The following is a 72,089-nucleotide window of genomic DNA, read 5'->3' as shown; positions in this document are numbered from 1 at the left end:
ATTCAGTTAAACAGATAAAAGAAAGAAAAAGAAAAAAATTATAAAAATAAAAGCTGTGTTAGCTTCCTGATGAACACGATGAGACTAAAATCCAATTTCGAATTATAGAACGTTTTAGATAATATTTAGAACATGAATTGTGTTCTAAATGATTCATAGAAACTTTCTTCATCCTTGATTTTAACAAACACGATCCATAAAACTTCAATTTAACTGAAGAACTCAGTTTTGACCTTTTAGTTTAAAAGCTTTAACTCGAAAATTCTCAATCAATAACATGAATTGAGACTTAAAAATTTACAGTGAGTTCGAATACAAGATTCCTAAAGTCTCTGCATTATTACATTTTTAAAAATGTTTTGAATTCAAGTTTTCACCAAAAAGTTGTATATACAGAGTCTATCGAGTCTTTAAAAGAAAAATTCCATCTGTTTAACTTCAAAAATTGGGAGTAAAGGAGGCAGTATGTGATTGGTAAATGCACGATCAATCTTTCCATAAATTTAATGTAACTGATCGATTTATACTCCCTCCGTCCCATATTTATTGTCACCAGACAAAAAACACACAGTTTTAGGAAATCCCACTAACTTTATTTCTCCACCAATGAAATATCTTCTCTCTCCAGATCCACCAATGAAATATCTTCTTTCCTTTCTATTTATGGAAGTGGACAATTAATTTGGGACATCCCAAAATGGAATACTGGACAATAATATAGGGACGGAGGGAGTATATAACAAAGATAGATTGACAGGTTTTTAAAAAAAAATAAATAAAATAAATAAATAGAAAACGACTTGCACCAGAATTTGGCTGTTTCTTAAAATCGAATCTTAATCATACAGATTTTAGAGACACAAAAACAAAATCAATCACAGTTTGATTGGAACGTATAGCTTGATCTGATCTGATTAAATATATATATACGAAATTTTTAATAAATATAAATTATATTAATACTAAAAATAATTATAATTATGATAATAATATTATTATTTAATAATAATTCTAAAAACACTAATAAATAAAATAGTTATTAATAGTATTCTTAAATATGATATTATAATTGATAAAAATAATAATTTGTATTGTCTTTATAATGGTATTTATAATATTAACAATGATTTAAATGATAATGATAATTAAAATAATAATGCTAATAATAATCTTAATATTACTACTCATTATAATAATATAATACTGATATCAATAATATTAGTACTAACAAATTATATATAACAATTTTCTTATATATTCTTTATAGTAATAGATTTAAATATTTAACGTTTATGTTCTGTATATATATTACAATATAATATCTATTAATAGCAAACATATATATGCATATTCATTTTTTTTTTAAATTACACTTAATTCTTATTTTACATATTTAATTTCATTATTTAAATTAGTTTTTTTTTTTACTACTTTCAATTATTATCTATACATTTACATTTATTTATACATATATATATAATTGTTTTTATTTACAACATTGGTTCGTGAATCGTCGGGACTGGTCAAAAAGGGTAATTGATTACTTGTATATCGATTTCAAAATTTCTAGACTCAACATTATAGATTTTGCTTATCGTGTCGGAAACATATAAAGATTAAGGTTTAAATTTGGTCGGAATTTTCCGGGTCGTTACAGTACCCACCCGTTAAAAAAATTTCGTCCTCGAAATTTGGTAGAGGTTGTCGTAGATAACAACAGGAATGTTTCCATGACGAATATGAAGTAATAATGGAGTTTTATCATTGTTGAAAGATGTAGATAAAATGATTCGATCATGTGAAGCGTACGAGTGAAGCTAACACAAAAGAGTGAAATGAGTAAATATGGAATTGTTTTAACCGATGACGTGATTAGGATTGATTTCCGGAATTTATGGGATTTAAAGAAAATCTTATGTAATAAGATTTGGTTATTCGGCGATTTAGGAAACAGGATCTCCTTTGATTTAATGCGGCAAATCTGTTTCGATTTCTTTGTCGAATATTTCACTATAAATTTACCCCCTTCGTTTCCTTGTTTCCATATCCTACATCTTCTACTCTTTCTCCTTAATTCCTACTTTAAAACATTCGCCAATATGCTCCATCCTTTCTGATTCTGGTTATACTTCAAATTTTCATATCTTTCATTCTTCTTTTTCATCTACCATCAGAAGAATCTATATACTCTTGTGTGTATAATGTTTCTAGTTCTCCCGTGTCTCTATTATGCTATCTACATTGATATACACGATTTGAAATTTTGGGATTATTATTGAGCTTTATATTCTTCATTATTTTTCGGAGTTTCATGCTTTCATTTCCTCCTCCCGACTTTGAGTCAAGCGAGTAATGATCCGAAATTCGTAGGTATGAAGTTTGGAATGAACATAGCTAATGCTTTTAGAAAGAAATGGTAATGGCAAAATTTTGATTTGTCAAATTACCATAATTTAGAAGAAGAGATGGAACTATCAGGAAGATATGTTCTTGATATATTTGAAAATTGGATAGAATGTAAGAGTCGTGTAACATGGCATATGATGATGGTACTGTGAATCATCACATTCCATTAGAAACTCAACATGACTTACTGTAATATAATGAAGTTGATCAAGTTTCATTATATTATACTAATTCATGCATCAGTTCCCAACACTGCTTCAGAACATTCCTATTTTAAACTCGAAGGTTTTAGAACTTAGAAACTAACACAGTTTCTTTTATATTGCAACGCAGATATTACGGAGGAATAAATAATTTCAGATAAGGATAGTTGTGAAAATATTTTCAGAAATATTGAGGATATTTATAATGAAAGATATGATAATATCTTGGAATTTCTAATGTCGAAGGATGATGATGAAGATTGACCCGTAAGGGTTTAGATTCAGAAGCAAGGTGTTTGCTACAGAATTGTCATAATTCTTTATGTACAAGTTTAGTCCTTGTAACTTGTTCAGAGTCTCCTTCACGGTTTGCTCAATCCGGTTTTCAGTACCAAATTTTCTAGCGAGCGTTCCTGACACTTCCTTCTTTTATCATCAATTTTTGGTCATTAAGACCATCTACAACATGCTGCTTCGTCAGCATTTTCAAAGTTATCGGATCTGGATCCTCGATTATCAAACCAAGATGGTTTCAAGAGAATTGTATTTTTAGATGATTAAACGCCGATGGTAATATGGTGGAATATAAAAGGTATTTCGATAACGACGACGCAAGGACAAGGTGTATATATTGAGGTTATAATAAGACTGGTCTTACTGAGAAGTCAAAGTTAACTTGCTGGAGCTGTAACAAAATTGGCTAATTTGGAAAGGAATTGCAAAGTTATTTTGGGTAATAATAACACTAATGGAATTAACACTGCTACGTGTTAAACGTTGACTCGGTCTCCGAGAGTTTGCGAGTGCATAACTATATGCAAGAATCTTTTCTTCCAGAGATGAGGTGCAGCTGGTTCATTCTCTCGATCGAAATGTTTTCGAGAATTATGAAAGGTTTGAACGCGAATTGTATTTGTCGAGGTACAAATGAGGTTTAGGATAAAATCAAGTGGCAAACTTGAAGAATTGTTTAGTTTCATATGTTATAATCAACATTTTAATTCATTTTAATTGTCCCAAAGTTTGCAGTCCAATAGTCCGATTGTCCAATGATCCAATAATTAAATATATAATATTCGAATTAATACGTATCGTTACTCGTGTACCGGTCTCAGTGTCGATCACAACTCAAAGTATATATATATTTTGGAATCAACTCCGACCCTGTATAGCCTACTCCCACCTTCACATATAGAGTGTCTATGGTTGTTCCAAAATATATATATATAGATGGGTCAATATGATAAGTCGAAACCTTGTATACGTGTCCCGTTATTTAAAATGCGTAAAATAAATAAATATATATCATGACCCAGTATACAACGTGTTGTCTCAGAATTAATCCGACGTATTGTTGTACATGTGTCCCGACAGTATGTACAGTGCAGAAATTAAAAATTGCGAGAATGTAAATTGCGATAAATTAAATGTTAATCAGTTAGCTGGGAACAGTTAGCTAGGAACAGTTAGCGTGGATTCCTAACAATATTTCAATTTAGTTAATTCGTATGTTTCTAACAAATTTTATTTTGTCCAATGTTTTCTTCTTTATGCCACTTGTTGGATTCTGATAGGTCAAAATCCGAATATGAATTTTGAATGAAAATGGTTATTCTGAGGTGAGCGGATATGAATATCGGTGGTTGTAAGTAGGATAATAGATAACCGTTGAATCAGATTCGAAGAATGTACAGTGTAACTTATTAATGTGAATTCTAAATATTCCTCGGGTACTACCCACCCGTTAAAATATTTTCATCATTAATAGTTTGTACAAAAGGATTTTTAGTTACACTCTTTATGAAAATATACATGCATATATATTTTCTTTGGATGTAATTATGAATTTAATGAGTCAATAGGATATTAAACTCATTTGATTTATCGTTATTACTAGATTACATGATCTCTAAAACATTAGAGATTACATAATCGTCATGTCGAACGAGGATAAATGAGGTAGAACGATATGCAAAGCGAAGATAATCGATGTAGAACGATATGTAGAACGAAGATCATACTCGAGGTACAGGTGGTGATATTGAAGCGTGTGATGTTGATATCCGAGGTACAGATTGTGATGTTGAGATTTATGGCGCGGTTGTGGTTTGGGGGTGATAAGGGTACTGTCGGCGTTGACGATGGTGGTATGGATTATGCTGCTGGTGCTGCTGCTTGTGCTTGTAACCTCCGCACCAGATTCTCCAAAACCATTACTCGAGCACGTAATTTGTTAACATCTTATATTATGTCGGGATGATTGACGATTGAAACGAGCGGGTGAGCAAGATTCGAAATGTATAATCGTGACAGGATACTCTAGAAAGAAGAGAGGAAATGCTGTTTCGAACAGGTTCGCCGGTAAGCGCTTCAAGTTTATTGCCAAAAGATCAATTTGGTGAATGGAAAGAATCTTCGAGGTGAAATGATTTTCGAATATAGAATGATATTCTAATTTCATAGAATATCCATATTTATGGTACTAAAGATTTTGTAGACTATAGAGGAACCTACGGCATATATTAGGCAAGTCTACAGATGCGCTAAGATATGAATTATCAGATACGCTAAGATATGAATTTTTGTCTATAAACTATCGATGCAGTAAATGCAATAAGACGTGTCTAGACTTAAGCAGGCAATTCCTAAAGATGATAAGCAGATAGTTTCCGACTAGGAATGATAAGCAAAACTTTTTGTCATGCAGACACGGTCAAAGTCCAGACTTACTAATGTATCCTAACAAATACCAGTTAGACACACTAATGCAAGGCCTGGTTCACTAAGACCACCGCTCTGATACCAACTGAAAGGTCCGCGACTAATCCTCCCGGGCGGAATCTTCAACAGTTGGTCCCATCGCGATGATCGACTCCAAATAATGTCCATAAAATGAGCATATGCACAGCGGAAGACTTAATTCGTACCTGAGAATAAACATGCTTTAAAATGTCAACATAAAGTTGGTGAGATATATAGTTTTGATGCTAGCAGCTTTATAACTATGGACCACAAGATTTCATATTTATACATAATACACTCCTCGTGTATGAAAAGTCGTTGAGCACTTGGTAACCATACTTAACATTTAAATCACAGCAGCATATTCTTAAATAAACCCTACACCGTACCAAGTGTAGTAACGAAACGAAGTACTGTGCAACCGTTAAAAACTGGTCGTCCAGCCCGGTTGGGGTTGTCAGGCCCGATAGATCTATCAACAGGATTCGCGTTTACGCTCCTCACGTAAATATTAGCTACCAAGTATAAAGAATATGCCATGGTACAACTCAACGTAGATTTTTGATCACTTGTGTCCATAACGTAAATCATTTATAAAAACATCGCATGTATTCTCATCCCAAAAATATTTAGAGTTTAAAAGGGGACTATATACTCACCTAATGTATTTTGTAGTAAAAAATACATATAACATCATTGATCAAGTATAGGGTTGGCCTCGGATTCACGAACCTATATCATTCGTATATATATATATTAAAACATATAATGGTAATCACATAATTTTATTTATATATTATTTATATATATTTGTAGTTTTATAGAATTTATTTTAAATTCTATTTAAAAACATACACCTATATTATATCATAAATTATATGTTAGATATATATATATATATATATATATATATATATATATATATATATATATATATATATATATATATATATATATTTTAATATCTATTCGTTTAGTTATATTAGTATATGTGTCCATATATTCATGTATGTATATATTCATTATTATTAACATGTTTGAAAATCAATAGTTTGTTACATTAAATTCTTTATTTAGATAATTTTTAATATATATAGTTTTATAAAATATTGATATGGTTATAGTATATGTAATAAATACATTATATATACAAAATTATTTATTTGTTAAAAATGATAGTTGTGACATTAGTGTGTTACTAATAATAATAGCTATACTAACAATAAAAAAAATTATAATAACAACAATAACAATTAACATAATACTAATAATAATAATAATAACAAATAGGAAGTTCTACCTCACATTATTAGGCTTTAAAAAGAAAACCACCACCTGCAGGGCTCGAACCCCTGACCCCTTGAAAACCCGTCATCCCTCTAAACCATTGGGCTGTCGCCTATTATCTGATTAATAATTCCATTTTAATTATTATAACCCGTATCTGTTGTGTTTCATCTTCTTCTTCTTTCTTCTAAATTCCAATTCCACAGACGTTCAATTAATACTCATTAAATATGTTTTAAGACTTTTAATTGATATATAATCGACACATATTAGGTTCTGTAATTCAGTTAAACAGATAAAAGAAAGAAAAAGAAAAAAATTATAAAAATAAAAGCTGTGTTAGCTTCCTGATGAACACGATGAGACTAAAATCCAATTTCGAATTATAGAACGTTTTAGATAATATTTAGAACATGAATTGTGTTCTAAATGATTCATAGAAACTTTCTTCATCCTTGATTTTAACAAACACGATCCATAAAACTTCAATTTAACTGAAGAACTCAGTTTTGACCTTTTAGTTTAAAAGCTTTAACTCGAAAATTCTCAATCAATAACATGAATTGAGACTTGAAAATTTACAGTGAGTTCGAATACAAGATTCCTAAAGTCTCTGCATTATTACATTTTTAAAAATGTTTCGAATTCAAGTTTTCACCAAAAAGTTGTATATACAGAGTCTATCGAGTCTTTAAAAGAAAAATTCCATCTGTTTAACTTCGAAAATTGGGAGTAAAGGAGGCAGTATGTGATTGGTAAATGCACGATTAATCTTTCCATAAATTTAATGTAACTGATTGATTTATATATAACAAAGATAGATTGACAGGTTTTAAAAAAAAAATAATAAATAAATAGAAAACGACTTGCACCAGAATTTGGCTGTTTCTTAAAATCGAATCTTAATTATACAGATTTTAGAGACACAAAAACAAAATCAATCACAGTTTGATTGGAACGTATAGCTTGATCTGATCTGATTAAATATATATATACGAAATTTTTAATAAATATAAATTATATTAATACTAAAAATAATTATAATTATGATAATAATATTATTATTTAATAATAATTCTAAAAACACTAATAAATAAAATAGTTATTAATAGTATTCTTAAATATGATATTATAATTGATAAAAATAATAATTTGTATTGTCTTTATAATGGTATTTATAATATTAACAATGATTTAAATGATAATGATAATTAAAATAATAATGCTAATAATAATCTTAATATTACTACTCATTATAATAATATAATACTGATATCAATAATATTAGTACTAACAAATTATATATAACAATTTTCTTATATATTCTTTATAGTAATAGATTTAAATATTTAACGTTTATGTTCTGTATATATATTACAATATAATATCTATTAATAGCAAACATATATATGCATATTCATTTTTTTTTAAATTACACTTAATTCTTATTTTACATATTTAATTTCATTATTTAAATTAGTTTTTTTTTTTACTACTTTCAATTATTATCTATACATTTACATTTATTTATACATATATATATAATTGTTTTTATTTACAACATTGGTTCGTGAATCGTCGGGACTGGTCAAAAAGGGTAATTGATTACTTGTATATCGATTTCAAAATTTCTAGACTCAACATTATAGATTTTGCTTATCGTGTCGGAAACATATAAAGATTAAGGTTTAAATTTGGTCGGAATTTTCCGGGTCGTTACAAGGTATGGCCCACACACTCGGTTCATGAGGTCCATGAACACAGCTGGTGCGTTAGTTAAACCAAATGGCATAACCATAAACTCATAATGACCGTAACGCGTCCTAAAAGCACTCTTCGAAATATCATCCTCCTTCACCCGCATTTGATGATACCCGGAACGTAAATCGATCTTCGAATAAACTGACGAGCCTTGTAGTTGATCAAATAAGTCGTCGATTCTCGGTAGTGGGTAGCGGTTCTTAATGGTAAGTTTGTTCAACTCTTGGTAGTCGATACACAATCTAAATGTACCATCCTTCTTCTTGACAAACAAAACAGGAGCTCCCCACGGTGATGTGCTTGGTCGAATGAAACCACGCTCTAAAAGTTCTTGTAATTAGCTTTGGAGTTCCTTCATCTCACTGGGTGCAAGTCTGTATGGAGCACGAGCTATTGGTGCAGCTCCTGGTACAAGATCTATCTGAAATTCAACAGATCGGTGCGGAAGTAGTCCCGGTAATTCTTTCGGAAATACATCGGGAAATTCTTTTGCGACGGCAACATCATTGATGTTCTTTTCTTCAGGTTTAACTTCCTCGATGTGTGCTAGAATGACGTAACAACCTTTTCTTATTAGTTTTTGTGCCTTCAAACTACTAATAAGATTTAACTTCGCGTTGCTCTTTTCTCCGTACACCATTAAAGGTTTTCCTTTTTCACGCATAATGCGAATCGCATTTTTGTAACAAATGATCTCTGCTCTCACCTTTTTCAACCAGTTCATGCCAATTATTACATCAAAACTCCCTAACTTGACTGGTATTAAATCAATTTTAAACGTTTCATCCCCCAGTTTAATTTCTCTCTCCCGACATATATTATCTGCTGAAATTAATTTTCCGTTTGCTAATTCGAGTAAAAATTTACTATCCAAAGGCGTCAATGGGCAACTTAATTTAGCAAAAAATTCTCTACTCATATAGCTTTTATCCGCACCCGAATCAAATAAAACATAAGCAGATTTATCATCAATAAGAAACGTACCCGTAACAAGCTCCGGGTCTTCCTGTGCTTCTGCCGCATTAATATTGAAAACTCTTCCACGGCCCTACCCATTAGTATTCCCCTGATTCGGGCAATTTCTAATAATGTGGTCCGGTTTTCCACATTTATAACAAACAGCATTGGTATTACTTGCTCCGACACTATTCATTTCGGCATTACTTGTTCCGACATTATTTGTTCCTTTAGTTCTGTTAAACTTTGGTCCGTAGACCTCACACTTTGTCGCGCTATGAGCATTTCTTTTAGACCTGTTGCAAAATGTCGTGCAAAACCCCTGATGATTTTCTTCACACCTATGACATGGCTGTTTTTGGTTTTTGTTGCCGTTGTTGTTATTGAGGTTGTTATTTGGATTGTTATTGTTGTTGAAACGATTGTTGTAGTTGTTGTTGTTGTTGGGATGTTTGTTGTAGTTATTGTTAGGATTGCGGTTATTGTTGCGATTGTTGTTGTGGTTGTTGGGATAGTTGTTGCGATTGTTGTTGTAATTGTTGTTGCTGTTGTACTGGTGACTCTTGTCATCGTTTTCCTCCTACTTCCTCTTGAGTTGTTTCGTGTTGGCTTCTTCGGCTGCCTGCTCCTTAATTCTTCCCTCAATCTGATTTATGAGTTTATGAGCCATTCGACTTGCCTTCTGTATAGAAGCGGGCTCGTGTGAACGTACATCTTCTTGAATCCTTACTGGTAACCCTTTTACAAACGCGTCGATCTTCTCTTCTTCATCTTCGAATGCTCCCGGACACAATAGGCACAACTCTGTGAATCATCGTTCATATGTGGTAACGCCGAACCCTTGTGTTCGTAACTCTCTAAGTTCTGCCTTGAGTTTATTGACTTCGTTTCTAGGACGGTACTGCTCGTTCATCAATTGCTTGAATACTGACCACGGCAGTGCGTAAGCGGCATTTTGTCCTACTTGTTCAAGATAGGTGTTCCACCACGTTAACGCAGTACCTGTGAAGGTATGCGTAGCATACTTAACTTTGTCCTCTTCAGTACACTTACTTATGGCAAACACCGATTCGACTTTCTCGGTCCACCGTTTCAATCCAATTAGTCCTTTGGTTCCATTAAATTCCAAAGGTTTGCAGGCAGTGAATTCTTTGTAGGTGCATCCTACACGATTTCTTGCGCCGTTAGCTACATTGCTAGATTCAGAGTTATTGTTGGTATGTAGCGCAGCTTGTACTGCAGCTATGTTTGCAGCAAGAAAAGTACGAAATTCCTCTTCGCTCATATTCTTGGTTTGTCGAGTAGTTTGTGCCATTTCCTTCAAAATAGCCAACTGAATCGAGTTAATCATACAGAATATTAAGAGTAGCCAATAGTATTTCTGTAACAACCCGCCTCCGATAACCGACCATAAACAGTCCCAAAAAAAAAAAAATTTAAACTGCTGCTCTGGTGTGGTGCGCGGCGCGCTCCACTGAAAGTGCGCGGTGCGCACAAGGCGTTCCAGGTTCTGTTCAAACTGTTTTTAACTCGTAAAAAGATGGACCACTTCCCGACATATTTAGACCGAACGCTTTTCACGGCAAACTTATATATGTAAAACTAACACGAATCAAACATAAAACGATGTTTTACAAGCGGGGCCCACACGACCTAAAATACAAGTTTAATACAAGTTTAGAGTTTCGACCACCAAAAAGTTTAAGTTCCAAACTACACAATGAGCATGGCGTTTGGGATTAAACTACCCAACTATCGGTCAAACTCCAAGAGCTACTAAAGCCAAAAGCGTCCCCTAGCATCAAGCGGGATCTCTAGTCCGAACGAATGCCCTTACCCTTATCCACGCCGGAACCTATAAAATGGTAAACAACGAGAGGGTAAGCTAATGCTTAGTGAATGCAATATTTATACATATACATATGTAATTTGCCTACACGCATCCACCTACAAAACCATTACATACAACGAACAAACGAGTTAGCATCAACAAACACACGACTAGCAACAACGTTAGTATATAATTCAACACGATAATATACTAAACATAAAAGGGCATAAACACGCTAACCGTTCACCGCTTACTACTACCGACTTGTAGCCGACCAAGATCATCGAGTCTCACTCGTACCATGTCACCGACTTGTGACTCGTCATATGGTGTCACCGACTTGTGAATCACCATGTAGCATCACCGACTTGTGAAGCCCCACCTAGTGTCACCGACTTGTGATCACTAAGAAATGTCACCGACTTGTGACTCATCATAAGGTGTCACCGACTTGTGAATCACCACTATTACTTATGGGTCAGCGCCTCGTGAACGCCATGTGGCATCACCGACTTATGAAGTACCACCAAGTGTCACCGACTTGTGAACACTATGGGGTGTCACCGACTAGTGCACCACCCGTCAATACATATGAGGTCACCGGCTTGTAAACCTCCAAGAGGTGTCACCGACTCGTGAGACACCTAGCGAGATACTACCGACCCGTAGTTCTCTTCACCCGAATACCAAATAAGCCACCAACTTGTGACATAACGCCCAACACTCACGATGTGGCGCTAAAGGCCCACATCACGTATGAGTAAATAAACCTCATACATACATGTATAAATATTCCACTCACCTTGATTTCAAGTAAGGAAACTTTCGCTTGAGCTCCTAATCGTCCGATGCAAATCACCTAAGTAATTTACAACCGAATAAGCTAAATACACTAGCTTATACACAAAACACCATAAGTGCAATATCGACCCATTTGCACATGCATCACTTTGACTAAGTCAAAACTCGCCCAAAACACCCATAATCAAAATTAACTAATGATTATGTTCAAACACCCCCTTATGCTCAAGGTTCAACATCAAAACACTTACTTGCATCATTAGGACACAAAAATCCATTTTGACCCAAACTCAAGTCAACACCCATTTGCAAGTTTACACTTCTAATCACTTATAATCTTAATTAACTAGTGATTCCAACAACCAAACATGATTAACAACTAATCATCTTCATTAACAAACCCAAACCAACCAACAATGGTTATTAACACCATTTACTAGCTCAAACATCCAATTAACAACTAATGGGTTTATTTCAAGAACACCCATTTCAAAACCCCAATTATGAACACTAAATCAAACTATGAAAACTCGGAGTTAGAGCTTACCAATACCACCACAACGTAGCCGTGAACAAAGTGAACAACTTTAACACTTGCAACTTCGTTTGATTCAAGCTCCTTCTTCCCCAAATGAAGCTTTCTCTCTCTAAGCTCTATTTCTCACTCTAGGGTTTGAGAGTGTGTGGAAGAGATGAAGATAAGATTGTGGACTTGAAAGAGTCCACCAATCTGCCTTTGTGGCCTAAAACCGACCCTCAAGTGAAAAGACCATAATGCCCTTCATTAAACTCAAAACATAAAAACTGGGGTTCTGTCGCAGGGACAGTGCGCGGCGCGCACCATCACCCCTGCGCGGCGCGCACGAAGGGCTGAACAGGTTCTGTCTTCGGTTTACTCACACAATTTTCCCCACACTTCATGCACTCTAATACACTTCTGTAAAATAAATAATCGGGTCTTACAACTCTCCCCCACTTAAATTAGATCGTGTCCTCGCGATATAAACCTCATCGCGAACGAAAACAACTCATTTTCCACAAGTCTTCGAGTTCTCACACAATCTCGGAACCTTTGAGGCCACCGTGCAACCTATCGATCATACTTTACCACCATGCAACGTTCCAATTGCACAATTAACCTTCATGATTTCCTTGGCATACTCCAACTCACGACTTAGAGTTCTAACGCCCATCGCCAATACTCTAGAGAGTTCGTTCCCCAACGCACTCTATCCTAACACGCCCCTACATGAGACAGTCCAAACTAACACTCTACGTCTCTAGTTGGCTCTCAAAACGAGATAACTTACGGCAAATGGCTCAAACACGCCTACCAAACCAAAGAAGCATCGTACCCTTCGGGTACATACTCCCCCACTTAGGGTTTTAACCCTACCTTATCATCGTCAAGATGATAATACCTTGCGAAATTTCAACATTCCACAACATACATGACCGGTACCAACGTCGGTCATACTCAAAATTTTTCGCGGACTTACCACAAGATACTCGAACCTAGTCTTTCCGAATCGGCTAAACGTCAACGCCCGCTAGTCGTCGCAATAAACCATGATCGTACCTTCGGGTTTCCTCACCGGTACCCAAGTACAAAGTAATCACACCACCGGAGTGAAGCATTCCACTTGCAGGTATATGGAGGGCACCTGACGTAGTGTTATGCAACTCCCATTACTACCACCGAGTCTCATTCACATGCCGCTTTCGGGGTCCATCCTCGGCGTTATATGACACTTGACTATTCGAAGTCACCCAAACCCAATGAACATTACGGCTCAACGCCATAACTCCCTAGCAATCAACTGCTAGTCGATATCTACCTAGGACACAAAGCAGGCCTAGCAAACTTTCACTTACAATGGCGATGCTTGGTGCCACCAAGAATTATACCCTACCCACACCGTCTCGACCGTTAACGCGGTCACTTACACACAAACAAAGATAGTCAACCACCATGACTATACTCGCACACATACAAAGTCAACGTGAACGCCTCTCGAACGGCATACCATTTCTACGCTAAACCTTATGGTGAGCAATACAAGTAACCCTCTAATCAAATCACGGTTTCACCCGACTCGGTTAGGCCTCCAACTCGCCCGGTCAACCTACCTCGGCCAACCCTTAACAAGAATTAATTAACCCGACCCAGTTAGTCAAATATGCTCGGTCAACCCGCCTCGATCAACACTTATCACCAAATTGATTAACCCGACTCGGTTAAGTCGAACTCACTTGGTCAACCCGACTTGGTCAACACTCCCAACAACTTATTGATTAACCCGACTTGGTTAGTCAAACTATCTCGGTCAACCCGACTTGGTTAATCCCCTAAAAACAATTTGATTAACCCGGCTCGGTTAGTCAAATACCCTTAGTCAACCCGCCTCGGTCAACGCCTAACAACAATTGATTAACCAGACTTGGTTAAGTCAAACACACTAGGTCAACCCGACTCGGTCAACACTTATCATTTAATTGATTAACCCGACCCGGTTAGTCAAACTCACTTGGTTAACCCTCCTCGGTCAACATCCAACATCCAATTGATTAACCCGACATGGCTAATCAAACCGCAATGGACTAACTCGACCTAGCTAGTCACTACAACACATGGATAAACTCAATCATTATCCAAAATCACCCGCATAAAGATAGTACTAAAATCGAATAGTACCTGAATCAAGCGTCGCTAGATTTTCGCGCTCCGTCACTATTCCACTCGGGACATTCCGACTTCTGGTGTCCCTCCTTCCGGCACTTAAAACATGTGACCTTACCCGACGGACAATCACGAGACTTATGCCCCGTTTGCCCACAATTATAACACGCAAATTTAGAACCACCCGTGTCATTCATCTTTACGCTTCTGACACCTTCGGTAGCGCTTTTACTCTTCTTGTTCGAAAACGTCACCGCTTCGAACTTCCGTTTACTAACATCGGACACACTTGGCTTTGACACCTCCGGTTCGAAACCCCGTGCCAACTCAAACAACTCTTCAAAAGACTTAGCCATTCCCCGACTAATCTTACCCTTCAACTAGTCATTCATGGTACGGTAGAAATCTTTCATCAACTTGTGATCGTCACCAACATACTCCGGACAAAAACGAGTCTTTGCCAAGAAGGTAGACTTGAGAGTAACCAAGTCCATCGAACCTTGTCGCAAATTGTGTAACTCGTCCCGGAAATCCATCAAGGTCGGAAGAAGTTCGGTATTCATCAAAGAACTACTTTTTGAACTCATCCCATGACAAGCTCATACATTGTTCCTCGCCATACGATTGAATCTTGTCATCCCACCACAACTTGGCTTCTTCACGTAACATACTAGAACCGTACCTCGTTTTCTCCTCGGGAGGACATTCAATAGTACGGAAAGCCCCCTCGATGTCTGAAACCCAACATGTACTATTCAACGGATCCCTTACCCCATTAAACATAGGAGGTTGTGCATCCTTGAAGTTTTTGTAATGGAAGTCCCGCCTCCCATTTCCTTCACTCCCTTCGCCTCGGAGATAAATATTTCTAGCATCAAGCGCTTCCTCGATTGCGACCTTCACCCTTTCATCAATTAGATCGGTTAATTGCCCATCAACCGATTCCCGAAAAAATTTTCTAACATCCTCGAGAAACTCCGCTTTTTGACGTTTAAAGATGGCCTCAACCTTAGCCGTGAACTCAACGTCTTCGTCTTGATCTTCGTTGGCTTGTTTGCTCCTTGTAGTCATTCTAAGAAATGAACTCGGTTAGGAACACAACATGAATAACTTACACACACCACCACGATCAATCGTTCACAAACATATAATATGCCACAGTTCGTACATCCCATCTAGTTCAATACTTGTTGTACATCACTTGCATGACTTGGCTTGCAACCGTAATAATGGTCGCGAAGCATTATTACGCTCACACGCCATGCCGAGCTCATGAATACAATAACTATCTCGCTAGATATTCAACGCAAACAACACGATTAATAACAACATAATCAATACATAGCTAGTTCACCCATTCTCTAAGGCACTAACTAAATCCCGAACCGACCCGCAATCCTACAATTCCCGCATAATAGCACACACAAAAGTTTAAGTCTAGGCGCCTATCTCAAGTCACCTAAATCCCTTAGACCATGCTCTGATACCACTTGTAACAACCCGCCTCCGATAACCGACCATAAACAGTCCCAAAAAAAAAAAATTTAACTGCTGCTCAGGTATGGTGCGTGGCGCGCTCCACTGAAAGTGCGCAGCGCGCACAAGGCGTTCCAGGCTCTGTTCAAACTGTTTTTAACTCGTAAAAAGATGGACCACTTCCCGACATATTTAGACCGAACGCTTTTCACGGCAAACTTATATATGTAAAACTAACACGAATCAAACATAAAACGATGTTTTACAAGCGGGGCCCACACGACCTAAAATACAAGTTTAATACAAGTTTAGAGTTTCGACCACCAAAAAGTTTAAGTTCCAAACTACACAATGAGCATGGCGTTTGGGATTAAACTACCCAACTATCGGTCAAACTCCAAGAGCTACTAAAGCCAAAAGCGTCCCCTAGCATCAAGCGGGATCTCTAGTCCGAACGAATGCCCTTACCCTTATCCACGCCGGAACCTATAAAATGGTAAACAACGAGAGGGTAAGCTAATGCTTAGTGAATGCAATATTTATACATATACATATGTAATTTGCCTACACGCATCCACCTACAAAACCATTACATACAACGAACAAACGAGTTAGCATCAACAAACACACGACTAGCAACAACGTTAGTATATAATTCAACACGATAATATACTAAACATAAAAGGGCATAAACACGCTAACCGTTCACCGCTTACTACTACCGACTTGTAGCCGACCAAGATCATCGAGTCTCACTCGTACCATGTCACCGACTTGTGACTCGTCATATGGTGTCACCGACTTGTGAATCACCATGTAGCATCACCGACTTGTGAAGCCCCACCTAGTGTCACCGACTTGTGATCACTAAGAAATGTCACCGACTTGTGACTCATCATAAGGTGTCACCGACTTGTGAATCACCACTATTACTTATGGGTCACCGCCTCGTGAACGCCATGTGGCATCACCGACTTATGAAGTACCACCAAGTGTCACCGACTTGTGAACACTATGGGGTGTCACCGACTAGTGCACCACCCGTCAATACATATGAGGTCACCGGCTTGTAAACCTCCAAGAGGTGTCACCGACTCGTGAGACACCTAGCGAGATACTACCGACCCGTAGTTCTCTTCACCCGAATACCAAATAAGCCACCAACTTGTGACATAACGCCCAACACTCACGATGTGGCGCTAAAGGCCCACATCACGTATGAGTAAATAAACCTCATACATACATGTATAAATATTCCACTCACCTTGATTTCAAGTAAGGAAACTTTCGCTTGAGCTCCTAATCGTCCGATGCAAATCACCTAAGTAATTTACAACCGAATAAGCTAAATACACTAGCTTATACACAAAACACCATAAGTGCAATATCGACCCATTTGCACATGCATCACTTTGACTAAGTCAAAACTCGCCCAAAACACCCATAATCAAAATTAACTAATGATTATGTTCAAACACCCCCTTATGCTCAAGGTTCAACATCAAAACACTTACTTGCATCATTAGGACACAAAAATCCATTTTGACCCAAACTCAAGTCAACACCCATTTGCAAGTTTACACTTCTAATCACTTATAATCTTAATTAACTAGTGATTCCAACAACCAAACATGATTAACAACTAATCATCTTCATTAACAAACCCAAACCAACCAACAATGGTTATTAACACCATTTACTAGCTCAAACATCCAATTAACAACTAATGGGTTTATTTCAAGAACACCCATTTCAAAACCCCAATTATGAACACTAAATCAAACTATGAAAACTCGGAGTTAGAGCTTACCAATACCACCACAATGTAGCCGTGAACAAAGTGAACAATTTTAACACTTGCAACTTCGTTTGATTCAAGCTCCTTCTTCCCCAAATGAAGCTTTCTCTCTCTAAGCTCTATTTCTCACTCTAGGGTTTGAGAGTGTGTGGAAGAGATGAAGATAAGATTATGGACTTGAAAGAGTCCACCAATCTGCCTTTGTGGCCTAAAACTGACCCTCAAGTGAAAAGACCATAATGCCCTTCATTAAACTCAAAACAGAAAAACTGGGGTTCTGTCGCAGGGACAGTGCGCGGCGCGCACCATCACCCCTGCGCGGCACGCACGAAAGGCTGAACAGGTTCTGTCTTCGGTTTACTCACACAATTTTCCCCACACTTCATGCACTCTAATACACTTCTGTAAAATAAATAATCGGGTCTTACAATTTCGTAACATAATATGAACTTATCTATAAAAGCTTTTTCTTCATATTAGCGTTTTATAAGTTTAAATTCGGGTACTACCTACCCGTTAAGTTCATACTTAGTAGCTAATATACAATTCAACTACTACATTTCCATATGAAAAACTGATTATTATAATATATCACATACAAATATTCTTCAAACTTACAACTTCGCTATATTACTTATAACATGAAATATATTACACTTTGATACATGACAATTTTGAAGATAAATCTAGTTAATACGCAAGTTGTTCAGCAAAGGAAATAAAGACACGTAATTTATAAGTCCAGAAACAAGTCATGCATCCTGGTTTTACTAAGACGAATTCCCATCCTTGGTCTTGTGGAAAATAACTGTTATGACCATTGGCTAGGCAGCATGTTGTAATGTCGTCAAAAGGACGAGGGTTTCGTAATGTCCAACAGCCCCGTAATAATCTAAAAACCTTGTTTCTCACCCCAACTACTGAATTCGTCACTTGTGGAAAGGTTTTATTTAAAAGTTGTAACCCGATATTCTTTTTCTCACTTTGGTAAGAAGCGAACATCACTAACCCGTAAGTATAACATGCTTCTTTATGTTGCATGTTAGAAGCTCTTTCTAACTCGCGAAATCCTATGTTGGGATATGTTGAGTCAAAATAGGTTCTTAACCCATAGCGTAAAATTGCATTTGGGTTCCCCGCATTTAATGCTTTAAAGAAAACATGGCGTAACTTACAGTCTCTCCAATGTGATATACCCCACCTATCAAAGGAAAGCCTTTTATAAACTAAGGCATTTCTGGAAAGTCTTTCAAATGTTTGACAAGTTAATTTCGCCATAACTAAATGTGCTAATGAACTCTGACCGATTCTAGACAAGATTTCCTCAATCATATCCTCTGGTAGGTCTTCTAAAATATTCGGTTGTCTACCCTTAACGTCCATTTTGTTTTTATACTGTAAAATAGACAAGGATTAGATTCATAAAAGATAATTAACAAACAATACAAGCAATTTTTACATAGAACATAAAAGTACAAGCACACTATAATACATATAATACACAACATGCTTACAACTCCCTAATCTGAATCACTGGTTTCTTCTTCTTCGGACTTGGTTCGCTTTCCTAATTTTCCAGGGATATATCGTGTTCCTCTAATACGAGGCGTCGTTTTCCACAATGGTTTAGAAAAACCTGGTGGTTTAGAGGTTCTCGGGTTATTGTTACACTTTAGGAAATACGGATGTTGCCGATACATATAAAGCTCATCGGGGTTGGAATCGGGTTTCTCTATTTTTATACCTTTTCCCTTATTATTTTCTTTTGCTATATTAAATTGGGTCGAGGAGATTTATATAACATCATCGGAATCCTCATCGGGATCCGATTCATCGGAAAATTGGTAATCTTCCCAATATTTTGCTTCCTCTGCAGAAACACCATTGACCATTTTTAACTTTGGTCCGTTGGTTGAGGATTTTCTTTTATTTAAACGATTTACTGTAGGTATCACTATTTCTTCCTCCGGAGCCTCTTCTTCTTCTGGTTCCTCTCTTCCGATTCATCCTCTTCTGGTTCCTCTTCTTCCGGTTCCTCCTCTTCAAGTTCCTCTTCGGGAATTTGTGAATCTTCTCAAAATATATTCGACCCTTCATTATTATTAGGTGAATCAATGGGATTTATACTAGAGGTAGACATCTATCACACAATATAAAACACATTAAGAGGTTAATATATCACATAATATTTACATGTTAATAATATATAGTTTCCAACAAAAGTGTTAAGCAATCGTTTTTTTTAAAGAAAACACGGTCGAAGTCCAGACTCACTAATGTATCCTAACCAACTCGATAAGACACACTAATGCAAATTTCTGGTTCTCTAAGACCAACGCTCTGATACCAACTGAAATGTCCCGTTCATATTGATTATAAACGTTCCATATTAATTGATTTCGTCGCGAGGTTTTGACCTCTATATGAGACGTTTTTCAAAGACTGCATTCATTTTTTAAAACAAGCATAACCTTTATTTTATCGATAAAGGTTTAAAAAGTATTACGTAGATTATCAAATAATGATAATCTAAAATATATTGTTTACACACGACCATTACATAATGGTTTACAATAAGAATATATTACATCAAAAATAAGTTTCTTGAATGCAGTTTTTACACAATATCATACAAGCATGGACTCCAAATCTTGTCCTTATTTTAGTATGCAACAGCGGAAGCTCTTAATAATCACCTGAGAATAAACATGCTTAAAACTTCAATAAAAATGTTGCTGAGTTATAGGTTTAATCTATATATATCAAATAGTAACAATAGACCACAAGATTTCATATTTCACTACACATCCCATACATAGAGATAAAAATCATTCATATGGTGAACACCTGGTAACCGACATTAACAAGATGCATATAAGAATATCCCCTATCATTCCGGGAAATCCTTCGGACATGATATAAACGAATTTGAAGTACTAAAGCATCCGGTACTTTGGATGGGGTTCGTTAGGCCCAATAGATCTATCTTTAGGATTTACGTCAATTAGTAGATCGGTTTACTAATTCTTAGGTTACCAAGCAAAAGGGGCATATTCGGCTTCGATCATTCAACCATATAATGTAGTTTTATTTACTTGTGTCTATTTCGTAAAACATTTATAAAACTGCATGTATTCTCATCCCAAAATATTAGATTTTAAAAGTGGGACTATAACTCACATTCACATATTTTTACTTCGTCGGGAAGTAAGACCTGGCCACTGGTCGATTCATGAACCTATACAAATATGTACATATATATCAAAGTATACTCAAAATATATTTACAACATTTTTTAATACGTTATAATGTTTTAAGCTTATTAAGTTAGCTGTCCTCATTAATAACCTACAACTAGTTGTCCATAGTTAGATGTACAGAAATAAATATAAATTATCTTGGATCAATCCACGACCCAGTGTATACAAGCCTCAGGCTAGATCACAACTCAAACTATATATATTATTTTGGAATCAACCTCAACCCTGTATAGCTAACTCCAACATTACTGCATATAGAGTGTCTATGGTTGTTCCAAAATATATTATATAGATGGGTCGATATGATATGTCAAAACATTGTATACGTGTCTATGGTATCCCAAGATTACATAATATATATTAGAATACATGAATAATACAATATAAGTTTGTTAAGTTATGATTTGTATAGAATTATTACAATATTTTCCGTAGCTACAACAATCAAAAGATATCCAATCTTGTTTTACCCATAACTTCTTCGTTTTAAATCCATTTTGAGTGAATCAAATTGCTATGGTTTCATATTGAACTCTATTTTATGAATCTATACAGAAAAATATAGGTTTATAGTCAGAAATATAAGTTACAAGTCATTTTTGTAAGAGGTAGTCATTTCAGTCGAAAGAACGACGTCTTGATGACCATTTTGAAAAACATACTTCCACTTTGAGTTTAACCATGATTTTTTGATATAGTTTCATGTTCATAAGAAAAATCATTTTCCCAGAAGAACAAATTTTAAATCAAAGTTTATCATAGTTTTTAATTATCAAACCCAAAACAGCCCGCGGTGTTACTACGATGGCGTATGTCCAGTTTTACGGTGTTTTTCGTGTTTCCCGGTTTTAAATCATTAAGTTAGCATATCATATAGATATAGAACATGTGTTTAGTTTATTTTAAAAGTCAATTTAGAAGGATTAACTTTATTTGCGAACAAGTTTAGAATTAACTAAACTATGTTCGAGTGATTACAAGTTTAAATCTTCGAATAAGATAGTTTTATATGTATGAATCGAATGATGTTATGAACATCATTACTAACTTAAGTTTAGTAGGTAAACCTACTGAAAGTGACAAGAAATGATCTAGCTTCAAAGGATCATGGATGGCTTGAAAGTTCTTGAAGTAGGATCATGACACAAAAACAAGTTCAAGTAAGATTTTTACTCGAATTAAGATAGTTTATAGTTATAGAAATTGAATCAAAGTTTGAATATGATTATTACCTTGAATAAGAAAGATAACCTACTATAAATAACAAAGGTTTCTTGATCATAGATGATTACTTGAAATGGATTAGAAAGCTTGGATGTAAACTAGTAAACTTGAAAGGATTTTTGAAGTGTTCTTGAAGTGTTCTTCCTAAGATGATTATAGCTTGATGCTTGAAGTAATTTTTGATGAAGATGATGATTAGCTACTGGAAAAATTCGTTCATAAGTGTGTGTGTGTGTGTGTGTGCGCGTGTGTGTGTTGAGAGAGAATTAGAAAGAGAATTGGAAGTGAAATGGAGTGAATGATGAGTGGTAAGTGGTGAGTGGTGAGTGGGGTTAAAAGAAGTTCTAGTTAGTTGACTAGTTCATGGTAGAAGTTAAAATTGATTAGTCATACATGACATAATCAAGAGTGGAATCCCATGCTAGTTCCTATTGGTATATACCCACAGTAAGTACGTCTAGAAGCTGTGTATAATGCGGGTATGAATACGACTAGAATTCTTGATGAAAAAAAGAATGGGAATGTAACTGTACCCATTTTCGTTAAGTATTAGTGTTTTGATATATGTCTTGAAGTCTTCCAAAAGTATATTAATACATCTAAATACACTACATGTATATACATTTTAACTGAGTCGTTAAGTCATCGTTAGTCGTTACATGTAAGTGTTGTTTTGAAACTTTTAAGTTAACAATCTCATTTAATGTTGTTAACCCATTGTTTATTATATCTAATGAGATGTTAAATTATTATCTTATCATGATATTTTGATATATTAATATATCTTAATATGATATATATACATTTAAATGTCGTTACAACGATAATCGTTACATATATGTCTCGTTTCAAAATCCTTAAGTTAGTAGTCTTGTTTTTATGTATATAACTCATTGTTAATATACTTATGGAGATACTCACTTATCATAATCTCATGTTAACTATATGTATATCCATATATATATGGTCATGTCATTTTTACAAGTTTTAACGTTCGTGAATCGCCGGTCAACTTGGGTGGTCAATTGTCTACATGAAACTCATTTCAAATAATCAAGTCTTAACAAGTTTGATTGCTTAACATGTTGGAAATATTTAATCATGTAAAAATCAATTTCATTTAATATATATAAACATGGAAAAGTTCGGGTCACTACATGCATGTCGTTGGAAAGCTAGCGAAAAATTAAGAACTTTTCATTTAGATATCGAATGGTTTCGATGAACGGATTAGAAGTTATAGTCAATTGAATTTTTGTATTATTATTAAAAATGATTATTATTATCGTCGTTCTAGTTTTTATCTAATTATTATTATTATTATTGTTATTATTATTATTATTATTATTATTATTATTATCATTATCATTATCATTATCCATAAAATGTATTATCATTAAAAATTGTTATTTTATTATTATTACTATCGTTATTATCGTTAAAGTTATAATTAGTATTATCATTAATATTATCATAATATTTATTACCATTAGTATTATTATAACTAGAAACTAATATTAGTAACACCTAATTATTATAATTACTATTATTACCATTAAAACGAACGCGATATAAAAGACGATTAAAAGCTATTAAACGAATCGATTAGGAAATAATGAGTATGAGTATCATGATGAAATTAAAATATTGTAAGATATTGACTTAGATAAAATTATCGTTCTTATTATTTTTATCATTACTATTATTAAAAGTATCGTTAGTATTAAAACTATCATTATCATTTTAAATGAAATGTTATTATTACAAAATACCATTTTTATTATCATTTTAAATAAAATTATTATTTTAAAGTTAATATTAAAAAGTATCGTAAATATTAAAGTTATCATAATTAGAATTATCATTTTATCATAATATCATTTTTAGTAAATACAAGTATTGATATTTTTATTAATAGAAAAATAATAATTATTATTACAAAATAATACAACTTGTAATTATTATTATCAATGTTATTTTATCAAATAAATATGTAATATAAATAATATAATTACTTTAATAAAACCGATCATAATATTTTATGATATTAAATGAACTTTATAAATTTTATTACTTAAGATATATAAAAGTATATTTTTATATAAAATTTATTTATTAATAAATGAATTATATTATTTACTCTAATAAATCTTTTAAAAATATTTAAAAAATATTAAACGACGATATTTAAACTATATAATAATCATGTATAAATTTTGAAAATCATTTTGAGTCAAATTGACTTTTGTTGACTTTTGCATATTAGTCTCGAGCATTAGGATTATGGTACACTATGACTTAACCTAAATTGTTAGACAAATATTGACCAACATATAAATATACATAATTAATTTAGGTTCGTGAATTCAAGGCCAACCTTGCACTTGTTCAATGACGTCATATGTATTTTTACTACGAAATACAATAAGTGAGTTCATTTGATTCCCTTTTACTCTTTACATTTTTGGGACTGAGAATACATGCGCTGTTTTTATAACTGTTTCCTAAATGCTTTTGAGATATATTTTTGAACTGAGAATACATGAACTGCTTTTAGAAATGATTGACGAAATAGACACAAATATTCAAAACTACATTCTATGATTAAATTATTTGGATTCAGAGGTTCGATTTAGTAGTTAACAAAGAGATGATTTTGCATTGCGTACGCATTAGCTCCCGTTTTAACTACCATCGGCGGGATAATTTTGCTTTGCACGCACGCACTAGCCCCCGATGTATTGTATTGTATTATATTCGACTTTGTAGTTGGTAACGGAGGGATGATTTTGCATTGCGTACGCATTAGCCCCCGTTTCAGCTACCCTCGGGAGATGATTTTGCATTGCGTACGTATTAGCTCCCGTTGTATAAATTATATTGTATTAACTACCACGGTGAGATGATTTTGTCATTGCACTACGCATTAGCTACCGTTGGTGAGTTGTTTGAAAGGTTCCGGTGTTCTTTATATGAATGATTTTACAGCAGGAATAGACCTGCACAGATTGTTTTCTAATTATGAGTATCTTGTGGTCTATTATATTATTGAAAATGATTGATTATGAAAAACTAATGAACTCACCAACCTTTTGGTTGACACTTTAAAGCATGTTTATTCTCAGGTATTAAAGAAATCTTTCGCTGCGCATTTGCTCATTTTAAAGATATTACTTGGAGTCATTCATGGCATATATTTCGAAAGACGTTGCATTCGAGTCATTGAGTTCATCAAGATTATTATTAAGTCAATTATAGTTGGATAGTGGATATTATGAAATGGTATGCATGCCTGTCAATTTTCGATGTAAAGAAAGTTTATCTTTTAAAAACGAATGCAATGTTTGTAAAATGTATCATATAGAGGTCAAATACCTCGCGATGTAATCAACTATCGTGAATCGTTTATAATGTATATGAACGGGTCCTTTCAGTTGGTATCAGAGCGGTGGTCTTAGCGAACCAGGTCAGCATTAGTGTGTCTAACTGATAGTCATTAGGATGCATTAGTGAGTCTGGACTTCGACCGAGTCTGTATGTCAAAAGTTTTGCTTATCATTTTGTGTCAAAAATTACCTACTTATCATCCTTAGAAAAATTATCTGCTTAGCATTCTTAGTCTAGACACGTCTTACTGCATTGATTGCATGAATAGTGTAAAGACAAAATTCATATCTTAGCGTATCTGCTAAATCATATCTTATCGTATCTATTACTGTAAACTTTGCCTGACATATCCCGTAAATTTCTCTGTAATCTACGAAATCTTTTGCTCTATATATATAGATATTCTATGTAATTAGAATACCACCCGATATCCGGAAAATCATTTCATAACGAAAAATCCTTTATTCAATCGTACGAAATAGAATTCGTCATTAGTTCAAGTCACTCGGATTCCGAATTGGAATCTCACTCAAGCTCCGAAAGCAGTGTGACTGGAATGGATCAACCAATCAGCCATCATCTATTCTGGATGAATTGGGGATGGGTTCGTAGCCTTCTTAATCATTGGACACAAGAAGAAGGCGATCCCTTCCATCCACCACATTGTCCTCTTGGCGAAGAACCTGAAGCACTTACCGGCGAACCTGTCCGAAACACCATTTTCTCTCTCATTTCCAGAGTATCTCGTCACGATTATATACTACATCAAATTCTAGATTTTATTTATCTGCTCGTCCGAACCGACAATCACCCTGGTGTAATAGAAGATGTCAACGAGCTTCGCGCTCGGGTGGTGGCTTTGGAGAATATGGTGCAAAGGTTACAAACACCAGCAGCAGCACCAGTAGCATAAACAGTACCACCATCAGCAACACCAACAATACCATCACCACCAACAACAACAACATCTGCATCCCACACCGCAACATCACAATCTGTACCTCAAGCATCAACGTCATACGCCCTGAAAATAGCAAGGAATATCAACAACAACAAACGATGAAGTATTAATTCATAACTTCATTGAAGAGATATCTTTACAGCGATTATGTAATCTCCAAAGTCTTAGAAATTATTTAATTCTGACCATAAATCAGATGAGTGAACGGAGATGGTAGAATAGAAACTCTGATCGAAAATGGTGGACGATTTACAAGTCAGACTTGTTTTACCAACATCATCAACAATACCGTAGCATCACCAGCACAGTCAGTGCCGTCGGCATTGTCAAAATCAGTAGCACCTATAACATCACAAACTCCGTCAGTTCAAGAATCACCGTGGACATCATTACGAATCAACAACGAGTATATTGTATCAACGAGTTATGAAGTATTAACTCATTTCCACCGAAAGATTTATATGTATATCCTATATATAAATTTTTAAACCATAATAAATATTTCCGTACTAAGCTATTATGTGTGAATTTTAACTACTCGGTTACTTCATATTACTAATATGCAATAATGTACGTCCTTCATCCGCAACTTAACCATCGTTAATTACAATCTCTGTCTCAATTCAATAAATCCTAATTCATAATAAATCAAGTGTATTATTCGAATATATGTTTGATTTTACACTTTTATCATCGATGTACTCGAAACTTTTCAGGCAACATCATTCGTACCTTGCGAAGTTCACAAGAATTTCACGAAAACCAACAAATAACAAAGTAATGATTCATAATTTCAATATTATTGAAGAAATACTTATGAAATTTCTAAAGTTTTAGGGATTACTCAATTCTAGTTTCAACCGTAAATCAAATGAGTTTAATTTAATATTAACTCATTAAATCTATGTTACATCTGAAGAAAATATACACATATATATTTTCATAAAGACTATAACAAAATTCTTTTGTACAAAATATTAATTGTGGAAATTTTTTTAACGGGTAGGTAATACTCAAGAGATATATAAATTCACAATTAATATGTTACATTCTTCTAATCTGATTAAACAAATTATCAACTATACTTCTTACTTTCACAACAATATACATTCTTTCATAAAAATCAAAACAACCATACTCATTCAAATTCAATTACATATTCTGATTTTGAAATCGCAAAATTTAATTCGAGATATAACCTGTATCATCACTCTGAGATTCCTACATCTTTTAAAGCTATACTTTGACTTCAAAACTGTGTTAGAACATCATATGTATATTAACGATTGCAATCTGTGTTCAAACCCTTCGAAATTCCGAAGACACTTCAAATAATGACCAATCGAGATGATGATCCAACCATATATTACCCACAGTTGTGTACCTGAAAAACTCTCGAAACCAAAGTCGTAAATCGATACGTATCGGTGTCAGATCCGTTGGCATTTACTAGCTAAAATAACTTTTCAATTCCGTTTCAAAATGGACAGTTTTGTCACAGCTCCAGCAAGTCAACTTCGACTTCTCAGTTATAATAGCCTTATTATAACCTCGATAGATACGTTGCTCTCTCGCCATCGTTACTGGGGAACCTTTCATATCTCGTCACATTAGCAGTAAACTTATTTACAACTTCACTGATCTTTGACTTTCCGAAAAATCTTTATATTTATCAAAACCCCATCATTTACTCATCTACATCTTGTAACGAGAATTGCCATGCGAATCATCTGGAATTAGCAATCAGTATTTTGAAATCTCGCAACATGTCTACGCCAACAATTATATGTGTACATATAACATCAATCTCCTGGGTTTACATACTTGAATGTGAAGTTTCTGAAAAACACCTTGAACTGCGAACTAGTTCTTGAAATGCTGACGAAGCAGCAAAAAAAAAACCGTAAACGATCTTAACAGTAAAAAGTTTGATGATAAAGAATAGTGTGTTGGCAAAGCTCAGAAAAAGAGAAGATTTGTAACTAGAAAACGGATTGAGCAAAGTATGAAGGAGGCTGTGGATAATTCACAAGAATGAAACCTACCTTCAAAGAATTCAAATGATTCAGTGTCTGCTGAAATCCTTAGCAAATATCTTGCTCATGACTCTAAACCCCTACGGACAATATTCTTCATCATCCTCTGATATTAGAAATTCTAAGATTTCATCATATCTTTCATTATAAATATCCTCCATATTTCTGAAGATATTTCCATATTTATTCTTATTTGAAATTATTTACCTCTTCACGCTATCTGTGTTACATTATAAAAGAAACTACTTTAGTTTCTAAATTCTGAAACCGTAGAGTCTAAATTATGAATATTTTGAAGTAGTGTTGGGAACTGAAGCATGAGTTAGTATAATATAATGACACTTGATCAACGTGATTATATTACAATAATTCATGCTGAGTTTCTAAATGGAACGTGATGATTCACAGATTATAACGTCATCATGTGCCATGTTACACGACTTTTGTATTCTATTTAATCTCTAAAATATCAAGAAAATATTTCTTGATGATTCGGTCCTTTCCAGGGTATTCTGGTAATTTGACAAATCAAGATCGTGCCATTACCATTTCCTTCTTAGAACATTAACTATGTTCATTCCGAAATTCATATCTGCACCATTACAAACGGTACTTAATCGCAAGAAGAAGAAACGAAAGGACAAAACTCCGAAATAGAAATTGGGGTATAAATCGCAGCAAATAGGAGAGAGCATTAACTATGGATGACAATGATTATAGAAGACAGAAGTAGGGACATCGAAATATAAGGGAAAATATAAAGCCCGATAACAACACAAATTACAAACCGTGTATATCAATGCTGATCACAACATAAAGACACGGGAGAATTAAAAGCACTATAACCCCAAGGGCAAAGTAGAAGTAAGCAGATTCCTCTGGTGGAAGATGGAAAAGGAGAATGATTGTTGCGATAGTAAGGATAAGGACAAGGATCAGAACTGGATTAAGCATTTTCATAATCTTTTGAATTTGGGAATTGGGTATAGGAATGGTAAAAGTAACGGAACGAAAGAAGTTAATTTATAATGAAATATCCGACAGAGCAATCAAAATAGATGATCGCATTTAAAGCGGATTCTAATGCCCTTGATTTCCGAAGAACCAAATATCTATACCTACTCCCTTCACTCATTTGTGATAACTTCGCTTGTACGTTTCATTTAAGTAAATTTTTTTATCCATATTACTCGTTAATGATGAAACCTTAATTTTCAACTCGTATGCGTCATGAAGACATATTTATTGTCAGCCATGATCATCTCAATCAAATTTCGGGACGAAATTTCTTTAACGGGTAGGTACTGTGACGACCCGAAAATTTCCGACCAAATTTAAACTTTATCTTCATATTATTCCGACACGATAAGCAAAGTTTGTTAAGTTAGATATCAAGATTTTTATCTATGTTCATATATTCATTTAACCTCGACCAAATTCCAATTATTCACGAACCATTAAATGAACGTACATGATTATGTATGTATATGTGTATATATTATAACTTGAAAACGTTAACAAAGTATTAGACGTATAATACCTTACATGAACGTATTTGTTTCAAAATATATTTAGAATAATTATCGAAGGAATTAAAGGATAATATCAAAAGATTGAAATATCAGATACATTGAATTATGATTACGAGTCTCTGTTGAGAGGTCCACTTTGATTTAATAAACCTTTCCTTTTCAACGGTATCCGGAATATCCAGTAAAAGTGATTTACAAAAGTGTCATTAACGAGAGTTAGTCAAAGTTAGTAATCACTTCCATTTAAATTTCAAAAGTGTACTTTACTTTGATTAACTCGTGTCCCTTGATAAATCAACTATTTAGTTTTCATATTAAAAACATTATTTGGTAAAATAACTACTATTATTTAAAACGAGTTAAATTATATAAAATGAACTTTGAAATGTAATTAGTTTTGAAAGACTAAATATTATATCATTAGATAAATATTTCAAACATATATATTATGTACAAATTTACAATTCTATATAATATATATATATATATATATATATATATATATATATATATATATATATATATATATATATATATATATATATATATATATATATATATATGGGCAGGATCAATGGGGAAGTAACCAATCGGGGGGAAGCGGGGGGAAGCAAAAAAAAAATTTTCATTTTTTTGAAATTTTTTTTCCGGCATCAAGATCACACGAAAATATGAACATTTAGAAGAGACACTTCGTGATGAATGTTATTATTTAGGCGGGAAAATGATCGACAAAAATAACATTCAAGATAATATTGTTCGTGAAGAATATGAACGTTTTTTTTCATGTTTTGTGAAGCAAAATTTAGCCCGATTTAGAGTTTAGGGTTTAGGGTTTAGGGTTTACCAAACCCTAAACCCTAAACCCTAAACTCTAAACCGTTCGTGTTAAAAACTCAATCTAAACCCTAAATCTAAACCCTAAACCCTAAATTTCTAAACCCTATAAACCTAATATCTAAACCCTAATATCTAAACACCAATAGCTAAAACCTCAACATACGCTCGAAAAACAAGATAATTGTTATATATTACTTCTTCGAGCGTTTTCCCGCCAAAATAAAAACATTTATCACAAAGTGTCTCTACTAAATGTTCATATTTTCATCCCATCTATAATGTTCGTAAACAAAGTTTTTTCAAAAAATGAAAAAAAAAAGTTTTTGCTTCCCCCCGCTTCCCCCCGATTGGTTACTTCCCTCTTGATCCTACCCCTATATATATATATATCTATATATATATATATATATATATATATATATATATATATATATATATATATATATATATATATATATATATATATATATATATATATATATATATATATTCTAACTTAGTCATAAAACGTCCTGATTTAAAATAATATATTTTGATAAACAACGAGTCACTGATTTATAGAAGCAAATGACCACAACGCTCAATTTTATAAGTTACATTTTTTATAAGGTAATTTATTGATGAGTAAGTCAAATTATTAATAAGGGTACACGTCGTGTAACGTAAACGACTAGTTTTTCTAAACGTACGAAAGTGCGTTCGAAAAACCGAAAGTGGTACATGAGTCAAGTGATAACGTACGAGTCATTTGAACAAAAATTACATTTTAACTATGCACGAGAATATAATATAATATTTAATTAATTCTAAAGATTAAATATATTATATATTAAATAATATTAATTATATTACACAAATGAGAAATGGACTGTCGGCAGAGAATTGAAATGCATTTGAGCTGTCAAGTATGTTCATGCGATTGCATGGACAACACACCCAATTCTCATGCAATCGCATGGGGTGTTTGGTGAGTTCTCATTTGCTTTAAAAACGCGTTTTGGTCCGATGGAATTCATTCTATCTATCTCTCGTTCTCACACATATACGGAGTATATATTATCTATTATTATCATTAATTATTAAGATTATTATTATTAATCTTATTATTATTATTATTATTATTATTATTATTATTATTATTATTATTATTATTATTATTATTATTATTATTATTATTAGGAGCGATATTATTATTAGTATTTATACATAAAATACTACGACGGAGTGCTGCTCGCGTAATTTCAAAAATAAGTTTTTCGAGTAGGATAAGGCTAAGGAAATTATGGGTTATGGCTATGGAGGTGATGGGTAATGTTCATAGGTATGCTCGTGAGGTCAATCTAGTGTTTATCATCTCCATTGTGTCTACGTACCTTTCCTGCAATATTGAATCTCAATATTGATACGTGAGCACTCATAACTTAACTTTTATAAATTAATAGTGTATCCCTGACTAGTGCTCGAGAATATAGGATTATGCATGCTTGTACTTTTGATATTGCCATTAGATACGTTATGTTGAATCTTGAATTAGTTACATATGCGGTTGAGATAAGGTATAAGATATGCATGTCGTTGGAAAGCTAGCGAAAAATTAAGAACTTTTCATTTAGATATCGAATGGTTTCGATGAACGGATTAGAAGTTATAGTCAATTGAATTTTTGTATTATTATTAAAAATGATTATTATTATCGTCGTTCTAGTTTTTATCTAATTATTATTATTATTATTATTATTATTATTATTATTATTATTATTATTATTATTATTATTATTATTATTATTATTATTATTATGATTATTATCATTATCATTATCCATAAAATGTATTATCATTAAAAATTGTTATTTTATTATTATTACTATCGTTATTATCGTTAAAGTTATAATTAGTATTATCATTAATATTATCCTAATATTTATTACCATTAGTATTATTATAACTAGAAACTAATATTAGTAACACCTAATTATTATAATTACTATTATTTCCATTAAAACGAACGCGATATAAAAGACGATTAAAAGCTATTAAACGAATCGATTAGGAAATAATGAGTATGAGTATCATGATGAAATTAAAATATTGTATGATATTGACTTAGATAAAATTATCGTTCTTATTATTTTTATCATTACTATTATTAAAAGTATCGTTAGTATTAAAACTATCATTATCATTTTAAATGAAATGTTATTATTACAAAATACCATTTTTATTATCATTTTAAATAAAATTATTATTTTAAAGTTAATATCAAAAAGTATTGTAAATATTAAAGTTATCATAATTAGAATTATCATTGTATCATAATATCATTTTTAGTAAATACAAGTATTGATATTTTTATTAATAGAAAAATAATAATTATTATTACAAAATAATACAACTTGTAATTATTATTATCAATGTTATTTTATCAAATAAATATGTAATACAAATAATATAATTACTTTAATAAAACCTATCATTATATTTTATGATAATAAATGAACTTTATAAATTTTATTACTTAAGATATATAAAAGTATATTTTTATATAAAATTCATTTATTAATAAATGAATTATATTATTTACTCTAATAAATCTTTTAAAAATATTTTAAAAATATTAAACGACGATATTTAAACTATATAATAATCATGTATAAATTTTGAAAATCATTTTGAGTCAAATTGACTTTTGTTGACTTTTGCATATTAGTCTCGAGCATTAGGATTGTGGTACACTATGACTTAACCTAAATTATTAGACAAATATTAACCAATATATAAATATACATAATTAATTTAGGTTCGTGAATCCAAGGCCAACCTTGCACTTGTTCAATGACGTCATATGTATTTTTACTACGAAATACAATAAGTGAGTTCATTTGATTCCCTTTTACTCTTTACATTTTTGGGACTGAGAATATATGCGCTGTTTTTATAACTGTTTCCTAAATTCTTTTGAGATATATTTTTGAACTGAGAATACATAAACTGCTTTTATAAATGATTGACGAAATAGACAGAAATATTCAAAACTACATTCTATGATAGAATTATCTGGATTCAGAGGTTCGATTTAGTAGTTAACGGAGAGATGATTTTGCATTGCGCACGCATTAGCTCCCATTTTAAATACCATCGGCGGGATGATTTTGCATTGCACGCACGCACTAGCCCCCGATGTATTGTATTGTATTATAGTCGACTTTGTAGTTGGTAACGGAGGGATGACTTTGCATTGCGTACGCATTAGCCCCCGTTTCAGCTACCCTCGGGAGATGATTTTGCATTGCGTACGCATTAGCTCCCGTTGTATAAATTATATTGTATTAACTACCACGGTGAGATGATTTTGTCATTGCACTACGCATTAGCTACCGTTGGTGAGTTGTTTGAAAGGTTTCGGTGTTCTTCATATGAATGATTTTACAGCAGGAATAGACCTGCACAGATTGTTTTCTATTATATGCATTATTGCTACGAAATACAGTTTTGTGAGTTTCATTACTCCCTTTTTATATATTTTTGGGACTGAGAATACATGCGCTGTTTTTATTAATGTTTTACGAAATAGACACAAGTGATTAAAACTACATTCTATGGTTGGATTATTGAAATTGAATATCACCCCTTTTTAGCTTGGTAACCTAATAATTAGAAAACGTGTATGGCCCCTAATTGACGCGAATCCTAAAGATATATCTATGGATCTCGACAAGTCCCATTCGGGGTATGGATGCTTTAGTATTTTGAGATTACTATTGCAATATTATTTCTATTATTAGTATTAGTAGTATTCGTATTATTAGTATTATACATAAAATACTACGACGTGGTTCTGCTCGCTTGTTTTTAAAACTGGTTTTCGAGTAGGATAGGGCTAAGGAAATTATGGGTTATAGCTTTGGAGGTGATGGGTAATGTTCGGGGGTATGCTCGTAAGGTCGATTTAGTGTTTATCGTCTCCGTTGTGTCTACGTACTTTCCTGCAATATTGAATCTCAATATTGATACGTGAGCACTCATTACTTAACTTTTATATATTAATAGTGTATCCCTGACTAGTGCTCGAGTATATAGGATTATGCATGCTTGTACGTTTGATATTGCCGTTAGATATGTTATGTTGAATCCTGAATTAGGTACATATTCCACTAGGATAAGGTATAGGATATGCATGTCATTGGAAAGCTGGCGAAAAATTAATAACTTTTCATTTAGAACTCGTGTGATTTCGATGAACGGATTAGAAGTTATAATCAACTGAATTTTGGTATTATTGTTAAAATGATTATTATTACTATCGTCGTTATTATTATTATTACCTAATTATTATTATTATTAATATTATCATTATTAATATATGTATCATTATTTAAAAATTGTTATTGTTATTATTATTATTATTATTATTATTATTATTATTATTATTATTATTATTATTATTATTATTATTATCATTAAAATAGTTATTAGTATTATCATTAATATTATCATAATATTTATTATTATTAGTATTATTGTAATTAAAACTAATATTAGTAACATCTAATTATTTTGATTACTACTATTATCATTATTATGAACGCGATATAAAGGACGACTAAAAGCTATTAACAAATTGATTAGGAAATAATGAGTATAATTATCATGATGAAATAAAAATATTGTAAGTTATTGATTAAAATAAAAATATAGTTTTCATTACTTTTATCATTATTATTATCAAAAGTATTATTAATATTAAAACTATCATTTTTACAAAAATTATAGGAATATCGTTGTTAATATAAAATATCATTATTATTATCATTTTAGTATTATTATTTATAAAAATTATCATTTTATCATAATATCATTTTTAGTAAATATAAATATTGTTATTATTATTAGTAGAATAATAATAATTATTATTACAAAATAATATAACTTTTACTTACTATTGTTACTATCGATATTATTTTATCAAGTAAATATGTGATACAAAGATATTGTACTACGTATAATATAATTACATTAATAATAATACCTATCATATTATTTTTATGATATTAAATGAACTTTATAAATTTTATTACTTAAGATATATAAAAGTATATTTTTATTATATAAATTTTAATATAAAATTTTATTTATTAATAAATGAATTATATTATTTACTCTAATAAAATCTATTAAAAATATTTAAATATATAAAATGACTATATTTAAACTATATAATAATCATGTATAGATTTTGGAAGTTAGTTTGGTCAAAATGACTTATGTTGACTTTTGCATATTAGTCTCGAGCATTAGAATTGTGGTACACTATGACTTGACCTAAATTATTCGACGGATATTGATCATTATATAAATATATATATATACTTAATATAGGTTCGTGAATCCAAGGTCAACCTTGCACTTGTTCAAGTGCCGTCATGTAGTGACCCGAACTTTTCCATGTTTATATATATATTAAATGAAATTGTTATTTACATGATTAAGTGTTTCCAACATGTTAAGCAATCAAACTTGTTAAGACTTGATTAATTGAAATAGGTTTCATATAGTCAATTGACCACCCAAGTTGACCGGTGATTCACGAACGTTAAAACTTGTAAAAACTATACGATGACATATATATGGTTATATATATAGTTAACATGATTTTATTATAAGTATGTATCTCATTAGGTATTTTAACAATGAGTTATATACATAAAAATGAGACTATTAATTTAAGAATACCGAAAACGATATATATAACGATTATCGTTATAACAACGTCTTACTAGGTACATATGAATCATATTAAGATATTGATACACTTGGTTAATTATGTTAAATGATAAGTAAATATATTATTAAGTATATTAACAATGAAATACATATGTAAAAATAAGACTACTAACTTAATGATTTCGAAACGAGACATATATGTAACGATTATCGTTGTAACGACATTTAACTGTATATATATCATACTAAGATATATTATATATCATAATATCATGATAATATAACAATTTAACATCTCATTTGTTATAATTAATAATGGGTTAACAACATTCAACATGATCGTTAACCTAAAGGTTTCAAAACAACATTTACATGTAACGACTAACGATGACTTAACGACTAAGTTAAAATGTATATACATGTAGTATTTTAATATGTATTCATACACTTTTTATAGACTTCAATACACTTATCAAAATACTTCTACTTAACAAAAATGCTTACAATTACATACTCGTTCAGTTTCATCAATAATTCTACTCGTATGCACCCGTATTCGTACTCGTACAATACACATCTTTTAGATGTGTGTACTATTGGTATATACACTCCAATGATCAGCTCTTAACAGCCTATGTGAGTCACCTAACACATGTGGGAACCATCATTTGGCAACTAGCATAAAATATCTCATAAAATTACAAAAATATGAGTAATCATTCATGACTTATTTACATGAAAATAAAATTACATATCCTTTATATCTAATCCATAAACCAACGACCAAAAACACCTACAAACACTTTAATTCTTCAATTTTATTCATCTAATTGATCTCTCTCAAGTTCTATCTTCAAGTTCTAAGTGTTCTTCATAAATTCCAAAAGTTCTAGTTTCATAAAATCAAGAATACTTCCAAGATTGCAAGTTTACTTCCAAGTTTTTTAAATCCATTCCAAGTAATCATCCAAGATCAAGAAACCTTTGTTACTTAAAGCAGGTTATCTTTCTAATACAAGGTAATAATCATATTCAAACTTTAATTCAATTTCTATAACTATAACAATCTTATTTCGAGTGGAAATCTTACTTGAAATTGTTTTCGTGTCATGATTCTGCTTCAAGAACTTTCAAGCCATCCAAGGATCCTTTGAAGCTAGATCTATTTTTCTCATTTTCAGTAGGTTTATCCAAGGAACTTGAGGTAGTAATGATGTTCATAACATCATTCTATTCATACATATAAAGCTATCTTATTCGAAGGTTTAAACTTGTAATCACTAGAACATAGTTTAGTTAATTCTAAACTTGTTCGCAAATAAAAGTTAATCCTTCTAACTTGACTTTTAAAATCAACTAAACACATGTTCTATATCTATATGATATGCTAACTTAATGATTTAAAACCTGGAAACACGAAAAACACCGTAAAACCGGATTTACGCCGTCGTAGTAACACCGCGGGCTGTTTTGGGTTAGTTAATTAAAAACTATAATAAACTTTGATTTAAAAGTTGTTATTCTGGGAAAATGATTTTTATTATGAACATGAAACTATATCCAAAAATTATGGTTAAACTCAAAGTGAAAGTATGTTTTCTAAAATGGTCATCTAGACGTCGTTCTTTCGACTGAAATGACTACCTTTACAAAAATGACTTGTAACTTATTTTTCTTACTATAAACCTATACTTTTTATGTTTAGATTCATAAAATATAGTTCAATATGAAACCATAGCAATTTGATTCACTCAAAACGGATTTAAAATGAAGAAGTTATGGGTAAAACAAGATTGGATAATTTTTCTCATTTTAGCTACGTGAAAATTGGTAACAAATCTATTCCAACCATAACTTAATCAACTTGTATTGTATATTATGTAATCATGAGATACCATAGACACGTATACAATGTTTCGACCTATCATGTCGACACATCTATATGTGAATGTTGGAGTTAGCTATACTGGGTTGAGGTTGATTCCAAAATATATATAGTTTGAGTTGTGATCAATACTGAGATACGTATACACTGGGTCGTAGATTGATTCAAGATAATATTTATCGATTTATTTCTGTACATCTAACTGTGGACAACTAGTTGTAGGTTACTAACGAGGACAGCTGACTTAATAAACTTAAAACATCAAAATATATTAAAAGTGTTGTAAATATATTTTGAACATACTTTGATATATATGTATATATTGTTATAGGTTCGTGAATCAACCAGTGGCCAAGTCTTACTTCCCGACGAAGTAAAAATCTGTGAAAGTGAGTTATAGTCCCACTTTTAAAATCTAATATTTTTGGGATAAGAATACATGCAGGTTTTATAAATGATTTACAAAATAGACACAAGTACGTGAAACTACATTCTATGGTTGAATTATCGAAATCGAATATGCCCTTTTTTATTAAGTCTGGTAATCTAAGAATTAGGGAAAAGACACCCTAATTGACGCGAATCCTAAAGATAGATCTATTGGGCCTAACAAACCCCATCCAAAGTACCGGATGCTTTAGTACTTCGAAATTTATATCATATCTGAAGGGTGTCCCGGAATGATGGGGATATTCTTATATATGCATCTTGTTAATGTCGGTTACCAGGTGTTCACCATATGAATGATTTTTATCTCTATGTATGGGATGTGTATTGAAATATGAAATCTTGTGGTCAATTGTTACGATTTGATATATATAGGTTAAACCTATAACTCACCAACATTTTTGTTGACGTTTAAAGCATGTTTATTCTCAGGTGAATACTAAGAGCTTCCGCTGTTGCATACTAAAATAAGGACAAGATTTGGAGTCCATGTTTGTATGATATTGTGTAAAAACTGTATTCAAGAAACTGATTTCGATGTAACATATTTGTATTGTAAACTATTATGTAATGGTCGTGTGTAAACAGGATATTTTAGATTATCATTATTTGATAATCTACGTAAAGCTTTTTAAACCTTTATTTATGAAATAAAGGTTATGGTTTGTTTTAAAAATGAATGCAGTCTTTGAAAAACGTCTCATATAGAGGTCAAAACCTCGCAACGAAATCAATTAATATGGAACATTTTTAATCAATAAGAACGGGACATTTCAGTTGGTATCCGAGCGTTGGTCTTAGAGAACCAGAAAATTTGCATTAGTGTGTCTTATCGAGTTTGTTAGGATGCATTAGTGAGTCTGGACTTCGACCTTGTTTTCTTTACAAATGATTGCTTAACATTTTTGTTGGAAACTATATATTATTAACATGTATATATTATGTGATATATTAATCTCTTAACATGTTTGACTCACCTAATAATAACGAAGAGTCGAATATATATTGGACTGATTCACAAGTTCCCGAAGAAGAACCGGAAGAAGAATCAGAACCGGAAGAAGAATCAGAACCGGAAGAGGAGGAACCGGAGGAGAAAATAGAACCGGTGGGGGAAATAATAAAGCGGTTAAGTAAAAGAAAATCCTCAACCAACCGACCAAGGTTAATTATGGTCAATGGTGTTTCCGCCAAGGAAGCAAAATATTGGGAGGATTACCAATTCTCCAATGAATCGGATTCCGACGAGAATTCCGACGATGTTATAGAAATTACCCCAACTGAATTTAAAAAGGCAAAAGAAAATAATAAGGGAAAGGGCATAAAAATAGAGAAATCTAATTCCAACCCCGATGAACTTTATATGTATCGTCAACCCCCGAAGCCCTTAAGTTGTAACAATGACCCGGGAACCTCTAAACCACCAGGTTTTTCTAAACCGTTGTGGAAAACGACAGCTCGTATTAGGGGAACATCATATATCCCTAGAAACTTGGCAAAACGAACCAAAACCGAAGAAGAAGAAATGAGCGAGTCGGAATAAGATAGTTGTATTCGTGTGGTGTAATATATGTAATATAGTGTGCTTATGCTTTATGATATATGTAAAAATTGCTTGTATTAATAAGTATTTTTTTTATGAATCTAACTCTTGTCTATTTTACAGTATAAAAACACAAAATGGATAGACAACCCAATATTTTAAGAGACCTACCCGGAGACATGATTGATGAAATCTTGTCTAGAGTCGGTCAGAATTCTTCGGCACAACTATTTACGGCGAAATCAGTTTGTAAGACATTCGAAGAACGTTCCAAGAATGTCTTGGTTTATAAGAGACTTTCGTTTGAAAGATGAGGGATATCACATTGGGAAACCCATAAGTTACGATGTGTTTACTTTGACGCATATATTGCGGGGAACCCAAATGCTATTTTACGCAACGGGTTAAGAAATTATTTTGACTCAATGTATCCGAATATAGGACTTAATGATTTAGAAAAAGCGGCTAACATGCAACATAAAGAAGCATGCTATGCTTACGGGTTAGTAATGTTCGCTTCTCACCAAAGTGAGAAAAAGAACATCGGGCTACAACTATTAAACAAAACGTTCCCACAAGTGACGGAGTCGGTAATTGGGGTAAGAAATGAGGTTTTTAGGTTATTACGAGACTGTTGGTCATTACGTAACCCTCGTCCCTTTGACGACGTTACAACATGCTATCTTATCAACGGCCATAACGGTTATGTTCCACAAGACCAAGGATGTGAAGTAGTCCTAGTAAAACCAGAATGCATGACTTGTTTCTGGACGTATGAATTACGTGTCTTTATTGCCTTTGCTGAACGACTTGTGTACTAGCTAGAATTATCTTCACAACTATGTTGTATCAAAGTTATTGTGTGCTATATTTCATGCTTTATGTAAAATAAGCGGTATTGTAAGTTTGTAAAATATTGTATAAAAGTTTGAACGTGAAATATTATTATAATCAGTTTTTCATATAGAATTGTAGTAGTTGAATTGTATATTAGCTACTAAGTATGAACTTAACGGGTAGGTACTACCCGAATTTAAACTTATAAAACGCTAATATGAAGAAAAAGCTTTTATAAATGAGTTCATATTATGCTACGAAATACTATTAACTACTCTTAATATTCTGTATGATTAACTTGTTCCATTTGACTATTTTGAAGGAAATGGCACCGACTACTCGACACACCGTGAATATAAATGAAGAGGAATTCCGTACTTTTCTAGCTTCAAACATAGCCGCAGTACAGGCTGCGCTACATACCAACAATAACCTTGGATCTAGCAGTACAGGAAATCGTGTAGGATGCACCTACAAAGAATTCACTGCCTGCAAACCTTTGGAATTTGATGGAACCGAAGGACCGATCGGATTGAAACGGTGGACCGAGAAGGTCGAATTGGTGTTTGCCATAAGTAAGTGTACTGAAGAGGACAAAGTGAAGTACGCTACGCATACCTTTACAGGTTCTGCGTTAACATGGTGGAATACCTATCTAGAGCAAGTGGGACAAGATGATGCGTACGCACTACCGTGGTCAGCATTCAAGCACTTGATGATCGAGAAGTACGGTCCCAGAACCGAGGTCAATAAGCTCAAGACAGAACTTAGAGGGTTACGAACCCAAGGATTTGATATTACCACGTACGAAAGACGATTCACAGAATTGTGCCTATTGTGTCCGGGAGCGTTCGAAGATGAGGAAGAGAAGATCGACGCATTTGTGAAAGGATTACCGGAAAGAATCCAAGAAGATATAAGTTCACACGAGCCCGCCTCCATACAACAGGCATGTAGAATGGCTCACAAACTAGTGAACCAGATTGAGGAAAGAATTAAAGAACAGACGGCTGAAGAGGCCAATGTGAAGCAAGTCAAAAGAAAGTGGGAGGAAAACGGTGATAAGAATCACCAATACAACAACAGCAATTACAATAATAATCGCAACAATTATCCCAACAATCGCAACATCAATCGCAACTACAACAAACGGCCCAACAACAACAACAACAACAATCAGAAGCAGCTATTCCATAGGTGTGAAAAGTATCACTCGGGGTTCTGCACCAAATTTTGCAACAAGTGTAAAAGAAATGGTCATAGCACGGCGAAGTGTGAGGTCTACAGACCAGGGGTTAACAGAACGAAAGGAACAAATGGTGTCGGAACGAGTAATGGCGGAGCAAGTAGTGTCGGAGCAAGTTATGCCAATGTAGTTTGTTATAAATGTGGAAAACCGGGCCACATTATTAGAAATTGCCCGAACCAGGAGAACACGAATGGACAAGGCCGCGGAAGAGTTTTCAATATTAATGCGGCAGAGGCACAGGAAGACTCGGAGCTTGTTACGGGTACATTTCTTATTGACAATAAATCTGCTTACGTTTTATTTGATTCGGGTGCGGATAGAAGCTATATGAGTAGAGATTTTTGTGCTAAATTAAGTTGTCCATTGACGCCGTTGGATAGTAAATTTTTACTCGAATTAGCAAACGGTAAATTAATTTCAGCAGATAATATATGCCGGAATCGAGAAATTAAACTGGGTAGCGAAATATTTAAGATTGATTTGATACCAGTAGAGTTAGGGAGTTTTGATGTAATAGTTGGCATGGACTGGCTGAAGAAGGTGAAAGCAGAGATCGTATGTTATAAAAATGCAATTCGCATTGTACGAGAAGAAGGAGAACCCTTAATGGTGTACGGAGAAAAGGGCAACATGAAGCTACATCTTATTAGTAATTTGAAGGCACAAAAACTAATAAGAAAAGGTTGCTATGCTGTTCTAGCACACGTCGAGAAAGTACAAACTGAAGAAAAGAGCATCAATGATGTTCCCGTCGCAAAAGAATTTCCCGATGTATTTCCGAAAGAATTACCGGGACTACCTCCACATCGATCTGTTGAATTTCAAATAGATCTTGTACCAGGAGCTGCACCAATAGCTCGTGCTCCTTATAGACTCGCACCCAGCGAGATGAAAGAACTGCAAAGCCAACTGCAAGAACTATTAGAACGTGGTTTCATTCGACCAAGCACATCACCATGGGGAGCTCCTGTTTTGTTTGTCAAGAAGAAGGATGGTACATTTAGGTTGTGTATTGACTATAGAGAGTTGAACAAACTTACCATCAAAAACCGTTATCCACTGCCGAGAATTGACGACTTATTTGATCAACTACAAGGCTCGTCGGTTTATTCGAAGATCGATTTACATTCTGGATATCATCAAATGCGAGTAAAGGAGAATGATATTCCAAAAACTGCTTTTAGGACGCGTTATGGTCATTACGAGTTTATGGTTATGCCGTTTGGATTGACTAACGCGCCAGCTGTGTTAATGGACCTTATGAACCGAGTGTGTGGGCCATATCTTGACAAGTTTGTCATTGTTTTCATCGATGACATACTTATTTACTCAAAGAATGATCAAGAGCACGAAGAACATTTGAGAAAAGTGCTAGAAGTATTGAGGAAAGAAAAACTGTACGCTAAGTTTTCAAAGTGTGCATTTTGGTTGGAAGAAGTTTAATTCCTCGGTCACATAGTGAACAAAGAAGGTATCCAGGTGGACCCGGCAAAGATCGAAACCGTTGAAAAGTGGGAAACCCCAAAAACTCCAAAGCATATACGTCAATTTTTAGGATTGGCTGGTTACTACAGAAGATTCATTCAAGATTTCTCCAAAATAGCAAAACCCTTGACTGCATTAACGCATAAAGGGAAGAAATTTGAATGGAAGGATGAACAAGAGAAGGCGTTTCAATTACTGAAGAAAAAGCTAACTACGGCACCTATATTGTCATTGCATGAAGGGAATGATGATTTTGTGATTTATTGTGACGCATCAAAGCAAGGTCTCGGTTGTGTATTAATGCAACGGACGAAGGTGATTGCTTATGCGTCTAGACAATTGAAGATTCACGAGCAAAATTATACGACGCATGATTTGGAATTAGGCGCGGTTGTTTTTGCATTAAAGACTTGGAGGCACTACTTATATGGGGTCAAAAGTATTATATATACCGACCACAAAAGTCTTCAACACATATTTAAACAGAAACAACTGAATATGAGGCAGTGTAGGTGGATTGAATTATTGAATGATTACGACTTTGAGATTCGTTACCACCCGGGGAAGGCAAATGTGGTAGCCGACGCCTTGAGCAGAAAGGACAGAGAACCCATTCGAGTAAAATCTATGAATATAATGATTCACACTAACCTTACTACTCAAATAAAGGGGGCGCAACAAGGAGTTTTAAAATAGGGAAATTTAAATAATGAAATACCCAAAGGATCGGAGAAGCATCTTAATATTCGGAAAGACGGAACCCGGTATAGGGCTGAAAGAATTTGGGTACCAAAATTTGGAGATATGAGAGAAATGGTACTTAGAGAAGCTCATAAAAGCAGATACTCAATACATCCTGGAACGGGGAAGATGTATAAGGATCTTAAGAAACATTTTTGGTAGCCAGCTATGAAAGCCGATATTGCTAAATATGTAGGAAAATGTTTGACGTGTTCTAAGGTCAAAGCTGAACATCAGAAACCATCAGGTCTACTACAACAGCCTGAAATCCCGGAATGGAAATGGGAAAACATTACCATGGATTTCATTACTAAATTGCCAAGGACTGCAAGTGGTTATGATACTATTTAGGTAATAGTTGATCGTCTCACCAAGTCAGCACACTTCCTGCCAATAAGAGAAGATGACAAGATGGAGAAGTTAGCACGACTGTATTTGAAGGAAGTCGTCTCCAGACATGGAATACCAATCTCTATTATCTCTGATAGGGATGGCAGATTTATTTCAAGATTCTGGCAGACATTACAGCAAGTATTGGGAACTCGTCTAGACATGAGTACTGCCTATCATCCACAAACTGATGGGCAGAGCGAAAGGACGATACAAACACTTGAAGACATGCTACGAGCTTGTGTTATTGATTTCAGAAACAGTTGGGATCGACATCTACTGTTAGCAGAATTTTCCTACAACAACAGCTACCATTCAAGCATTGAGATGGCGCCGTTTGAAGCACTTTATGGTAGAAAGTGCAGGTCTCCGATTTGTTGGAGTGAAGTGGGGGATAGACAGATTACGGGTCCGGAAATAATACAAGAAACTACCGAGAAAATCATCCAAATTCAACAAAGATTGAAAACCACCCAGAGTCGACAAAAGAGCTACGCGGACAGTAAAAGAAAAGATATAGAGTTTGAAATTGGAGAAATGGTCATGCTTAAGGTTTCACCTTGGAAAGGCGTTGTTCGATTTGGTAAATGGGGGAAACTAAATCCAAGGTACATTGGACCATTCAAGATTATAGATCGTGTCGGACCAGTAGCTTACCAACTGGAGCTACCTCAACAACTCGCGGCTGTGCATAACACTTTCCACGTCTCAAATTTGAAGAAATGTTTTGCTAAAGAAGATCTCACTATTCCGTTGGACGAAATCCAAATCAATGAAAAACTTCAATTCATTGAAGAACCCGTCGAAATAATGGATCGTGAGGTTAAGAGACTTAAACAAAACAAGATACCGATAATTAAGGTTCGATGGAATGCTCGTAGAGGACCCGAGTTCACCTGGGAGCGTGAAGATCAGATGAAGAAGAAATACCTGATAAGGCTAAAAAGGAACATATATTTCATAGCAATATCCCTCCTAAATAATAGGTTTTCATATGTAATTGTATTATATTTTCATTGCAATTGTTTAAATAAATAAGTGCGAAGACAAAAGGCGAAAACGAAGATTTGAAGACGCAAACGTCCAAAAAGCTCAAATGTACAAGATACAATCCAAGTGGTTCAAATTATTGATGAGAAACGTCTAAAAATGACAAGAGTACAAGTTACAAATGCAAAGTACAAGATATTAAATTGTACGCAAGGACGTTAGAAAATCCGGAACCGAGACATGAACCAACTTTCAACGCTCGACGCAACGGAGCTAAAATTACAAGTTAACTATGCTCAAGAATATAATATAATATTTAAATAATTCATAATAAGAATAATAATAAATAATAAAAAGTTGTTAATTGAGCATAGTTAAGGGGTCATAAGTGAAAATTTCAAATCACCAATTGCCTATAAAATGGAATTCACGGAGTAATGAAAAAATACACCTTTTCTTCTTTCTTTCTCTTTACATGTAATATATATATTTATAATTTTAATTTTAATTTTAGTTTAAGTTTAATAATAATTGGGTTATTGTAAGGAATGTTTTACGGGTTTTAAAGTCGAAACTCTGTCCGTGTAACGCTACACAATTAATAATCACTGTAAGTTATGTTCTTCCTTTTTAAATTAATGTCTCGTAACTAAGTTATTATTATGCTTATTTAAGCCGAAGTAATCGTGATGTTTGACTAAATATTAAGACGGGGTTATTGGATTTTGTACCATAATTAAGGTTTGGGCAAAAGACCGACACTTGTGAAAATTGGACTATTGACTATTAATAGATGGGGGGTATTGTCTAATTGAGTGACAACTCATTGGAGTCTGTCGAACCTATCTTCAAATTAATTAACCTAATAATTAATAATGATTATGGTTGTCCTATTTAGTGACGTTGTCCTATTATAATCATTTAATTAATTATTCGGGTTGGGTAATTGATTATTCAAACTGATCAAGTGGGTAAATTAATATTCATATCTAATCAAAACAGGGGTGGATTACATACAGTGATAACTGGTGTAATTGTTGACAGAAGTGATAACTGCGTCACAGTTTAAATCCTTAATTAGTTGGAATATTTGACTTCGGGTATAAGGGTAATTTGACGAGGACATTCGCACTTTATATTTATGACCGATGGACTATTATGGACAAAAACCAGATAGGTATCAAATAGACCAGGACAAAGGACAATTAACCCGAGTAACAATTAATTAAAATCAAAACGTCAAACATCATGATTACGAAAGTTTAAATAAGCATAATCCTTTTATTTCATATTCTATCGCAATTTTATTTATTGTTATTTTATTTATCGTCATTTATTTATTTTACGCACTTTAATTATTGTCATTTATCTTTACGCTTAAAAATATAAAATCGACAAACCGGTCATTAAACGGTAAAAACTCCCCTTTTATAATAATATTACTACTTATATATATATATATATATATATATATATATATATATATATATATATATATATATATATATATATATATATATATATATATATATTTATATAAATATATATATATATATATATATATATATATATATATATATATATATATATATATATATATATATATTTATATAAATATAGTTTTATTAAAATATAGTACGTAATCACTAGCTCCCTGTGGAACGAACCGGACTTACTAAAAACTACACTACTCTACGATTAGGTACACTGCCTATAATGTTGTAGCAAGGTTTAGGTATATCCCATCCGTAAATTAATAAAACTTGTGTCATATTTTGTAGTATTTTTTATTAAAAATAATACTATTTCGTACCCTCACGCTACATCATCAAGTTTTTGGCGCCGCTGCCGGGGAGCGCCAAAACGCTATATTTTTAATTTATATCTGTAAAAATATAGTTATAAAAAAAGTAATTTCGGGGACACTTTTTGTGTTTTCACGGGGTATTTAAGTTTTTTTTTTTAGTTTTTGATTGATTAAAGATATATTAATTTAAATATAATAATTTAATAAATATAATAATATAATAATATTGAAATAAAATATAATAATATAACAATATTTTAGAATCAAATTTGATACATAAAAGTTTTAAAAGTTTTAAAAAGTCGTATTTATTAAATATTTCAGGGGTATATTATGTAACTTATAATTAATAATTTCTACAATGTCGCTTTCATGTGAATAGTAAATTAATTAATTTCTTTCCTTTACTATTTTGAATCGTAAAAGTTTTAAAAAGTCGTATTTATTAAATATTTCAGGGGTATATTATGTAACTTGCAATTAATAATTTCTATCATGTCGCTTTCATGTGAATAGTAAATTAATTAATTTCTTTTCATTTACTATTCATGAATAGTAAATGAGTTAAAAAAAAAGTTTTTAAAAAAATAATAATAATAAAAAAATTATTAATTCCTTAAAAAAAAATTGGGTAAAAAAAATCGTTTTTTTTAAAGAAAAAAAATTTCATTTAAAAAAAAAAAATTGTGTAAAAAAAATCGTTTTTTTTAAAGAAAAAAAATTTCATTTAAAAAAAAAATTGTGTAAAAAAAATCGTTTTTTTTAAAAAAAAATTCGTTTTAAAAAAAAAATTGTAAAAAAAATCGTTTTTTTTAAAGAAAAATTAAAAAAAAAAAAGTTTTAAAAAAAATATATATATATATAAAAAAAAATTTTAAAAAAAAATTTTAAAATCCTTAAAAAACGAAATATAAAAAAAAAATTAAAAAAAAAGTTTTTTTTTATTACCTTTAGATTTTTAGACTCTAGTTACAATTTTTAGTATTAAGTTTAGTTTTGTCATAATTATTTTTATTTCTAGAATTTTTAGGTTTGCCGTAAAATCCCTTAAGTGCTTATTCCTTAGACTAAGATTTATGTGCTTTAGAATTTTGCGACGCCGTTTTTCGCGCTACTTTCTTATTTTTATTTTTCGACGCCTATTTTTTGACCTTTTATTTTTCGACCTTTTTCGACGCGTTTTTTTTTCTTTCTTATTTCTCGCTATTCTAGTTTTAGGATAAGATTTTTATTCTACTTCTTATCTAAATTTCTTAAAATTACGAAAATTTATTTTAAGTGGTTAAATTGATAGACATCAAAATTTTCTGGTTCGTAGTAATAGTTGGATTTGTACGTTGACCGGGTTATTGGAGCCAAACAGTACTCAATTATATTGAGACCAAACGAATCCAACCCCTCTGCTGCATCTTTTGGCTATTCGAAACGTGGGCAAAATCATAAAAGTCTATTAATTGGATAACTTATATAATTTTTCTTTCCTTTTAAAAACTAATAGGATATTCAGTGAATGCACCGAGTAAAACGTTCACCACCTTTCATACGTTCACCATCTATAACTCGATCAAGACATCTAGCCAATATTGTCGCCGTTGATTTTTCTTTAGAATCATCATCTAGTCGACCAAGAACTCCAACTCAAATTTCCGATAATCCATCTTTTGAACCCGACCTCACAATTGAGAATCCGGAGAATATTCAGGGACAATTCCAAGATCCATAACCACTAATCATTCCTCCTGAACCACAAACCATTAAATCAGAATCTTCTAGTGATTCGTATTCAACAAATTCAATTATGAAAAATCTGGAACCTCTAAGTATGGAAGACCGAATGAGAGCCACACGCATGGGCCAAGGTCACACCATTATTAAGCCAGACATTAATGCGCCAGATTATGAAATCAAAGGACAAATCCTACACATGGTAACTAATCAGTGCCAATATAGTGGTGCGCCGAAGGAAGATCCAAACGAACATCTTCGTACGTTTAATAGGATCTGTACACTATTCAAAATCCGAGAAGTTGAGGATGAACAGATCTATCTCATGTTGTTTCCCTGGACTTTAAAGGGAGAAGCCAAAGATTGGTTAGAATCGTTACCTGAAGGGGCGATTGACACATGGGATGTTTTAGTTGAGAAATTTCTTAAAAGATTCTTTCCGGCATCTAAAGCCGTGAGACTTCAAGGAGAAATTGTTACGTTCACACAAAAGCCAAATGAAACTCTATATGAGGCGTGGACAAGATTTGGAAAGTTGTTGAGAGGATGTCCTCAACACGGTTTAGACACTTATCAAATAGTACAAATGTTCTACCAAGGTGTCAACGTTGCTACACGAAAAGACATTGACATAACAGCTGGTGGTTCCATTATGAAGAAAACCGCAACTGAAGCTTACAAAATTATTGATAACACAGCCTCCCACTCTCATGAGTGGCACCAAGAGAAAGATATATATCGTTCATCTAAAGCGGCTAGAGCCGATTCTAGCCATAACTTTGATTCCGTTTCGGCAAAAATAGATGCTTTCGAGAGACGAATGGAAAAGATGAATAAAGATATTCACGCAATACGAATCAGTTGTGAGCAATGCGGTGGACCACACTTAATGAAAGACTGTCACATTGAACAAACGATGGAACAACGTGAGAATGTTGTCTACATGAACCAAAGGCTGGAAAATAGTTATCAGAATAATTATCAACTGCCAAGGCCAAACTTCAATCGAAATCAAAACATTCTTTACAATCTAAAAGGACCCGACAATAACTCGTATAACCAACAAGGTCCAAATAACCAACCAACTCAAAACAACACTTTTAATCAACAAAGACCTGGCTTGTATAAACCACCACAACAAACCGAAGAGAAAAAGTCAAATCTGGAAGAAGTGGTATTTAAGCTAGTTGAATCTCAAACACAATTTATTGAAACTCAAACGAATGAGAGGTTTAATCAGTCATTTAGAACTCAACAAGCTTCTATTTTGAATCTAGAAAAACAAGTAGGTACTCTTGTTAGATTGATGAGTGAAAGGAAACAAGGAAAGCTACCGAGTAATACTTAAGTAAATCCTCGGAATGAAAATGTTAATATGGTTTCAACAAATTCTGAAAAACCAGCATCAGAAGATGGGGAGGTTTTAGATGTAAGTAACAATGAAGAAGTTACACCACCACCACCACCCGAGTATGTAAAGCCAGTGGTGGCACCATACAGACCACCCATCCCGTTTCCAAGAAAAGGAGTTGAGTATGAGCAAGTAATAGGTAATAAAGTTTGTGATACCTCTGGAAAGAAGAAGAAGAAGAATAAAAAAGTGCTAGAAACAAAAACAGTAGAAGTAAACCCGGTGAAGACAGTTCCACCAAATCCTCCACCTAGGGTAGGTGATCCGGGTGAATTTATTATTCCTTGTCTACTTAGTGACTGTGTCATGTATGATGCACTAGCAGATTTAGGTTCAAGTATGAGTGTTATGCCTCTTTCATTATATAAGAGATTAGGTGTAGGTGAGTTAACTCCAACGGATATGAGTGTTCGACTCCTTGATCAAACCATTAAGCACCCAGTTGGAATTGCTGACAACCTACCCGTTCAAGTAGGTAATTTAACCTCTCTAGTCGAATTCATTGTCATTAACATAGAAGAGGACTCAAACGTTCCTCTAATTTTAGGTCGACCATTCTTAGCGTCCACTGAGGCGTTATTTGATGTAAGAAAGGGTAGAATGACACTTAGTAATGATGAGAAATCGATCACCTTTATGATTTGAAAGTCTAAATATCCACAAACCAAAACTGTTGAACCGACAAAAACGATTGGTAAGAACCATGTTGTTTTACCAAATTCAACGGTAATGCTTAACAATAATAGAACACCTAAGTGTGGGGAAAATGAAGTAACACCTAATGATGACTTGATAATAAAGAACCCCATAGTTGATACGAAATTAAATGACCCAGTTATTAACAGTTCAATGAAGAAACTTTTTAAACGGGTTATTGATGCTAAAAGTAAGGGGAACTTTAAGTTATATAACCGGTTAGTATCCAATCTGTCGCCTAAAGAAAAGGCGAAGCTAGTTGAATTTGTGGATATTACGGAAAAAGCTGGTCACTGGCTTAAAGCAAAAGTCACAGATATGCAAGTTGATTATGGTCCAAGAGAAATTGACGATGAAGTTAATCACAATTTCGACACCACATCTACCTAAGTGTGAGGAGATTCAAATATTCTAAAAAGAAAATGATGTTTGGAGTTAGTTGTTCTGTTCTCGTTTAGTGCCGAGAATGGAATCCGATTGGTCTTTTCCACTAGCAGACACTAAAGAACTAGTTTTCTCCCCCCATTCTGAATTTTTTTATTTTTTAGGTTTTATATGAAATTAATATGTTTTCTTTTTAAGTTTTGTGTGAATTTAAAAATAAAAATTTACTTTATTTCATTAAGTTGAAAAAAAAATGATTTCTAAAATTCGTCGTGAGTTCAAGACTAGGTCGTTGAGCTGAAATTACTTTACCCGAGGGCGGGGCGAAAAATTTTGTCATCATTATTTTTAATTTTATTGATTTAAAGTATGCAAAAAAAAAATTGATTTTATAAATTTTTGAACGTGGGGTAATATACCCAACTTTAAAAATATGTATATATGTTTGTATTTTATCATGTAAACAACAGGGTAAAACAACGCACTTCCAAAAACTAACATTAAGTTCAGCAAAAGCTACTGATTTTGACGACAAGATGCAAAACAACAAATGTGATATAATAAATGAAGGAATGAACGATGAGGCGCGCCATCTATCATTCGACGAGCTTTGTAATTACAAACTGGGTATTTTTAATCACTTTCCTACACTAATCACCCTCATAAATTTATAATTATAGTCTGATTTCATGCAAATGAGGGCATTGCATGATCTCAAGTGTGGGGAAGGGTTATAAATTCTCTCGGGTTTATACTTGGCTTATTTTCTAAATATTATGAAAATTTTAAAACTTTATAACTAAATGAATTCAAAATCATGTTTATACATATTTATGAACGATAAAACTAGGTGTTAATGCCGAAATTATTGTTACCTCGGAAAGGACATAAATTGAGAAACAACTAAAACGCTTGAATTTATTTATTAAGATATAAAAAGACGCATGAAAAAAGCCAAGCGTGGGGAGAATGTACCAAGTTATTCAATTAAAAACTATCTATCACATGTTTTTGTAAAGTTATTGCAGGTGCTTTTACTTTGGACTAAATTAACTGGTTTACCCGATTTACTGTAAGAAAGATAGATCTACACGATGAATCAATTCCATCATTAAAAGGAAGTAAAGTCTTCCGAAAAAGAAACGCGCTTCTTGATTTAGGTCATGAAGTTATCGTCCAGACCAGCTATAGGTTGACGAAAAATCTAGAAAAGTCATCTCTAAAATCAGCAGGAAATCCACGGACCTCGGCATCAAACAGGGTCGCCATGTGGTCAGATTTATCCTAACCATGAGAAGGATTTATCTCGCACAATGGGGGGCACCGTGTAAATTAGCTTGATAAGACTAATGAATCAAATCCCCAGAAAGGATAATCTCCTTAAAGATCAAAAATCAGCTTTTAAGACTGATATTACTCAATCCTAGAGATTGACCTTAAAGATTGAGAATTACAAACTCATGGAATTCAATGATATCTAAACTCGAGCTTGAACGAGAAAATATTTTGATCAAAAATAAAACCGATTTGTTTTCTGAAAACCTATTTTCAATGCGTTCATTACCATTGAACGTAAAATCCTGAGAATTCATCAGAATTCATTAGGTCACCTGAACCAAATCGGGTGTCAACCGTAAGAAACGGTGGTTGCATAGCATGGTCGGAGACAGGACCTTGTGCCAGACCGAAAAATCATAGGATGATCTTTACTATTGTTCCTACAAAGGATAGTACTAGCATCCGACACGTTTTAAGACCATAATCATATGCATGTCATTAGACATTGCCTTAACAGTTTCTTGTTCATCGCTTTCCTTTACAACCGGACGGTAGTTTGCCGAAAGGAATATACGGGACAAGTATACTGGACGTGTTGCTTTCCTAATACAAGGTTAGCAAGTGGGTGACACAAAACCATAAGTTTTGAGCTAAAATTTTCAAATCTGAAACCCAAAAAACCCACAAAAATATTTTGCAACACCGGTGAAGGGTTATTCCGGAAAACTTATCTAGGGTAAAAGCTAGATTGAATTTTCAAAAGATCAAATGTTTTCATAAAGATCCAATTTTCTAACGGATCTAAATTTTCATAGTCATGTGGAACTGTAAACCGCCTTTCAAATGTGCACTTTGCTTTGGAAACCGAAAGTAAATCGGCTATTTGATTGCAAGTGTCATTGACCTAAACCCGGGGCAACTGTGGATGACACACCCACCTTTAACCATGGTTCTATTGTTACTATCATTGTTTATACCACCATATCAAAATCACTGATGTACAAAGTGTGATGAATAAAAAAGTGATTCATTTATGTTTTTATTTCAAGTTCTGTATTGCTTGAGGACAAGCAACGCTCAAGTGTGGGGATATTTGATAAGGCTAAAAAGGAACATATATTTCATAGCAATATCCCTCCTAAATAATAGGTTTTCATATGTAATTGTATTATATTTTCATTGCAATTGTTTAAATAAATAAGTGCGAAGACAAAAGGCGAAAACGAAGATTTGAAGACGCAAACGTCCAAAAAGCTCAAATGTACAAGATACAATCCAAGTGGTTCAAATTATTGATGAGAAACGTCTAAAAATGACAAGAGTACAAGTTACAAACGCAAAGTACAAGATATTAAATTGTACGCAAGGACGTTAGAAAATCCGGAACCGAGACATGAACCAACTTTCAACGCTCGACGCAACGGAGCTAAAATTACAAGTTAACTATGCTCAAGAATATAATATAATATTTAAATAATTCATAATAAGAATAATAATAAATAATAAAAAGTTGTTAATTGAGCATAGTTAAGGGGTCATAAGTGAAAATTTCAAATCACCAATTGCCTATAAAATGGAATTCACGGAGTAATGAAAAAATACACCTTTTCTTCTTTCTTTCTCTTTACATGTAATGTATATATTTATAATTTTAATTTTAATTTTAATTTTAGTTTAAGTTTAATAATAATTGTGTTATTGTAAGGAATCTTTTACGGGTTTTAAAGTCGAAACTCTGTCCGTGTAACGCTACACGATTAATAATCACTGTAAGTTATGTTCTTCCTTTTTAAATTAATGTCTCGTAACTAAGTTATTATTATGCTTATTTAAGCCGAAGTAATCGTGATGTTTGACTAAATATTAAGACGGGGTTATTGGATTTTGTACCATAATTAAGGTTTGGGCAAAAGACCGACACTTGTGAAAATTGGACTATTGACTATTAATAGATGGGGGGTATTGTCTAATTGAGTGACAACTCATTGGAGTCTGTCGAACCTATCTTCAAATTAATTAACCTAATAATTAATAATGATTATGGTTGTCCTATTTAGTGACGTTGTCCTATTATAATCATTTAATTAATTATTCGGGTTGGGTAATTGATTATTCAAACTGATCAAGTGGGTAAATTAATATTCATATCTAATCAAAACAGGGGTGGATTACATACAGTGATAACTGGTGTAATTGTTGACAGAAGTGATAACTGCGTCATAGTTTAAATCCTTAATTAGTTGGAATATTTGACTTCGGGTATAAGGGTAATTTGACGAGGACATTCGCACTTTATATTTATGACCGATGGACTATTATGGACAAAAACCAGATAGGTATCAAATAAACCAGGACAAAGGACAATTAACCCGAGTAACAATTAATTAAAATCAAAACGTCAAACATCATGATTACGAAAGTTTAAATAAGCATAATCCTTTTATTTCATATTCTATCACAATTTTATTTATTGTTATTTTATTTATCGTCATTTATTTATTTTACGCACTTTAATTATTGTCATTTATCTTTACGCTTAAAAATATAAAATCGACAAACCGGTCATTAAACGGTAAAAACCCCCCTTTTATAATAATATTACTACTTATATATATATATATATATATATATATATATATATATATATATATATATATATATATATATATATATATATATATATATATATATATATATATTTATATAAATATAGTTTTATAAAAATATAGTACGTAATCACTAGCTCCCTGTGGAACGAACCGGACTTACTAAAAACTACACTACTCTACGATTAGGTACACTGCCTATAATGTTGTAGCAAGGTTTAGGTATATCCCATCCGTAAATTAATAAAACTTGTGTCATATTTTGTAGTATTTTGTATTAAAAATAATACTATTTCGTACCCTCACACTACATCATCAATACCCGCATTTATTTCCAGAAGATACGTCAACACCTCCAACTGCTTAAAATTTCGGGACGAAATTTATTTAACGGGTAGGTACTGTAGTGACCCGAACTTTTCCATGTTTATATATATATATATATATATATTAAATGAAATTGTTATTTACATGATTAAGTGTTTCCAACATGTTAAGCAATCAAACTTGTTAAGACTTGATTAATTGAAATAGGTTTCATATAGACAATTGACCACCCAAGTTGACCGGTGATTCACGAACGTTAAAACTTGTAAAAACTATACGATGACATATATATGGTTATATATATAGTTAACATGATTTTATTATAAGTATGTATCTCATTAGGTATTTTAACAATGAGTTATATACATAAAAATGAGACTATTAATTTAAGAAACTCGAAAACGATATATATAACGATTATCGTTATAACAACGTCTTACTAGGTACATATGAATCATATTAAGATATTGATACACTTGGTTAATTATGTTAAATGATAAGTAAATATATTATTAAGTGTATTAACAATGAAATACACATGTAAAAATAAGACTACTAACTTAATGATTTCGAAACGAGACATATATGTAACGATTATCGTTGTAACGACATTTAACTGTATATATATCATACTAAGATATATTATATATCATAATATCATGATAATATAACAATTTAACATCTCATTTGTTATAATAAATAATGGGTTAACAACATTCAACAAGATCGTTAACCTAAAGGTTTCAAAACAACATTTACATGTAACGACTAACGATGACTTAACGACTCAGTTAAAATGTATATACATGTAGTATTTTAATATGTATTCATACAATTTTTAAAGACTTCAATACACTTATCAAAATACTTCTACTTAACAAAAATGCTTACAATTACATCCTCGTTCAGTTTCATCAACAATTCTACTCGTATGCACCCGTATTCGTACTCGTACAATACACAGCTTTTAGATGTATGTACTATTGGTATATACACTCCAATGATCAGCTCTTAGCAGCCCATGTGAGTCACCTAACACATGTGAGAACCATCATTTGGCAACTAGCATAAAATATCTCATAAAATTACAAAAATATGAGTAATCATTCATGACTTATTTACATGAAAACAAAATTACATATCCTTTATATCTAATCCATACACCAACGACCAAAAACACCTACAAACACTTTCATTCTTCAATTTTCTTCATCTAATTAATCTCTCTCAAGTTCTATCTTCAAGTTCTAAGTGTTCTTCATAAATTCCAAAAGTTCTAGTTTCATAAAATCAAGAATACTTCCAAGATTGCAAGTTTACTTCCAAATTTTCTAAATCCATTCCAAGTAATCATCCAAGATCAAGAAACCTTTGTTACTTACATTAGGTTATCTTTCTAATACTAGGTAATAATCATATTCAAACTTTAATTCAATTTCTATAACTATAACAATCTTATTTCGAGTGGAAATCTTACTTGAAATTGTTTTCGTGTCATGATTCTGCTTCAAGAACTTTCAAGCCATCCAAGGATCCTTTGAAGCTAGATCTATTTTTCTCATTTTCAGTAGGTTTATCCAAGGAACTTGAGGTAGTAATGATGTTCATAACATCATTCTATTCATACATATAAAGCTATCTTATTCGAAGGTTTAAACTTGTAATCACTAGAACATAGTTTAGTTAATTCTAAACTTGTTCGCAAATAAAAGTTAATCCTTCTAACATGACTTTTAAAATCAACTAAACACATATTCTATATCTATATGATATGCTAACTTAATGATTTAAAACCTGGAAACACGAAAAACACCGTAAAACCAGATTTACGCCGTCGTAGTAACACCGCGGGCTGTTTTGGGTTAGTTAATTAAAAACTATAATAAACTTTGATTTAAAAGTTGTTATTCTGGGAAAATGATTTTTATTATGAACATGAAACTATATCCAAAAATTATGGTTAAACTCAAAGTGGAAGTATGTTTTCTAAAATTGTCATCTAGACGTCGTTCTTTCGACTGAAATGACTACCTTTACAAAAATGACTTGTAACTTATTTTTTCGACTATAAACCTGTACTTTTTCTGTTTATATTCATAAAACAGAGTTCAATATGAAACCATAGCAATTTGATTCACTCAAAACGGATTTAAAATGAAGAAGTTATGGGTAAAACAAGATTGGATAATTTTTCTCATTTTAGCTACGTGAAAATTGGTAACAAATCTATTCCAACCATAACTTAATCAACTTGTATTGTATATTATGTAATCTTGAGATACCATAGACACGTATACAATGTTTCGACCTATCATGTCGACACATCTATATATATTTCGGAACAACCATAGACACTCTATATGTGAATGTTGGAGTTAGCTATACAGGGTTGAGGTTGATTCCAAAATATATATAGTTTGAGTTGTGATCAATACTGAGATATGTATATACTGGGTCGTGGATTGATTCAAGATAATATTTATCGATTTATTTCTGTACATCTAACTGTGGACAACTAGTTGTAGGTTACTAACGAGGACAACTGACTTAATAAACTTAAAACATCAAAATATATTAAAAGTGTTGTAAATATATTTTGAACATACTTTGATATATATGTATATATTATTATAGGTTCGTGAATCAACCAGTGGCCAAGTCTTACTTCCCGACCGAAGTAAAAATCTGTGAAAGTGAGTTATAGTCCCACTTTTAAAATCAAATATTTTTGGGATGAGAATACATGCAGGTTTTATAAATGATTTACAAAATAGACACAAGTACGTGAAACTACATTCTATGGTTGAATTATCGAAATCGAATATGCCCCTTTTTATTAAGTCTGGTAATCTAAGAATTAGGGAACAGACACCCTAATTGACGCGAATCCTAAAGATAGATCTATTGGGCGTAACAAACCCCATCCAAAGTACCAGATGCTTTAGTACTTCGAAATTTATATCATATCTGAAGGGTGTCCCGGAATGATGGGGATATTCTTATATATGCATCTTGTTAATGTTGGTTACCAGGTGTTCACCATATGAATGATTTTTATCTCTATGTATGGGATGTGTATTGAAATATGAAATCATGTGGTCTATTGTTACGATTTGATATATATAGGTTAAACCTATAACTCACCAACATTTTTGTTGACGTTTAAAGCATGTTTATTCTCAGGTGAATACTAAGAGCTTCCGCTGTTGCATACTAAAATAAGGACAAGATTTGGAGTCCATGTTTGTATGATATTGTGTAAAAATTGCATTCAAGAAACTGATATCGATGTAACATATTTGTATTGTAAACCATTATGTAATGGTCGTGTGTAAACAGGATATTTTAGATTATCATTATTTGATAATCTACGTAAAGCTTTTTAAACCTTTATTTATGAAATAAAGGTTATGGTTTGTTTTAAAAATGAATGCAGTCTTTGAAAAACGACTCATATAGAGGTCAAAACCTCGCAACGAAATCAATTAATATGGAACGTTTTTAATCAATAAGAACGGGACATTTCACGTCATATGCATTATTGCTACGAAATACAGTTTTGTGAGTTTCATTACTCCCTTTTTATATATTTTTGGGACTGAGAATACATGCGCTGTTTTTATTAATGTTTTACGAAATAGACACAAGTGATTAAAACTACATTCTATGGTTGGATTAGCGAAATTGAATATCACCCTTTTTTAGCTTGGTAACCTAATAATTAGGAAACGGGTATGACCCCTAATTGACGCGAATCCTAAAGATAGATCTATGGACCTCGACAAGTCCCATCCGGGGTACGGATGCTTTAGTACTTCGAGATTACTATTATTATACAGACGAGAGGTTCTGTTTGGGGATATTCTATGCATTAAAGTTAAGTCGGTTATCAAGCGTTCACCATATGAATGATTTTTAATTCGCGGGTTACGCGTATTATTTTGTACTCGGGTTACGTGTACAATTAAATATATGAAATCTTGTGGTCTATTAAAATGATGAAAATGAATGTTTATGATAAACTAATGAACTCACCAACCTTTTGGTTGACACTTGAAAGCATGTTTATTCTCAGGTTTGAAAAAAATCTTCCGCTGTGCATTTGCTCATTTAGAGATATTACTTGGAGTCATTCATGACATTTTTCAAAATACGTTGCATTGGAGTCGTTGAGTTCAACAAGATTACTATTAAGTCATTTATAGTTTGGATATATTATGAAAGGGTATGCATGCCTGTCAACTTCCGATGTAATGAAAGTTTGTCTTTTAAAACGAATGCAGTGTTTATAAAATGTATCATATAGAGGTCAAATACCTCGCAATGTAATCATATGTTATTGTATTCGTTCTTATGGATTGGGACGGGTCTTTACATAATGGGGGCATCATCAGCTGAGTAAACTAAAATACATCTAATTACTTACAACACAAAAACTTATGGGAACACGAAGCAGTCACACATTCCAACTGGATCAATATTTTGCATCATATTTATTAATACCCATTTTATATCAAGGATGTAAATCTTTAACTTAACTTACATTGATTAATTTCAAGACAAATAAAATAACCAAATGTACATACCTTGTAAAATGTCTAAGAGGATCAGTTGAGGACAATTAGTCTTTGACTTTTCACATCCAAACTTCGCCCTGTTTCAATTTTTCTTAATAAGGTTTCGCCCGGAAATCAAATATTTACATGTTTAAGAATGACATGTGAGTTCGGATGCGTACCTTTCACGTTAGTGCCCCTAAGTAGCAGAGTCTATCATCACTATAAGTGAAACAATATTAGTGAAAAGAAATAAAAATCTGTTCATTCAAGCATTCACACAAACACATGGTGTGCGAAATAAAATTTATATTCATCAAACTCACTGTAACATAGTAGTACTTACAGCAATTCCTTTTAAATTGAATATATTATGCTTTTTGTTGAATTGAACCATGAGTTCTCCTAAATATGGTATACAGTGACCTGTTATCAACATCCAAAAAAGGCATTAGGTATGAAATCAATTTATTTTTCACTTTATAAACATTGGCATAACATAGTAAGTTCTCACTTGAGGTCAATAAAGCAAAACATAAATTAAAACATCTAACAAACAATCAAGTAAGAAATATAAAAACTTACTAAACATCCATGTAGCCAGTAAAACCTGAAACAAAAGTTATGAACAGCAGAGGAACAAAATTGTTTATCAAACATACATAAAATTAAAATCTGAAAACACCAATAAGTGGAACATCCACTAATTCATGGAGCTACTGAAACAAATACAATTATAAGAACATGGATATAATTGAAAATAAAAAAAAATTACCTGTAAACCGTCGCTAAACATCCTTGTAATACATAAAACCTGAAACAAAGTTCATGAACAACATGTACAAAAATGTTATTTAACAAACCTAAAAAACATTGAATCGAGAAGGTTTAGATTTTGAATACCCAAATTTGATCTAATTTTTATCATAAGAGGAATAAATACCTGGTTTGATCATCAATGATGGTAGCATTCAGTTGAGTGAACGGAACCTTAGGTTTTTAAAAATTAAAAAAAAATACGTGTAAACCGTCGCTAAACAACCTTGTAATACGTAAAACCTGAAACAAAGTTCATGAACAACAGGCACAAAAAAGTTATTTAACAAACCTAAAAAACATTGAATCGAGCAGGTTTAGATTTTAAATACCCAAATTTGACCTAATTTCATCATAAGAGGAATAAATACCTGGTTTGATCATCAATGATGGTAGCATTCAGTTGAGTGAACGGAACCTTAGGTTTCGAGAAACCCTGTTTTTGTTGTTGAGAAGCGACGTAGCGGAGGGGACCCCGTCCGTGAAAGTCGTCGGGGGTGATGAAGGGGCCGATGAAGGCGGCGATGAAGGCGGCGATGAAGGGTTCGGTGAAGGAGGCGTAGAGAAATATGATGGAGGAGAAAATAGAACGAAGGTGAGAGTTGGGAGGATATGGGTTTGGTTGAAAAGAGAGAAGAAACATCTGGAGAAATGGTAGGGAATGTCGTATTTGGCTCTTTTGTGATTAAAACGACCAATTTCGGGCATTTACTGTTAGTTACTATTAACGCATGGTGTCAACCAATCATATGTTGACACCATTTATCACAATTTATATATATATATATATATATATATATATATATATATATATATATATATATATATATATATATATATTGCGAAAAAATTGCTTTTTTGCCCTTTAATAACGATTACTATTAAAATCAGGAAACCTTCATCAATAACGAAGGAACCTATAAACCGATACAATCAAATTGGACAAAATGGCTCGAAAAGAGAAAACTTGTTAGAACCACAACCAATCCTAGACAATGCTAGCTCTTCATTGTCGTTCCTATCCTTTTGTTTGTCAGAGGACGCTGCGTCTAAAAATTCTTCGGAACGGAGGTAGTATCGGACCATGCATACCCCATGATGTACGCCGATATTTGCTGAGATTCCGCAAGGTCAGGAATCTTCTAACATTTAGCCGTAAACCGCACAGTGAAATTCGTAAGGTTCTCGCCTGGTTTCTGTTTTATGCCATGCGCGTCTAGGTGCGTTAAATCTGTGCGTTTGAAGTTTTGAAATCTCTGCAAAAATTTAGTCCTTAGGTCAGTAAAACTAGTGATACTTAACGGAACAAGTTTCGCAAATCATTCTAGCGCCACGGCTTGCATTTGTCCTGGAAACATATGACAAGATGTAGCATCATCCCAGTGTTGGGTCTTTCCTGCATGCTCGAACTGTTGCATAAAATCATCAAGGTCTGACGTCACGTCATACGTCCCCAATGTTAGCGGAGTAGTCAAAATTGAAAGTAGCGGATAATCGACAATTTGCTTAATAAACTTTTCTGATGTCACTGAAAGTTCGAAGGGCTTCTTGCCTTATCTCCTCCCATCATTGAGCACCACTTATTCAACATACCGTCTGCAACAACTGGTTGTCCCACTTGCACGCTCATCGAAGGCGGCGCTCCTAAAATTAACATTTCAATATGATCTTCCAGTGCTTGGGCACTACATTTCCTTGATGGCATGCACCTAGTAGTTTCGGGGGTGATGACGGTGGAATTATTTGGGGGCTCCTGAGAGGCACCAGTGTTACCAGTCATATCGCCGGTGTTTAACGACGGTAAGGTATAGCCTAATTCTTTCAGCAAATGTTGTGTTTCTTCATTATTTATAGTCTTCAAACCAGTTAAAAAATCTGGTCCTTCAAGTGCCCTCAACCTTCAGGAAGTGGACCTTCTAAGTGAGGTGTCGGCCCCTCAAAGTAGAGTATATTGCGACCCATATGTTCTCGAAACCGACTCTGAAACAACCCAACCCGTATTCCATACGATAAATTCTTTTTAAAATAATACACATTTACGCGCCAATTAAATATGTAAATCATTCCACACGTTTCGTTAAAACATACAACAAGTTTAGTGTTTACAAAAGGCACAAAGGCCATTAACGAATGTGATACAAGTTGACCAATACAAAAATGATAGTTTTAAACCAAACAACATATCGAGCATGGTTTGGGACTAAACTACCCAAAACGCTAGGCCAACTTCCAAAAGCTCCAACATAACATCATCAAGGGACACCTAGTGCCCAACAACCCCCTTGCCCTTGTCTAAACCTGCATCTAAAAAGATAAACAACGAGAGGGGTAAGCTAATGCTTAGTGAGTGCAACAATTATACGTTTACATATACAACCTACTTACTTGCAATCACTTACTCATTTACCGCATACATGCTAGCATTATAAGTAATCATACTATGCCAAGTATATTACCAAACCTTCCACCATACGAGCTAGCATAACAATAGCATATAGTTTAAACAATATAATTTGCTACAATCCACACACAACCATGGTTAACCAAACGAACGAGGGAACGGTTTTTAAAGACCGTCGGAGTTCATAACAACCATTAGTGCACTTAACACTTCGTACACTAACCCCACGGGTGGCATCTTAACATGTCGATACTTTACCCCGGGTGGTGCCTTAACACTTCGACACTTCACCCCGAGTGGTGTCTTAGCACATCGACACATCACTCGATACATCTCTCGGAGTGGCATCTTAACACATCGATACTTCACTCCCGAGTGGTGTCTTAACACATTGACACTTCACTCGCCACGTGAGGAGTGGTGTCTTAACACGTCGACACTTCACAACTCAACTACACAAATAAATACATCATATATGCACGCATATAATTATTCCACTCACCTTAACACTTCGGTGATGATTATGCACTTCCAAAACTTCGAGGCAACGTACCTAATACATAAGTACACATTTAATTACACAACTAGTGGAACTTACCACACTACATATCACTTGAGCATTTAGTGACCCATTTGCATTAAATAGCTCACCTACCTCAAGACCGCCCATAAATGGCCAAGACTCATATTAAATCACTAAAGCTAGTGATTTAAGTCTACTAACATTAATTAATCGCAACTTAGGGTAATTCATACCCATTTCACCCAAACTAGGTCAACATTACTCTATTTGACCCATTTTAACACTTACACTTTCAAACTTGTCAAACATGACCTATTTACCATTTCATCATCATTTTCACAAGTTTTTAATGCTTAACAACACCATCAACACTTACAATCCCATTTCCATTAGACCAAACCCTAGATTATGGTTATTAGGGTTCCATTACAACAACATAATCTACATTCACCCATTTTATCCCCAAAAGGGTCATACAAGTCTCTAGTAACCAAAACCCTAGCCATTAACCAATTAAAACTCAAAACTTAGAGTTAGAACTTACCGAGACTATCAACGGGTAGCTAGAGACAAAAAGAACAACTTTAATTCTTGCTCCAAAGATCAACCCTCAATCCTTCACTCTCAAATCTTACTTTTAATTCAATTGGGTTTTAAGTTTTGGGAGAGAAAATAGAAAGAAAAGGGAAAAGAAATTGCATTAAATGAACAAGTGGCTGAGATTTAATGCTCCCATCAGCCTTACACGTCAAATTACCAATTTACCCCTTAAATTCCCTTAAAATGAGCTGAGTCCGACACCAGTTCAGCAGAACTGTCGCGGCGCGGCCTTAATCATCGCGGCGCGGCGTATAAAAGGAAAATAGACCCTTCTTAACTCAACTTATGATCCAGATTCCCTTTGTTTGTCGCGTCGCGGCCCAGATCGTCGCGGCGCGGCATTTGCCTATGCCTGAACAGTTCGACAACCTAAGCCACATTTCGATTTTATTTAATTCGTACACTTAAATCCCGCTTCCTATATTCGCCTATCCCTCAACAATAGTCTCACAAGACTTAACGCTATCAAAACCCACATATAGACTTGCTTATGCACACATTATCAAGTATACACATACATATATATATCTATACATATATTCATACATTTACGCGTAAGCTAACGAGTTATAAACGTAAAAATGATTAAGTATGTACCTTTCGATACGTACGGGAAAAACGGGATGTTACAACTCTCCCCCACTTTAATCGGAGCGCGTCCTCGCGATCCAAGCCGCATGACAAGCCGGGAGATAAACCAAAACAAACTCTTCGGATTCCCACGTAAACTCAGAACCCTTTCGATGTCGCCATTGCATCTTGAAAGTTCTAATTTCCTTGTTTCGCAACATCTGAACCTTCTCATCAAGGATTGCGACCGGTTCTTCCGCATATTCTAACTTGTTATTCAAAGTAATCTCATTTAAAGGCACCCAAGTCGAGTCATCCGCAAGACACTTACAAAGATGGGAAACATGAAACGTGTTATGGATTCCCGCAAGTTCTTCGGGTAACTCTAGTCGATAAGCAACCTCACTAATACGTGCCAAAACCTTGAAAGGACCAATAAACCGAGGAGCTAACTTTCCTCGTTTCCGAAACCGGATAACACCCTTCCATGGAGAAACCTTAAGCATCACCATGTCACCTTCTTGAAACTCAATCGTTCTCCTACCTTTATCGGCATAAGACTTTTGTCTATCTTGTGCCGCTTTAAGTCGAGCCCGAATCATCTCAATCTTACAATTCGTCTCCAAAACCAATTCGGAGCTCCCGATCTCTCTTTGACCCACTTCTCCCCAACAAATGGGAGTTCGACACCTATGCCCATAAAGCATCTCATACGGTGGCATTCCAAATACTAGTGTGGTAACTATTATTGTACGAGAATTCCACCAATGGCAAGTGCTCATCCCAACTTGAACCAAAATCAATAATACACGCCCTTAACATATCCTCCAACGTTTGGTTCGTACGCTCGGTTTGACCGTCCGTTTGAGGATGATACGCCGTGCTCATTTTCAATTGAGTACCCATATCTTCATGAAACTTGTTCCAAAACCGGGACGTAAATCGAGTATCTCGATCCGAAACAATAGATATAGGAACCCCATGTATCGATATCACCTCCTTGATAAACAACTTGGATAAAGTCTCTGATGATATCGTTTCCCGAATGGGAAGAAACAAAGCACTTTTCGTCAATCGATCAACTATCACCCAAATCGTATCATATTGGGTTCTCGCCGTCTTCGGTAACTTAGTAATGAAGTCCATGGTAATGTGCTCCCATTTCCATTTCGGGACTTCCAAGGGTTGTAACTTACCGTACGGCTTTTGGTGTTCGGCTTTAACTTGCAAACACGTGACGCATTGTTCAACATACTTAACCACATCACGTTTCATACCGGGCCACCAATAATCTTTATTCAAGTCATAGTACATCTTTTTTGCACCCGGATGAATGGAATACTTTGACTTATGTGCTTCATCTAGTAGCACTTGTCGGTTACCACCCATCTTAGGTACCCACACTCTTCCTTGAAATGACAACAAACCACGCGAGCCCATAGTAATGAACTCCGTTTGCCCCACAATCCGCTCTTCATGCTTGTTGTGAACATACGCTTCTATTTGAATATCACCAAGCTTTACAAGGAAATCGTTAGTAATAATCATGAGTAACGATCCTACTCGTATCGCCGGATGTTGACTCTTTCGACTCAACGCATCCGCGACCACGTTCGCCTTTCCTGGATGGTAAAGTATCTTACTATCATAATCCTTTACCACATCCATCCACCTACGTTGAAGATAATTCAAATCTCATTGAGTAAAGAGATGTTTCAAACTCTTATGGTCTGAATAAATCGTACACTTGACACCATACAAGTAGTGGCGCCAAATTTTCAATGCATGAACCACCGCCGCCAATTCAAGATCGTGAGTCGAGTATCTCTTTTCGTGTTCCTTTAATTGTCGAGAGGCGTAAGCGATGACTTTACCTCTTTGCATCAAAACACACCCGAGCCCATTTAAAGAAGCATCACAATAAACCGTCATGTCTTCTACCCCTTCCGGCAACACTAACACCGGAGCTTGACACAATTTCTCTTTTAACAATTGAAAAGCGATTTCTTGCTCGTTCTCCCAATTGAACCTTACGTTCTTCCTCGTCAATTTAGTCAAAGGAGAAGCAATCTTAGAAAAGTCTTGGATGAACCGACGATAATAACAGGCCAATCTGAGAAAACTCCGGATTTCCGTAGGCGTAGTCGGTTGTCCCCAACTCTTCACCGTTTCTATCTTCCCCGGGTCTACTTGAATTCCTTCTTGATTCACAATATGGCCAAGGAATTGAACTTCCCTTAGCCAAAATTCACATTTGGAGAATTTTGCATACAACTTCTCCTTCCACAATGTCTTCAACACTTCACGCAAATGGTGCTCATGTTCCTTCATACACTTAGAATAAACAAGTATGTCATCGATGAACACAATTACTGACTTGTCCAACATAGGTTGGCACACTCGGTTCATAAGATCCATGAATGCCGCCGGTGCATTTGTAAGACCAAAAGGCATAACTACAAACTCAAAATGCCCATAACGCGTTCGAAAAGCCGTTTTCTCTATGTCTTCCTCACGGACCCGCACTTGATGATAGCCGGACCGTAAGTCAATCTTAGAAAAATACGTTGCACCTTGGAGTTGGTCAAACAAATCGTCAATCCGAGGCAATGGATAACGATTCTTGATCGTCACTTTATTCAACTCCCTATAATCGATGCACATCCGCATACTTCCATCTTTCTTTTTCACAAACAAAACCGGAGCACCCCATGGCGAGGAGCTCGGTCGAATGAAACCCTTCTCATGCAACTCTTGGGTTTGATTTAACAACTCTTGCATTTCCGTTGGCACTAAACGATAAGGAGTTTTAGCAATGGGAGTAGCTCCCGGAACCAACTCAATGCGAAATTCTACTTGTCTTTCCGCCGGAACACCTGGTAACTCATCCGGAAAAATGTCTTCAAACTCATTAACCACCGGAATTTTACGAATGGGTGGTGGCTCATCACAAGTATCAAATACATGAGCGAGATAACATACACCACCAGTCTTGAGAAAACGTCATGCCCGTGCATAATGAAATGTCCCGTTCTTATTGATTAAAAATGTTCCATATTAATTGATTTCGTTGCGAGGTTTTGACCTCTATATGAGACGTTTTTCAAAGACTGCATTCATTTTAAAATAAACCATAACCTTTATTTCATCAATAAAGGTTTAAAAAGCTTTACGTAGATTATCAAATAATGATAATCTAAAATATCATGTTTACACACGACCATTACATAATGGTTTACAATACAAATATGTTACAACAAAATAAGTTTCTTGAATGCAATTTTTACACAATATCATACAAGCATGGACTCCAAATCTCGTCCTGATTTAAGTATGCGACAGCGAAAGCTCTTAATAATCACCTGAGAATAAACATGCTTAAAACGTCAACAAAAATGTTGGTGAGTTATAGGTTTAACCTATATATATCAAATCATAATAATAGACCACAAGATTTCATATTTCAATACACATCCCATACATAGAGATAAAAATCATTCATATGGTGAACACCTGGTAACCGACATTAACAAGATGCATATATAAGAATATCCCCATCATTTCGGGACACCTTTCGGATATGATATAAATTTCGAAGTACTAAAGCATCCGGTACTTTGGATGGGGTTTGTTAGGCCCAATAGATCTATCTTTAGGATTCGCGTCAATTAGGGTGTCTGTTCCCCAATTCTTAGATTACCAGACTTAATTAAAATGGGCATATTCGATTTCGATAATTCAACCATAGAATGTAGTTTCACGTACTTGTGTCTATTTTGTAAATCATTTATTAAACCTGCATTTTTCTCATCCCAAAAATATTAGATTTTAAAAGTGGGACTATAACTCACTTTCACAGATTTTTACTTCGTCGGGAAGTAAGACTTGGCCACTGGTTGATTCACGAACCTATAACAATATATACATATATATCAAAGTATGTTCAAAATATATTTACAACACTTTTAATATATTTTGATGTTTTAAGTTTATTAAGTCAGCTGTCCTCGTTAGTAACCTACAACTAGTTGTCCACAGTTAGATGTACAGAAATAAATATATAAATATTATCTTGAATCAATCCACGACCCAGTGTATACGTATCTCAGTATTGATCACAACTCAAACTATATATATTTTGGAATCAACCTCAACCCTGTATAGCTAACTCCAACATTCACATATAGAGTGTCTATGGTTGTTCCGAAATATATATAGATGTGTCGACATGATAGGTCGAAACATTGTATATGTGTCTATGGTATCTCAAGATTACATATTATACAATACAAGTTGATTAAGTTATGGTTGGTATAGATTTGTTACCGATTTTCACGTAGCTAAAATGAGAAAAATTATCCAATCTTGTTTTACCCATAACTTCTTCATTTTAAATCCGTTTTGAGTGAATCAAATTGCTATGGTTTTATATTGAACTCTATTTTATGAATCTAAACAGAAAAAGTATAGGTTTATAGTCGGAAAAATAAGTTACAAGTCGTTTTTGTAAAGGTAGTCATTTCAGTCGAAAGAACGACGTCTAGATGACCATTTTAGAAAACATACTTCCACTTTGAGTTTAACCATAATTTTTGGATATAGTTTCATGTTCATAATAAAAATCATTTACTCAGAATAACAACTTTTAAATCAAAGTTTATCATAGTTTTTAATTAACTAACCCAAAACAACCCGCGGTGTTACTACGACGGCGTAAATCCGGTTTTACGGTGTTTTTCGTCTTTCCAGGTTTTAAATCATTAAGTTAGCATATCATATAGATATAGAACATGTGTTTAGTTGATTTTAAAAGTCAAGTTAGAAGGATTAACTTTTGTTTGCGAACAAGTTTAGAATTAACTAAACTATGTTCTAGTGATTACAAGTTTAAACCTTCGAATAAGATAGCTTTATATATATGAATCGAATGATGTTATGAACATCATTACTACCTTAAGTTCCTTGGATAAACCTACTGGAAAAGAGAAAAATGGATCTAGCTTCAACGGATCCTTGGATGGCTCGAAGTTCTTGAAGCAGAATCATGACACGAAAACAAGTTCAAGTAAGATCATCACTTGAAATAAGATTGTTATAGTTATAGAAATTGAACCAAAGTTTGAATATGATTATTACCTTGTATTAGAATGATAACCTACTGTAAGAAACAAAGATTTCTTGAGGTTGGATGATCACCTTACAAGATTGGAAGTGAGCTAGCAAACTTGAAAGTATTCTTGATTTTATGTAACTAGAACTTGTAGAATATATGAAGAACACTTAGAACTTGAAGATAGAACTTGAGAGAGATCAATTAGATGAAGAAAATTGAAGAATGAAAGTGTTTGTAGGTGTTTTTGGTCGTTGGTGTATGGATTAGATATAAAGGATATGTAATTTTGTTTTCATGTAAATAAGTCATGAATGATTACTCATATTATTGTAATTTTATGAGATATTTCATGCTAGTTGCCAAATGATGGTTCCCACATATGTTAGGTGACTCACATGGGCTGCTAAGAGCTGATCATTGGAGTGTATATACCAATAGTACATACATCTAAAAGTTGTGTATTGTACGAGTACGAATACGGGTGCATACGAGTAGAATTGTTGATGAAACTGAACGAGGATGTAATTGTAAGCATTTTTGTTAAGTAGAAGTATTTTGATAAGTGTATTGAAGTCTTTCAAAAATGTATAAATACATATCAAAACACTACATGTATATACATTTTAACTGAGTCGTTAAGTCATCGTTAGTCGTTACATGTAAGTGTTGTTTTGAAACCTTTAGGTTAACGATCTTGTTAAATGTTGTTAACCCAATGTTTATAATATCAAATGAGATTTTAAATTATTATATTATCATGATATTATCATGTATGAATATCTCTTAATATGATATATATATATACA

This window comes from Rutidosis leptorrhynchoides, chromosome 3 (assembly GCF_046630445.1).
Source record: "Rutidosis leptorrhynchoides isolate AG116_Rl617_1_P2 chromosome 3, CSIRO_AGI_Rlap_v1, whole genome shotgun sequence".
Lineage (NCBI taxonomy): Eukaryota > Viridiplantae > Streptophyta > Magnoliopsida > Asterales > Asteraceae > Rutidosis > Rutidosis leptorrhynchoides.
This window is presented reverse-complemented; position numbering follows the sequence as displayed.